At 33.5% G+C, this 69659-nt stretch overlaps 9 protein-coding genes and 3 pseudogenes across 14 annotated transcripts in view; 5 read left to right on the forward strand and 7 right to left on the reverse strand.

The window, feature by feature from the left end:
* The first annotated feature begins 7157 nt into the window (after positions 1–7157).
* On the forward strand, positions 7158–11369 carry LOC146957242 (zinc finger protein GAI-ASSOCIATED FACTOR 1-like). Its single transcript, XM_085734976.1, has 3 exons — positions 7158–7631; positions 8440–8836; positions 10099–11369. Exons 1-3 carry the CDS (start codon positions 7421–7423, stop codon positions 11075–11077), a joined length of 1587 nt encoding a protein of 528 aa, XP_085591102.1. The 5' UTR covers positions 7158–7420; the 3' UTR covers positions 11078–11369.
* A 561-nt stretch (positions 11370–11930) lies between these two features.
* On the forward strand, positions 11931–13443 carry LOC146957243 (Photosystem II reaction center PsbP family protein). Its single transcript, XM_085734992.1, has 3 exons — positions 11931–12374; positions 12493–12703; positions 12850–13443. Exons 1-3 carry the CDS (start codon positions 12047–12049, stop codon positions 13160–13162), a joined length of 852 nt encoding a protein of 283 aa, XP_085591118.1. The 5' UTR covers positions 11931–12046; the 3' UTR covers positions 13163–13443.
* Positions 13444–13447: 4 nt separating this feature from the next.
* LOC146957244 (JmjC domain protein JMJ24) lies at positions 13448–20853 on the reverse strand. 2 transcript variants are annotated; one of them, XM_085734967.1, is made up of 14 exons: positions 20724–20853; positions 20026–20570; positions 19473–19612; positions 19274–19373; positions 19034–19166; positions 18849–18903; positions 18086–18725; positions 17628–17957; positions 16551–16955; positions 16362–16434; positions 15262–15347; positions 14152–14271; positions 13930–14000; positions 13448–13776 (listed from the first exon to the last, which is right to left on the reverse strand). In XM_085734967.1, the coding sequence occupies exons 2-14, from the start codon at positions 20563–20565 to the stop codon at positions 13677–13679; spliced, it is 2793 nt and encodes a 930-aa protein (XP_085591093.1). In that variant the 5' UTR covers positions 20566–20570; positions 20724–20853; the 3' UTR covers positions 13448–13676. The 2 variants fall into 2 exon arrangements, with proteins under 2 accessions (XP_085591093.1, XP_085591087.1); XM_085734961.1 differs by having other exon boundaries at positions 20026–20853.
* A 1717-nt stretch (positions 20854–22570) lies between these two features.
* On the reverse strand, positions 22571–29339 carry LOC146957245 (P-loop containing nucleoside triphosphate hydrolases superfamily protein). The gene is made up of 14 exons (XM_085735002.1): positions 28888–29339; positions 28699–28788; positions 27946–28074; positions 27173–27273; positions 26658–26772; positions 26248–26379; positions 25570–25635; positions 24966–25145; positions 24688–24783; positions 24372–24509; positions 23494–23576; positions 23350–23387; positions 23031–23239; positions 22571–22831 (listed from the first exon to the last, which is right to left on the reverse strand). The coding sequence occupies exons 1-14, from the start codon at positions 29224–29226 to the stop codon at positions 22733–22735; spliced, it is 1815 nt and encodes a 604-aa protein (XP_085591128.1). The 5' UTR covers positions 29227–29339; the 3' UTR covers positions 22571–22732.
* Positions 29340–31302: 1963 nt separating this feature from the next.
* Positions 31303–38934, forward strand: LOC146957246 (PWWP domain-containing protein 1-like). The gene is made up of 2 exons (XM_085735011.1): positions 31303–32589; positions 36727–38934. The coding sequence occupies exons 1-2, from the start codon at positions 31470–31472 to the stop codon at positions 38739–38741; spliced, it is 3135 nt and encodes a 1044-aa protein (XP_085591137.1). The 5' UTR covers positions 31303–31469; the 3' UTR covers positions 38742–38934.
* On the forward strand, positions 33083–34651 carry LOC146957247 (zinc finger BED domain-containing protein RICESLEEPER 2-like; annotated as a pseudogene).
* LOC146957248 (zinc finger BED domain-containing protein RICESLEEPER 2-like) lies at positions 34707–36142 on the reverse strand (annotated as a pseudogene).
* A 1168-nt stretch (positions 38935–40102) lies between the features above and the next one.
* LOC146957249 (transcription factor DIVARICATA-like) lies at positions 40103–41344 on the reverse strand. Its single transcript, XM_085750145.1, has 3 exons — positions 41113–41344; positions 40611–40644; positions 40103–40418 (listed from the first exon to the last, which is right to left on the reverse strand). The coding sequence occupies exons 1-3, from the start codon at positions 41312–41314 to the stop codon at positions 40103–40105; spliced, it is 552 nt and encodes a 183-aa protein (XP_085606271.1). The 5' UTR covers positions 41315–41344.
* Positions 41345–42289: 945 nt separating this feature from the next.
* On the reverse strand, positions 42290–44340 carry LOC146957250 (flotillin-like protein 6). The gene is made up of 2 exons (XM_085735017.1): positions 43299–44340; positions 42290–42899 (listed from the first exon to the last, which is right to left on the reverse strand). Exons 1-2 carry the CDS (start codon positions 44229–44231, stop codon positions 42399–42401), a joined length of 1434 nt encoding a protein of 477 aa, XP_085591143.1. The 5' UTR covers positions 44232–44340; the 3' UTR covers positions 42290–42398.
* A 7459-nt stretch (positions 44341–51799) lies between these two features.
* Positions 51800–52304, reverse strand: LOC146957251 (uncharacterized; annotated as a pseudogene).
* Positions 52305–53418: 1114 nt separating this feature from the next.
* Positions 53419–57104, forward strand: LOC146957252 (autophagy-related protein 18a-like). Its single transcript, XM_085735026.1, has 4 exons — positions 53419–54305; positions 55120–55327; positions 55526–55652; positions 56757–57104. The coding sequence occupies exons 1-4, from the start codon at positions 53586–53588 to the stop codon at positions 56845–56847; spliced, it is 1146 nt and encodes a 381-aa protein (XP_085591152.1). The 5' UTR covers positions 53419–53585; the 3' UTR covers positions 56848–57104.
* Positions 57105–65664: 8560 nt separating this feature from the next.
* RECQSIM (RECQ helicase SIM) overlaps positions 65665–69659 on the reverse strand; it is a 6748-nt gene continuing 2753 nt past the window's right edge. Inside the window, exons 6-16 of one of the 5 annotated variants that reach the window (XM_085735064.1) lie at positions 68813–69030; positions 68474–68530; positions 68167–68247; positions 67944–68007; positions 67670–67769; positions 67510–67593; positions 67095–67185; positions 66674–66790; positions 66464–66556; positions 66316–66330; positions 66072–66210 (exon numbers count right to left, since the gene is read on the reverse strand). In XM_085735064.1, coding sequence (XP_085591190.1) covers positions 66328–66330; positions 66464–66556; positions 66674–66790; positions 67095–67185; positions 67510–67593; positions 67670–67769; positions 67944–68007; positions 68167–68247; positions 68474–68530; positions 68813–69030 — 908 coding nt within the window. In that variant the 3' untranslated portion in view covers positions 66072–66210; positions 66316–66327. Of the gene's footprint in view, positions 66331–66463; positions 66557–66673; positions 66791–67094; positions 67186–67509; positions 67594–67669; positions 67770–67943; positions 68008–68166; positions 68248–68473; positions 68531–68812; positions 69031–69659 lie in introns of all 5 variants that reach the window. The other 4 variants (XM_085735041.1, XM_085735036.1, XM_085735048.1 and 1 more) reach the window with 4 other exon arrangements.

The raw sequence follows: 69659 nt of genomic DNA on the forward strand, positions 1-69659 counted from the left end.
AAAAATCCATTGAACACTTTTTTTTTAATCTTTCATTAGTTATTGAAACAAATACAATGACATTATTATATTTATATTTATTGTTTTTTTACATAAAGAAAACAATAAATCTTATTTCAGGAGTAAATTATATTCGAAAGACTATTTTTAGTATTAAATATAGACATTTATTTTGGTTAGAATTTCAACATTAATTTCTCACGTTGTGAAGGTCTATTGCTCTAGACCTTTTGCTAATTTATTGAAAAATCCTATTCCGAGCAAATAAAATAAGTGAAAATAATAGAAAAATTGTACTACTCAATACAAACGAATAAACCACAAATTCTCCGAACAGGGCAACAAGAAAAAAGAAATAAAACGAGAAAAAAACAAATCCGATGGTTTATTCTTTACACAAAGAATGTCCTTTCTTTGTATCATTATGTGAATTATATGTGAAACGGAAGTTTCGTTTGGTTATTCTTAGAATTTGTATTATTGTTTGTATTCGTAGATTGAGTGTGTTATTCTATGTCTGCTTCGATAGCATATGCAATAATCATCGATGATAACAAAGTTCATGATTTGGATATGATGACAAACTATGCAAGCAACGAAACTACAAAAATGCCGTTACATGTTTCGTATATAAGTGTAGATAGATAGATAACTTGTCTTGACCCCATCTTACCCAATTTTCAACTTTCCATATTGTTTCCTCCTTTCCTATTTGTTTGTCTTCTTTTCTTTTACCTTATAATAATAAATAATTTGTTTGGCACAAATAATAATTAATAATTTGTCACTAGTAAATCTAACAATAGTTTATTTGAATATTGTATGATCTATGAAGTGTGGCTTGTGGAAACGACAATAACATCGGCTACATGCCTATATATAAGTAATGCAGTCTCTTATATTATTGTTGCTAGTGGACGACATTAAAAAGTTTTCAATCTTAATCAACGGGACCTAATGCTCTAAGTTATCAAAAAGAAGTGGGACCAATGAGTCATGCCATGGCTCAAGATTTACAGCAAATCATATATATATGTTTTATTTTTATAGAAATAATTTCTTTATCAAATTGCGGTTGAGAAAAAAATACCTACATTTTATCGTCAGACACGTCTCGAAAAATATTATCCTCAATCGAATATTGATTGTCAAAAAGGAAAAAAAAATATTTGTTTAAGTTTATATTTTTGCCAACACATAAATATTCATATTCATCAATTGACTATTGGTAGAAAATTATATATGAATAAAAGACAAACCGACAACAAGTTGTATTGCACATAGACCTCACAACATTGATATGCATGACATTTTGAATTCATTGTAGAAGATTTAAAGCATCAGATGTTAGAAAGCCAAAAATATCAAATGCAAATTTCATAAAAATATGTTCATTGTGAGAACATACTTTAGAAAATGAATAAATTTACGTCGAGTTTGATAAATATGTCGTTTCTAGTAAAAAAAAACATTTAATAGCTATTTTGCTTCAATCTCTCCTATAGAAAACAAATTAGGGCATTCGTTAACCTTACCTTATTTCTAAATACTACTATAAACATAGCTATTGATCATGTTGACAAATATTGTTTTTCATATCAATAAAAGGTGAACGAAAAAGGTGAAAGATTTGGGCGCTGATCACCTTGACTTGTTTATGTTTAGTTTTTCATGCCCTTTTTCATATAATATGTGTAGTCTATTACTGATAAAAGGTTGGGTTTTGATGGTGTCCTCCACCTCAATGATGTGAATAATTTTAATGCATCATGAATCAATTATTAAGAAAAATTCATATGGTGGTTAATCTAGAGACTAAAAATGTCAAATTGATCACTAAATCGATTGTTAACATTAACAACATTTGATAAATTGATCTCTGTAAATAGATCACAAACCTATTTAGCGTCCGATTATAATATTTGATCGTTAAATTGATCGCCATAGATACTATAATAACTTGTCATTTAATCATAAAAGAAAATAATTGATTAGACAAGTGGTTTGAATAGTTTTTTTTTTTTTGGTTGAGGAAAAGTGGTTTGAATAGTTAAATGGCTTCATTTTGTCAACACATGTTTCGCTGAAGAGAAAAGAAGGTGGAAACAATCTTTCACCTTTTTATTGATATGAAAAAAGTAATATTTATTAACACGATCAACATCTATGTTTATAGTAGTACTACTATTTAGAAACAAGGTAATATTAAACAAGTGTCTTTAGGACATAATGTTAAGAAGCTAGAGATATTTTGAATTGAAAAAAGTTCTCCTTTTAACTTTTAAAGAATTGATTACATAAATTTTAAGAAAAGATTGTATCAAAAACTTATTAGTATATATGTTTGTTTCATTAACTAGTATTCTTATTACACTTGTTGATACTTTTTAAGAAAAGATTGTATCAAAAACCGAGAGTTATAAATTAATTAACAACTACTAGTATTTTTTTGTTTTTACAAAATTAATTAACAACTACCTACAAAATTAATTAACAACTACCTCTTACCCAAAAACGTAAGAATAAATAAGGTAGACAGGATCCCGTCGATTGTAAATTGAACTTATAGGAATTAGGATACCTTGTCAAAAAAAAAAAAAATAAACAAACTAGGATACAGATGCATTATGCACATGCATAAATTTATTTATTGTGCGAGCAAAAAGGTGTGATCATGGCCGTTGAGACAATGTTCAATTAAAAAAGACCACGTTTAATTAGATGTTTTTTTGACGGAGTGTTTAATTAGAAGTTAAGATATCAAGTTTAGACTACTCATCATGAGGTGAAGTACTTAATGCATGTGTTCGTTAGAATTTTCTTCCTCTTGTTATTTTTAGATTGTTTTAGTTTGTAGTCATTGTGTCTCCTGAAAATCCAGATTCTTGGGTGATGGCGTTGAATAGCCTTTGAGTAGAATATTTCCATCAACATCGACCTTCTTGTCCGGCCAAACGGGGTGTATACGCACACACTATGATGGTCAAGTCACTAAGCACTATGGAGTGATAAGCTATTTTGGGATAAAATTGAGCATACATGAATCAATGCCCTTGAGTTAGTATTTATAGCATGAGTTTAGGGTTTTGGCCCTTGAACCTTAACAAAATTCAAACCAAAACAAACCGATGATTAATAAGTTGGTTTATTCAGTTCAACTGGTTTATATTTTTAAAATTTGAAGAAATTTATTTTTAAATGAATTAAAGTAACTTTTTCAAATACAATAGATAAGCTGACATATAATCTAAATGATAAGGTACATCGATTAAAAAATACATTAATACAATTTTTTTTAAAATGACAATATAGTAGTAAAATGTGAAATAAATCGGTATCCAAATTAATATAGATCGAGTTTGATTGGATTGATTTGAACTAAATGCAGAAAAGAAAAAAATGAATCAATTTAGTAATTGATTTGATTGACTATTGAGGATCTTGGATATTCACTTGTTTGATTTTTATACCCTACATACTTTTAATGAAACAAATCATTTTGTTTGATTTTTATTCAAGAATATCTCTATTTAGCATGCTTTGATGTATGGATGTGCTTACACTATTGACTCAATAGTATCGATGAGTGCAAAGTAATTAATCTCTTTTTATTATATTTATATTTTGACAAGGTCGTTAGAACTAAAACACAAAATTTTCAAATATGAATGATGATTTTGTACTCCCGGGACACGCAGAGGAGAAAAGAACGTAAAAGGACGGTGGCCATGCCCATGACAGCGCATTAAGATGGAATTGTCACTTTCTTTCGTTATTAGAAAAGTTTTATAATTAATAATTTGTTGAATCAGTTTTTAAATAACCTCAAAATTGTCATTTTCATAAAGAGAAACGAAGATAGATACAAAAGTAGGAGCCAATAAGTGGTTCAAATATTGTTCATCATTCATCATATATGTACCAAAAAAGCGTACGTGATAATATAGCATACCTGCAGTTCCTAAGTCCCATCAATACGACACATATTTTACTACTTGCCAAGAGGGAAAAATCATCTCAAGAAGGAACTGGGATAGCATGCGTATTTGATGCATTTACGCAAGCCATACATTCGACCTCGATCAAACAACCATAGATATACTACTGACTACGTGAATGCATCAAATTTTCAACCGTAGGCAATCCGGTTATCTGAAAGAGAACCAAAATTTAATATATTGCTAAAAATTAATATTTTGAGTCTGACAAAGAAGTAAATTATATATTTTTTTCAAAAAATATATATTTTATTTCTTCAAAGGAAATTAAAATTACATGGAAACGAAATTTCCTCATGTTTCTGCTTTTTTAAGATGACAAATTACCATATTCAATTTTTTACGATAGACTAAATAATCGAACAAAAATTTGCCAACCAAAAATGGAAAGATCAAACCAAAATATTATAATTGACTAAATAATTGAACAAATATTTGCCAACCAAAAATGGAAAGATCAAACCAAAACATATGCTTTTGACTCAAAGTCATATATAATATATATTGAGTTTTTTTTCAATATCATATTCACCATTTGTGGATCTTGACTCTTGCCTATCGAGTAATACATTATACTGTATACTAAATTACTAATACCGTTTGAATAATAACCCTTGTCAGTGGCGGAGCTAGAAAAAAAAGCTAGGGTGGGTCATTAAAATTAACCGTTGAAAAATTGTTTAAAGCCTCGCAAAATATACCTATAATTGAATTATTTAAATTTTTCGGGTGGGCCACTACATCACTTTGCGGGAATTTGTATCAACCGAAACCTAAAACCGACATAAAATTGTATAAAAGCTCGCAAAATAGACCTATAATTGAATTATTTAAATTTTTTGGGTGGGCCACTACATCACTTTGCGGGAATTTAGATCAACCGAAACCTAAAACCGACATAAAATTGTATAAAATCTCGCAAAATAGACCTATAATCGTTGATTTTTTAATTTTTGGGGGTGGGCCGTGGCCCACCTCAGCCCATGAAGGGCTCCGCCACTGACCCTTGTCTAAGAAGAAAAATAGAAGATATATAAAAAGTTCCTTTCAAAAAAGAGATATAAAACGTAATGAAAATAAATTTGCATGACCCAAATCTATGATCAAATAGTAACCTATGATTCTTGATACTTGGGGTTGAAATCTCTCACTTCAAGTTCAATTGCTGTGTCAAAGAAAAAAATAATTGATACATAGTCTCTCAACGTAACGTTTTAGATTAAAGTGTTTAACATTACTTTGACTAAGTAGAAATATTTATGTCTCTTATTATTTATACTGTAATACGAGACACCACCACTCTAATTCTAAAAGACACAAAATAAAAAATAAACACCAACTACCACTTACCAATATCACACGCTACGCCACTGCTAAGTATATTCGAAACTATTAGCATTTCAAAAAATCCCCATAATTTCCCTCAAAAAAAAAATCCCCATAATTTTAATAAAATAAAAAATCCATATAATTTAATTTTATTATTGTAATTATGAGGGGTAATGAACTATTGGAAATTACCCCAAACACACGTGAACAGAAGAATTTTTGTATTATTGTGGGGTCATTTTCGAGAATGATTCGATCAGAGTCCACCCGTGACAGGGCAAGGTTGATTTCGTAATTATACACTCTAGGCGGCTGACTCTTGTTTAGAGTGGCAGTTTTGTTATTTCGATGAAAGGACAAGGGTGATTTAGGAATAATGACGTTCTTTTTAAAATATCCTCAGAAACAGACAAACTTTCCAACTTGAATCCCTCGTCCTCTAGCAACATCAAATAAAATATAAATCCAACTTTTAAATTAAACTATTTAAAAAATTACACAAAGTAAGGTGCCCATAATACCCTTTCCTCAAACCATATAATAAGTACAAGAAATATTTGTAAACGTGTATTCTCTCGTTTTATTATGGGTTAATTTAATTCAATTAACCATTTCTACAAATCAAAATAAAATTGCAATATAGTAGGTTTTTTTTATTAAATTGGGTAATGTTGGGATCTACTTGCATACTTTCAATTGATTTATTTTTGTTATAGCTACATGCCTATATCAAACATATATTTTATGATATACACCAAGTGGTGATTAATATAAGGAAAAAAATGTATTTTTTAGATTTATTGAATAATTAATGTAACTGATTTAAATATAAACTAGATACATTAGTTATTCAATGAATCTGAAAATAAAAGTTTTGTTTATAATAGTGATCGAGCGTGTAAGCTTAATTAAAATGATATTTCTTGCCACAACTAATTAACATATATAGATTTAAACATAAACCCAATGTACTTATTCACTCATTGTAGAGATATTTACAGGTAAACCAGTTCTCCATTTGAACATCCACAATTCACATATATTCATTCAACACATCATTTTTTATTTATCTCTCTCTTTTTATCACATTATTCTCTTTATTTATTTATCTCTCAAATAGTCTATGAGTTTTGAGTATATACAAATCATTTTCCTTTATAATAATGAGAAAATTCAGCTTATAAGTTGAGGGTTGCCTCTAACTATAAACTCATGTTCAAGCCTTATCTTATCTAATGTGCGACTCTTAACAAATACCTCCAATTATTGAGAAAAATAGATATTTAAAATTTCTTCTTCAACTATTATGAGTTATTAAGTTGAATTACATACAATCTAACTCAATTCAATTGATAATAAGTTGAACACTCTTATCCTTGTTCAAATTTAAAACCTCGAATTTGTGAGTGTAGGTTTTATGTAATATTCCTCACTTTGGAAGAAAAAAAGTTGAATTACATAATTATATACATCCAAAAACCCATTTGGGTTGGCCTAATGGTTGGCTTGGGACATTGGAATGTGATCCTCTCAAGGTTTCAGGTTCGATTTCCCCTGGTGTCAATTTCGATGGGCTACGTCCATATTGTGCTATGATCTGGTTTTAAATGGGGCTCATGCAAGTGAACGGTGGAATTGGACCCCTCGTATTAGTCGACTCTTAAGCCGTAGATCGAGTTTTCCAAAAAAAAAAAAAATATACATCCAAAAAATTAAGTGAAGGGTATTTCCATAATATCAAACAATGTTAAGGGCATATCAACTGGTACAAAAAACAGTGCCTGAAAAGAGTAGAATACATATTTTAATTACAATGCAAATCCAAAGCCTGTTTCTTGTATTTTTATGCCAACAAGCACCCCTCATCTCCACACCATAAAAGGAGGAGAGTTTCCTGGTTTTTGTCTTCCTCTGGTTCCACAAATCCCATCTTTTCTGTTTCAATTAAGTAACCTCTGCTTCCTAGATAGCTTGTTTTTTTCTTTCCATAGTTTCTCAAGACAAGAGTAGTGAAACAAACACTCACTAGTTTGTAATAAACTAAATAGAAAAAAAAGGGAGCATTTTTCTACTTCCTTTTTCTTAATTTGGCTATGTCAAACATCACAAGTTGTGATAGTGGGAGTTTCTCTACAGAGAATACAAGAGAAGATGCAGTTAAACAGCAACAAACTGATCAAATACTTGGTCAATTTCATAGTCCACATTCTCATACTTCAACAAATAATAATAATAATAGCAATGGTTCTAACACAGATTTACAACCACCTCTTAAGAAGAAAAGGAACCTACCAGGAAATCCAGGTAATTTATTTTGTATTCTTAAACAATTATCTCAGTTATTTAAGTTGACTATTTTTCTCTAATTTTTCACCTTTAATTTTATTTGCATATTGATTCTTGTTTTTCTTCCCTTGATTTTAATTATGTAACAAGTTCTGATTATTAGTTTTGCAAGATTTCATTTATTGAAATATGATAATCAAATAAAATTTTGAGCAGTACATAATTATTGTTATTCATGGGCTGCACTGCACATACCAATTCCAAGCATCATATTCTATAACAACAATTATTGTATATATTTCATTTGTATATATAAACATATGTACTTCTTTCAACCTTCTCATTGGTTAATTCTAAAAATGAAAAAATAGTGATGTATAGTTTGCTACTAAAATATGTTCCAAATGATCTTCGTTTCCAAAAATGATATCTCACAAAAAGGCCAATATGAGGTAAAAAAAAATAGACAATGGCAAGCTTAATTAATTAAGTGCATTTAATTAAGACATTTCTATAGGCTCCATGAAATTAAAGGATAAGACTTGATCTGGTAAAAAAAGAAGCATGCCTAATTATTCTTTTAAGTGAAGACAAAGATCTATATAGTGGGGATATGTTTTAATTAAGTCAGAATATAATTGATATAGCTAAAATAAATGATGAATTATTGGTGTGTGTAAGTAAGTAGCTAGGAGAAGAAGAAACTCAATTATTGTCTTGCCAATAATTGTTGTACACTGTTGACTTTTGTTGACTCCTATTTTTTCTTTGTTTCACACAAAGTACATATATAGTTTAAATAACGTGTTTAATTTTTTTGGCACAGATCCAAGTGCTGAAGTGATAGCACTATCACCAACAACACTAATGGCTACAAACAGATTCGTATGTGAAATATGCAACAAGGGTTTTCAAAGAGACCAAAATCTTCAACTGCACCGAAGAGGACACAACTTGCCTTGGAAGCTAAAACAAAGAACTAGTGCAGAAATTAGAAAGAGGGTTTATGTTTGTCCTGAACCTTCATGTGTTCACCATAACCCTGCAAGAGCACTTGGTGATCTTACTGGTATCAAAAAGCACTTTTGTAGAAAGCATGGTGAGAAAAAGTGGAAATGTGATAAGTGTTCTAAGAAATATGCTGTTCAATCTGATTGGAAAGCTCATTCCAAAATATGTGGTACAAGGGAATACAAATGTGACTGTGGAACCATCTTTTCCAGGTATGTATGTGTGAAATGTGAATAAAAACTTGTGGTTTAATTTGACTTTTGAACAGTGTTTCTTTCTTAGTTTCTTGCACTAGTTGAACTTTCATGCACTAGCTGTCGTTTACTAATAATAATAAAGTGTGTGCGTGCCGTTTTGGCAGCTAAGAATAAGATAGACTGGGCTTTGACCACACACCTATGAACTAAGAACACTTTTCATTTGAGTTTTTCTTTTTAACTTTTTGTAGTTTAGGTTTTATGAGTGTGTGATGATATTTAGACATCTATAATTCTCGATCACTCATTCAATATTTTATTTTCCTTTTATATCTTTCTTCTTTTACATCATCAATATCATTCTCTCTATTATTTTCTTTAAGAAATTGTATAATGGATTTGTGTTGTACAAAGATTATTTTTCTATCTAATTAATATTAAGAGTTTAGGTTTGATATGTCGTCATCGTAAAGAAAAATACTTACTTAGGGACAAACACAGATGTAAAATGTTTGGTCACACTCAAACAAATACTTTTATTTTTAAAGATAAGTTGGTTTAGTGATTTTGAATAATGTGACTAATTTATTTATCATCTAATTTTCTTCATTGTTTTTTTTTATGGAAATTTTCTTCATTGTTGTGTGTGTACCCAAATAATTTACATTTATGTTTGTATCTATGTAAGACTTTTTCCACTTTAATATGCTCTACACCGCAAATCATCATCATTCATATGTGTGATTTTAAAAATAATATTGATTGAATAGACAATATATATATAGACATACGCTTAATGTATATATTAATCATCAACAATAACAAATCGATCCTTAAAAAAAATAACAAATTGCGAAGAAATATTAAGATGTCTTAACAAATTTTTGTTAGTAGTTAATTCGTTTTATGAAATGTTAGTAGTTTTTTTTTTTGACAAATTAACTATTTATAACATTTCACTATAAAATAAAAGTGATTAGCATTTGATCATTTATATTAATTATATGCATAAAGAAGTGTTCCTTGAGTACAATTATAAGTTACTAGCTACGTATATATTAATAAATTTATTTGGCTCAGTCAAAGATTCCTACGTATGTAGGGTGTATAAAAAACATTAGTCTTTTTAGTATATTATAATACCCATGCAGGTCCTCATGAGTAATTATAATATATTTCATATTTAGTTGTGTTGTTAGATATATGTTGAATATGAGTTTAACTTACATTCACCTAGCTAGTGTTTCTTATTAATTGATTTATTTACTTATATGCAGAAGAGACAGCTTCATTACCCACAGAGCATTCTGTGACGCATTAGCTGAAGAGAACAACAAAGCAAACGAAGGAGTACTATCAAATTTGCAACACCAACCAATCTCAAATCTCGTTTCCTCATTACCTTTAAACCCCATTATTAACCCTCAAATTGGTGGAACTGTATCAGAATTCAACAACCATTCAGATCACAAACTTCCATTATCATCACCTCATGAACTCATGTCAGTAGTGCCACCAAAACCCTTCAACAACAACATATTCACTAGAAGCCTTTCATCATCAACTTCATCTCCTTCTCTTCAACTCAGTTCAAATAATTCACTCAACAACATCTTGGAAGAAAATGGATCACTCCATTTATCTGCTGCAACTTCACCTCACATGTCAGCCACTGCATTGCTACAGAAAGCTGCTCAGATGGGTGCAACTGTGAGTAATAATAATGCAGGTATCATGACGGATAAAACTACCGTTGCTACAAACATGATGGCGCCGCCGCAGTTTGGTGTAGTGCAACAACAAGGACATGCTTTCATGAACCACTACATGCAACAGCAACAACAACACTACAATAATAATTTCAATGCAAATGGGATAATAAATGGAGGAGGCGTTGGAATGAATGGAGTTGATATGTTTAATGCTATATTGGATCAAAGTAAGGCTTTATCGAAGATCATTGAACAAAACAATCAAACTCAAAGCATTAATAGTGTTGTTGGAGGTGGAGGAGGAGGTGCATCAAGTAATAGTAATAATGTTATGAACATTAGTGGAAGTAAGGGTGGTGGAGATGTAATGACACTGGATTTGTTGGGGATAGGAGGAGGAGGTGCACATAGTAATTTCTATGGAGGGGGTACACAACAACAACAGGCAGAAAGTGCAGCAGCAGCAGCAGCTGATGAGGTTTGGAGAAATTGGTCAACCAAGAATGGAGGATTTGAATCTTTTTCAGCAACAAGCAACATTTGAAAACACCACTTAGTTTGGTTGGGGGAGCCAAGAAATAGTTAATAATAGTATTCAACTTTTTGAATTAGTGGGGTTGCTTTAATATTATTTTCTGTTTTTATTTTTAGTATTATTTATTTGACTACCCCACACCCCCCTTCCTTTCGACCATGACACATCAAATCATTGATATTAATTGGTCGATTTTGTATTCATGACAAACTAGCTAGCCAGTGTAAGTGTTATGTGTAGACTCTTATGATGGTCCCATAAATGTGTATTCAAATGTTATAATGGCAAATCATTAATTATAGGGTAAAGTGCAACTTTGGCCCCCTATCTTTCAAAAAGTTGCGATTTTGGCCCCCTAACTTTGAAAACTACAATTTTGGCCTCCCATGTTTAGGGAAATATGCTCTTTTAACCCCCTAACATAAGGGAAATATGTCTTTTGACCCCTTATCTTTTCAAAATGTTGCGATTATGACCCCTTATCTTTTCAAAATGGCCCTTTTTTTTGGACACGTGTCGCCTTCTCAGCAGTTTTCAAAGTTAGGGGGCCAAAATTGTAGTTTTCAAAGTTAGGGGGCCAAAATCGCAACTTTTTGAAAGATAAGGGGCCAAAGTTGCACTTTAGCCTTAATTATAAGACTTCCCTCCTGTTCAATATTCACGTTCGGATTTTCATCATACACATACGTACATATATTGCCAATGAATGCACAAATTAAAATGTAGTGTAATGTCTCTTGACTTGAGAACCCAAAGGAAATGAGAGCCACAAAAACTAGATAAGGGCAATGCATTCCAAACCAATCAAAATCCACCACTTCATTATTTATTTTCTTATAATCGCATAACGTGTTTTGTTTTTAAAAGGAAGAGGTAGCAAAAATATAGAGGATGTAATACATGTTACGTGAATGAAACCAGCATATAATAATTGTGACATAGTACTATATTGTTATTTATGACATAAAGAGTTGAAAGATGGCAGTGCAACTGCGACTGCAAACGAGGTTTGGAGCATGGAACAGAAATTGCATTGGTGTAACACGATGTTCGAGTGATAGAGAAGAAAAATTGAAAGTTAAAGAAGCAGTAGTGTGGTCTCCTGCTGAGGAATTGGCCAAGAAATTTGAGCGGCGGCTTCTTGTGGGAATAGGTTCAGCTTCACTTGTAGCCTTAGGTGCAAATTTTGGTGGCATCACTAGTTTTTTTCTTGGTTTGTCACCACAGAATGGTCGTAAACTGAAGCTAGATGTGCTTTATCCCATAGGAGGCTACACACGTTACATTGACACAAGAGAGGGGTTCGGTAATTTATTTATTTATTCACTTTAGTAGTATATTATATTCATACATTAAAAAGCATGGTAGTACATTTAATTAACTGTTAATTGGGGATGATTCTGATGGTATATTAAAATAATCAGAATTTATATACCCGGTGAATTGGGTTGGAGATCAGACACTGCTGTATCGAGCTGCTAAAAGAAGAGAAATGGAACTATCATTGGATCCTCCTCCACTGAATTTACGGCCACGTTCTAATGTCAATGAACCAGTTGTCGCATTTGGTCCCCCGGGTTCCAATGGTGAACTCAATGTCAGTGTTATTGTTTCCCCCGTTGCTCTAGACTTCTCGTAAGTATCCATCCATTACTACTAGCTACCACTTCACTTTATTTCTTAACACTTGTGAATTGGAATATAATTTCACTTATTTTCCATGTGCTTATTGAAAACTTGAAAACAAGGATTACTGAAAGCGCGTGTTTTTAACTTTCAAGGATTGAAGCATTTGGAAGCCCTGAGGAGGTGGGGGAAGCTGTAATTCGGACCATAACAGGATCCGGGCAACAGCCAGATGTGAAGGGAACATTGGTAAAATCAAGTTTGAGAGAGGATACTGTTAGAAATGCCAAATACTACGAGCTGGAATTCAGAGTTGAGAGTCCTTCGTTTAGGCGACACAATGTTTGTGTCTGTTGTGCTCGTGGTGGGAGGCTCTTCACGTTAAATGCTCAGGCACCTGAATCAGCCTGGCCAGGAGTGAAGTCGGATTTCTATACAATTGCAGATTCATTCAATCTCACAACTTAGTTCAGTTGAAGCTTTTATGGAAAATAACAGTGGGTAGATCTCCAAAAGACTGAGGCTAGGCCCTGGGAGTACAAATAAAATTTATATCCAGTAGGTCGAACTTGTAACTTTTATTTTGTTTGCAAAGCTAAGGTTTTGATTTGCTTGGCTACACAGGTTCCCAAAAACTAATGCAGTTTCGGTTGTGTTTTTTATCTGGAAGGTGCCTGGCTGATGCCAATTCTGAGCCCCAAAACATTTCTTAATTTAAGTAAAAGGTCAGAAATAATTTTGTGACTTCATATATATTACAAAATTACATGTTTCTATTGCACTTTTTTAAATAAATTACAGATCTGAAATCTCTCGCTACAGGATTCTCTATGTCTAACGTCGGTAACTATTATACACATTCAACAATTATCTACGTATTTGATCTACTACACTGAAACATACTAACTTTTAAAATACTGCTCAAATACAGTTACTGTACATAACTACTTTCCTGATTTGAGACTAAGCTAAATGTGGATGTTCAAGCACAAGTTATCTGCCTCTGCTTAGACATTTTCTCGTAGTTCTCAGAAACCATTGCAGTCAAATTAGGGTCTCCATATCCAATCTCTCCACCAAGTCTGGTAAAACAACAATCAAGCAAATGAATTTATTTTCTATTTCAAGATGTTCTGAGATGAAAAAATGGGACAGAACACAGAGAGGAAATGGGCGGGTAGTGGGAGAGAAAAAGAGATAATGCAATTAATCAGTAAAGTATGAAATTTACATACTTTGGGTCAAGTACAAGTTTCTGAACTTCTTTGATTGCTGAACTTGCTGCATAAAGAGATATCTTCCCCACCTGCATAAATGTCCAAAAATAAGTTAAGGACTTGAGATCTACGTGTCAATACAATATAAATGACAGGCATTATTTAAAGGAGAGAAAAATCGCACGCAAATGGTAATGAGCAAAAAGAGAACAATTATGTGCAACTATTTGCTTTGCTGACCTCCAAAACTTGAAGTTTTGCTTCATGTTCATTAGGTAGACGGTGAACCTCCTCTGCCAATCTTACAGCCTCTCCCAGGCTTTCAGGAGATAAGAAATCAAGGGCCAACTGAACAGTGGACTGAAATTTTCAAAATATAGAGATGATCACATTACTATGACAAATTGGACACAGGAGAGTTCACAACGCTTTCATAAAACAAAAGGATTTCAAGTTTTATTTATCAAATTAAATAGTGTGATAATTGTATGGTCAGTTGTAATGAATACAGGCCAATCTATACAAAAATATGGTTAAAAACCGCAGTAAATTAGTATTTTAGTCCAAAAAAAACAGTAGTGTAAATGTTATTTTAGTTATCATAATTCCTAAAGAGTTGACCCCTTTAGTTAAGACTTAAGAGTTCAGGCCCTACACAAAAAATTCATATTATAAATTATATTGGCCTCCTTAAGCTTTGTCCATATCACATTAGTTTAACTCCCCTCTAATGGCAAAGGCAGGTTTGTGTAATTTCTAAATCAAAAGACAAGAGGGGTAGGTGCATGTAATTTGGGGAAATCTTATGAAGATCGGTGTAATTAATCTAAGAAATATTCCATCTCCAGTCAAGCCAAATACTTAAACTGTGACCTCAATACACAAGAACGTAGGTACAACTCCAAGCTCTTAACCTGCAATTGTAAAGTTCTTCCAACAGACAGATGGGGTAACATTAACTTTGGGTTTGTGAAGGAAAACTCCACCCAGAAAAACAACTACCAAAGTTATCACTTGTATCAATATACTAATAGATCATCAACAGAAAATAATAAACAAAGTCAACTATCACTGTTAATTGGTTTCAATTTCAAATAGGCTGAACGGGAAAACTACAAACTAACTTAGGCATTCATATAGGAATACTTCCTATATAATTTAAATTACATGAGTTATGCTACTATCAGCACTGACATATCACTCTTTAACTCAGTTGCTAGATTAAATATTTCAGAATAACTATATAGATAATATTAATAATGGTAGACACTTAATCAGATGAAAATTCCATCCTTTGAAAGTAGTTCGAGGAACGGGTATAAAGTGAACTCACAAGGAAAATGAACTCACCTGAACATTTCTTGCTTGAAAAGGGCAACCAGCAGGAACAAATATAGCTTCCCCCAAATTCTGTTCAAATGACCACGGCTCCACTCCTACTTAGGAAGACATTAATCACATTAGAAAGGAAGAAGATAAATAAAACCAATTATTTTCCGAAATTTTAGTCTACCCACAATTTGGCACAATAGTATTAAGCTTTTATTGATAAATAATGCATGTGTTCAATTGCTCTCAGATACCTCAATTAGACCTCATAGAAGTTCTTTTTGCCTGAAAATGTATTTTCCCATTATTTTTGTGGCAAAACATTGAAAAACATAATGAAGACTGTAGACAGATACTGACACAGGATGCATCAACCCAGTAATACAGGAAAAGCATGTGATGAATGGAAAGTAAGGATGAAAAGGGAAAAGAGTTTTGAGCATTTTGATGGGAGATGACAGCTAAGGGAGTGACCTAAAGCTTTGGAAAGGTTTTTGAAGACAGGAAGGGGATAATGTTCCCGCTGCCCCAATCATCGCCGAAACGGTGGACGGGGGAGAAGATAAAGTGTTTATTGGTAAATCTCATTTCTCTTACCTCGAAAAAAACATGGTAACAATTTCATTAATTCCCTTACATAATCAAACAAGAGGAAGTTACTAACTACACCCTTCCCTTCCTCTTGGCTCAAAACTTCAAATATAGCACTTCAGGAATGGTTCTCCTCGTATTTACTTCCCTTCATAAATAATTAAACTCCCAAACAAAGGGAGTTGAAGGGGAGGGGACCCTTGACACAGCGGTTACCATTGCCACCATGTGACTAAACGATCACAGGTTTGAGTCGTGAAATCAGTATCTGGCAAGTGCAAGGCAAGGGTTCCACAATAGGTCCTATATGGTGGGAGCTTATTATAGTCCATATAAGAAGAATTATTTTGTTCAGCTTCCACCATTGTTGTTGCCCACCATTAAAAAAAAAACTGTAAGAAATTGTCAACTTTGTGGGAGTGATGAAGTCCAAAAGGGCAAGACACTATACAGTTTCACCTGCTCCAGCCTAACCAACTACTACTATATCTACCGCTTAACAATTCATAACAACAAAATTAAGATCTTACCAAATTCTTCCTTCAACTTTCTTTTATGGTGTCTGTCAAGAAAAATAGCTCCACCATAAAGAGGCCATGTAACCTTGAATCCAGAGTAAAATTACCATCAGCAACAAAATATCAAAACAAGTAATATAACCAAAAAATTGGTAAGAAATGTCATTTCAATTGTTTTGTAAGACTTAAAAATTTACTTACTATATCATCTGACTTCCCAAATTCCTTCCAATGCATTTTTAAATATTCAGTCACCTTTGGAACATCCTGCCGACGAAAGACATCCCAAAGAACTCCAGGATGTGTTATCTCAGAGACGTCTCCATTTTCTCTTAATGGAATTTCACAATTGACCAAATTCCCTTCAGCACTAGAATAAACTTCAACCCCTTGATCCATAGTCGAATCTTTCTGGTCTGATTCCAAATCCAGTCCATTAATTTTTGTACAAAAGGATGAATCGGGTGAACTCGCTCTTGAACATATATCTGGATCCCCATGAGATTCTTTTGCCTCAGATTCCTTGGAAGTTTTCTGCATCATTTCAACTTTTGTCCGCTGCCAGTCCTTCAGCTTTACTTCACTTGAATGAACCAAAAGGTACACCTGTTGAAAAACAGTAAATTTAGTGTAAAAAAAAAAGTACAGTTGTCATTTGTTACTTCACTCATATAGCCAACTACTTTCCTTTTCTTTCTTAAAATAAATCAAAATTCTAACATTTCACTCTAGAAAATGTAGCAGGAAAAGGAGACAGATAGACAAAAATGTAGTAGTACTTTACAGTGTTTGGGTAAACAATTACCCTCCTCACTTTTGAGTTTTTCATTATAATTTACTAAAATTTACTTTTTAAATTTCAGTACGTCCAATAACAATCTAACCACCTATAAAAATTGGCCATGTCAGCATTTTTGGGTCAAAATACACATGAGGGACTACTAAATGCAAAAGGGGGTAAAAGTGGGGGGTTAAAATCGCACAATTGAAACTAGGGCGTCAAAATCGTACACTTTAAAATTTTAGGGTGCCAAAAGTGCGATTAAGCCTATGAATATAATAAACAGCTTGCATGCATTAATCAGAAAATTTAGAGAATAAATACATAACTAAGCATAAATTAACAATTAATTATCAAATTAATACACTTGAAATTTAAACCAAAACTACAATGAAGTTGCAGTTTGTAAAATAATCTGTATCCACTCAAACTCAAAAGTGCATGAAATAAAATGACCATGTGGCATATCTTGGGTTAATGAGGATGGAGAAATATACCATGTCACGCATATTGAAGTGGAGTTTTGTGACAGAATCACCTCTGCCAAGTTCATCAGTAATCCCATAAGATATATATATCTTGGGTCCTACATCATTCTGCAAGGAGTAATGAGGCAATTTAGCTGCAACATTAAGAAGGCCCCACTTGGAGTGAATATACTGAAGTAAAGGCAGTTTGCTGATAAATTCAGGTCTTTGGTACAAAAGAAATTCTTCAGATGCACGAGGTGTAGGCCAATCCTTCAGCTTCAATATTTGTGGCCAACCATTTTCAAGAATACGCCCCTCAGAATATCCTTTCATGAACTGATTAAGCTCGATATCAATCTATCAATAGAAAGAAAAAAAATCAGCCATAAAGTAGAGTAATTTAAAAAATAATCAACTAGTAAAGACAGAGGCAATAGAAAATCAATACAATTTCAACTGCCAACAAGAGATCTGCAGATGTGTACCTCAGACCCATCTAAGCAATCTAGGGCCTTAACCATTCTGTTATCATCTTTCATATTCTCATCTGTTGTCTCAAGAATCCCTCTCCATATGACCAACGGGTCCCAGCTTGAAATTGATGACCTATCAAATACTTGCTTAACGATAATGGGCTCACCAGTTTTCCAGTGTGTTCTAAACATGCCAATCCCATCAATTTTGAGTTCTTCAGATGTTGGACAATAAAGATAATTATCATTGCTAGCCTCTCTTTGAGAATATTGGCAAAGTCTGAGAGCATTCAATCCGGTTTCTGGCGGACCATCAGCATCACTCGTTCTGCATCCACTAACCATTTCCTCTACATTTTTTACCAATTTTGCGACCCAATTCATCTTGAAAATCCGACTTAAATTTAATGATGAATAACCACAACCACCATACTCCTTAGGGGGGCATGGAATACTTCCATTGTCATTGGATCTCCAGAGAGGAAACTTTCTTAATATGTTTCGATCAGTAGTTTTTGCATGCTCAGTTTGAGGTTCTTCACTCTGATGTAAAGTAGCTTCCCGAAGATCTCGACAACAAATAAGGCACAAATCATATGAACAACTTGGGCAGCGTCGATGATAATCAGTGATAGGTATCCTACATAAATTGCTGCAAGAAAACAAAACAACATAAATAATTAGCCATATACTACAAACAAATAGGGAACATCTTCTCATGATGCTTCTGCACCCGTAAAAACCATCAATTTCAATATAAGTGTCATAGATGTACCAGCACATCTGCTCGTCTGCATTCAACTTTGTCCTTGGAAGATCTATTTCAGCACCTGTGAAAGAAACCATTATTTCCACATTGTCAAATACTAGTACACTCAAGAAAAAAGTAAAGTACAGTCAAATGCCAACGGCAGTTCAAGGCTGCAAGCAAACCCAAATAAACTTTAAAATACATCTTACCACGCAACTTCTTTTCAAGTTCAACTTCAAAACATTGTTCTCGGTGGATCTGCTTTACCACGGGAAGCACTGACGAGAGCAACACGTGCAAATACTGTAACTTATCCAGTACAGGTATCTCACGTATCCGAACCTTAATATCAGCAAAACCATAAATTTTATTGACCAGAAAAGGAATTGCATATGCAAAACTTTGAACGTGTGCATAATCAAATGGTATGCTAGTAACTTTCAAAGTACCTTTATGGAATTATCACTACGTAAGCAAATTTTACAATTGCATATACCACGACATGCAGGACATATCTTCTGAATTTCATCCAATGGAATGTCAGAATACCTGTAAAAAGCACAACATAACACGCAGTCATCATCGGGAAGTAAGGAGCAGCGAAAAAATCAACCGAAGAAGGTATCTTCACTAAAATTGCGTGCTCACCATGTTGATATGCAGCTATCACAGTATCCTCTCCTATCACACTTAAGGCACCAACTAACATCTTTGACATTCTTCCTACACTGATGGCAAGTCTGCCTGCCAGTTTCTTGAGAAGAATCCGATGTTCCATTAGAACATTCCTACAAAGCAATTTTCAAAAAGCAACCTTTCAATTCATCAACATAACAAAACCCTCCCATTCCATTACAAACCACTACCTCCGTTCCTAAATATAAGACCCTCTTGAGAAAATTCTTTATCCCTTTTTATAAAACCCCCTTAAAATTTTCAACTGCATTAATTATTTCTTTACAGGCATACGCCAATTTATTTTACATCTTTTTTCGACAATCAACAATAAATACTATAGATCATAAACTATCTCGCTTGAAGGATAAACCTTTAAAAGAAGGATAAACCTCTAAAAACAATATTAATTGATTACTAACAAATTTAATACTACCGGTATCAACTTTCTTAATTCCAGTGATTAGGCCAATAGAGTCTTATTTTAGAGACCGAGGTAGTAGTTAGCTAACCATACAAAACTTACAGTGTTGACATCAACATCCATGCTCCTGCCTGTCATTTTCCCGGCAGAATCATCACCAGAAGCATGCTGCGAATCATTCGAGACCCAATTCTCTTCAAACAGAACAGCATCCTCATCAGGCGAAACATCACCACCATCACCAGGATTGGAAACATTATTTCCAGAAGAAGAACCAAGAACACCCTCAGGAGTATACCGAAACTGATTCTTAGAAACCTTATCAAACAACTTCTTCCCAGAGGAAGAGGAAGAACGATGATTATTATTATTATTAACCGCAGTTGAAAGCGGAGCATCAAAATCATCACTCTTACTTTCCAAATTAACATCAGAATCGGGCTTAGATTTCTTGAGATTAGCTCTCATGGCAGAATTGGCTGCTCTTTTCTTGGCTTGAATGTAATGCTTCTCGCAAACGGTTTTATCTGGCATCGACATGGCCGTGCATCTCCATTGCTTCCCGTCTGATCTCTTGCAACGTAAATCGTCTGGAATTCCTACATTCTCATCGATGTTGTCGTTCGATCTTGCTTGATCCATTCTCTCTGAATAAGAAGAAACTCACAATTGAATTGAGAAATTGAGTGAATTGAACTAAACCCTAGAGGGAGAGAGAAACCCTAACGCGAAGTAGAGAGAGAATTGGGATTGGGATTGGGATTGTGGTTGTGAAGAGTTTGAAGGAAAAAGGAACGAACCTGTTGTTGAAAGTTGTTACGGTGTGAACATTTTGGGAATTTTTTTTTAAGTTGAAGAAGCGACGTCGTTTTAGTGATGGAATGCAGAAAGTGGTTGGGTGTTTGGGTGTGATAAGAAAGTAGTAGCGTTACTGTGTCTGTCTGTAAGTGCAGCAGAAAAAGAGAAGGGATCACCATTCTTGCGTCTGCAGTATTATTTGGATCATATGCAAAAATAAAACTAATATTTGACTTTTTTTTTAGTAAATATTTTTTTGACTTTTTTCTTTGACAAAAAAAACAGTTTTTTTTAACCAAAAAAATTGTTTTTTGACTTTTGTCACATACTAAAATAATCAATTATCTTTGTTATTTTTTACATTATTATTTATTTTTTCTATAATATATTTAATTTTTTTTTATCATATTTCATTAATTTCACTCTATGATCTTTCAAAAAAAATTAATTTCACTCTATGATAAATAATCAAGGTTGCGTTGAGCTTTAAACATAACTAGTAAACATATTGAAAATTATCCTCAAAATATGACAGTATAATAAGAATGGGAAAAGTTGTTAGTTAAGTTAGTGAGTTTTATAAACCTATAAAACCTCTATAACTTTATTAAGATTTATATTGATGAAATCACTAGGAATGTAAATATTTTGAGAGCCTTGATTTACAAGTATTCTTTTAAAAAAATTATTCTTACTATAACAATTAATGTAGTAAAAAATACAATAACAAATCTCATATCTGAAGAATGTATTTTTAGGATTGGATTCGCGCCTAGATCTCTTACCAAGTTGAAAAAAAATCTTTATATGATTATGTGCCTCATTCATCAAATTTTGCCCTCTTAACTCCAAATTTTAGATAAAAGACTCATTAGTAATATGGGAGTTTTTCCTTGATTAAAACTCATTGACAACTTGAGTCAGGCAAATAGTTTTGATTCATCAAAAAATTACTTCCTTTTACTGATTAATATAAATATAAATATTATTGATACTTATGAATATGGGTATGGTCCATCAATATTTTTAAATTGAATTCATAGTGTGTCTATATATATATATATATATATATATATATATATATATATATATATATATATATATATATATATATATTTATTTAGGGATCAAAGCTCTCATTTATATTTTTCTTTTTTAATGAAAATAGAAATTAAGATCAAGAGAGATAGAGAATTAGGAGAGGAAATGAGAAAAAAGAAAATGAGAGATCCACATCCTCCGGAGGAATGAGAGGAGAAGAAATAAGATATTTTTCACTTATTTGAAGGTTTATGTGTAGACCTGCTACATCCAAAGGTTTATAGTTCGTACTTCGAATCATGAAGGAATAAGTGGAGAAGACTATTAATCTCCTTAAATAAATAAAAAGACTATTATAATGCGGAAAAGAATTTATCAAAGCACTCTAAAACTCTTTTCTACCAAGTCATCAACAAAAAAAAAAAAAGTCTTATTAACCAATGCCCTCAGGACATTGGTTAAGGAATCTACAAATAGAAATTTTGTCTTGCAAATATAAAATGTTACTTTTGATCAAATAATGATTACACAACTTTTTCATAAAAACTTACTTATTTTGGATGCTTAACCAATGCCCTTAGGACACTAGTTATCATTCTCAAAAAAAAAAAAAAAAAAAGTCTTCCATTTGAGTTGTAGCACTAATCTTCCTTCCATTTCGCTTTTCTCCTTTCCCTCCAAAAGTTCCAAATAGTACTTGTTAGTATTTGCCTTAAAAAGTTTACCTCAATTTTCTCGATGTCATTTAGTTTCCAACTTATCCACTTAACACAAACTCTACTAACTTGAATTAAGATAAGTATCTTGGTGAGCACTCAAAATAATCTTAATCGAATTTATAAATATAGAGGTCATCTGGCCATATAAAGGGACTTTACTATTTTGATCTACAATACTTGGAAATAACATTACAACAAAATTGTGGAGCCTGTTACAAGTTATCAGGCTCTGTACGAAAAGAGCAACCCTATCAAATTGCCTTTGTCTTTTTGTGTTTTTGTCTATCACCATTGCTTTTGCCATTGCTTGCACTGTCTTTTTTAAAACCTTTGTGCGGTTTTTTTGATACCTGAAGAAAATTGTAATCCGTCAGTTATATACAGAATACAAAACAAAATACAAAGAAATAACAGTATAAGACACTCTTATCGAGTGATTTTAGATACCAAATTTTACACATGCACATAAAATATAATAGCTCTATTCAAAGGTTATTTTCATCTATACAAAGGTCCAAGCTGTCAACAAAGTTTTATAGAGGATCATACCCCAGCAGAGATGGCCATCAGAGGGTCACTGCCTTTTCTTGATTTTCTCTTGGATCCCCGTCGGTGATTATTATTTCCCATTGCATCTCTGGTAAGCTTAACCATTGCCCTTGCCTCTTTTGTTGTTTTGTCTATTAGGTAATCTGGGACATCGCAAAGGTGTGGAGGAGGAGCGGTTTTGCTCAAAACTTTGTCATGTTTCAATAGATCTGCTCAAATAAAATTTCAAAGGTTAAAGTTTAACTTCTTCAAACATGAAAAAGGCAAAAATAAATGCCAAATTTACATACAGTAACAATAAATGAACCAATAACATTACCTAAGTCTCTTGGATTAGTCTGAAAGTGAGCCGTCAGCCTAAAATGGAAAAACAAAGGTGTGGAGGAATGGATTAGAAGATGAAAAAAGGTTAAGATCAGAGTTACAAATCTCGAGCATAACACATTCAATACCAGGGACTTACTTTGCAGAGTTCAAAATTTCATTCCTCAAATCCTGGGCTCGTGATTCTCGGACAGCAATTTTAGTTACACTCTTTGCAACATCCTGCAAAACAATGTCAATCATCAATATAGTTTACAAAGCAGCTAGAGTGCCAAAATATCATCTATATATTTTAATTTGAAATTAAAAAAATAACTGAAAAGACATGGAAGATGCTAGTAAATCTAAATATTCGCAAGTCTAACTGAGACAGAAACGACATGGAATTTAATCATAAAAATAATGTTTATTGTTTGACTAAACACAAACTTTTAAGGCTCTGTTTGGTAGCTAGAATGAGAGAAGATAGATCAATTGGTTATTTTGCTACCCTATAATAATCCAATGTTTGTTAATTCAATGTGACACGATAGGATAACAATGACATAATGCTGTGTGTGCATTAGATAGGAATAGGAAAAGATCCATATTAAACTTGTACCGTTCCTATTTTTTTTTTATCATATAGTATCATCATTGTCTAGTCCCCACCTCAAAAACAAAATAGGATAACAGTGACATAATAATGTGTGTGCATTAGATAGGAATAGGGTATCATTGTCTAATCCACCTCAAACACAAAATAGGTTAACAATGACATAATACTGTGTGCGCATTAGATAGGAATGGGAAAAGATCCATATTAAACTTGTACCCGTTCCTATTCTTATCTGTATCCTGTCATGGAAACCGTATGAGGCTTAAAAGTATTGAAACATAATATAAGATGAGATAATTTCATTTTTAAACTAAAGGATTCATAATCAGTTTTTTGTTTCACAAAAAAATCATTCAAAGCTCTCATTGGTTGATGCATCTATGATATTTTTGTTGAGAGTATGGGGAAATATAACTCACCTCAGCCCTATACCGTAAAGATTCAACTGCACTCTTGGTGAGTAAGGGAAACTCTGTGATTGAGTTTGAGCCATTGTTTTCATTGTCCCCAACAAAAGATCTTACTTCTTCAAAGGTATCCATCTCATCTGTAGAAACCTACAAGGAAACAAGGAAAATCTAAATGCCAAGGTAATGTAGCTTGGATGTCAATAATATACCAAAAGAACAACACGGATTAGAGAGCAAAAAATCAAAGAGTCACAATACTTTGCAAAATTTACTTGGTGGAGAAGAGGAGTTTTGTTTGTCTGTTTTGTTTGTCTTACAAACTTACCAAGGAGATAGAAGTACCAGAACTGTATGCTCTTCCCGTACGTCCAATTCGATGTACGTATCCTGTCACACTGCGGGGCATTTCAAAGTTTATAACCTGTTCATCAGCAAGAGAAAGCAGTAAGTAAATGATTTCAGTGAACATGGCAATCTCCCAATGAAACAAAGATATGAATCAGAAGATGAAATCTACCATAGTATACAACTCTAATTATAATTTCAAACGTACACACCAGACAAAAACATGTCAGAAAGAGATATAAGAGTTGGCATGCATACCGTGTATACATTTTTGAAGTCAATTCCCCTTACTACTCCGAATTCAGAATCTAATTTTAGCTTTGTATATTTTTTAGACTTTTTTGATCCAACAATATTTTCCTTAGGTGCTTCATCCTTCTCCGTTGACTGGCTGATATCTGTCGCAATTAGATAATCAAATAGGCCGGCATTGAATTCCTGATGAAAATAAGCTCATCAAAATCATGTAATAAAATGTCAAGCGTATATCTATATATAAATGAATGAATAAAATAATAAATCCACGTTTAAGAACACAAGGATTTGGTTTGTTTAAACATTTTATGTTTTTCAATTTTAATTTGCAAAATGCCATCTAATTTTCAATTAATTATGCTTGGAGGTTTTGATGGAAACAAAAAAGTATTCTATAAAAAAACTTGGCAAAATAGAAACATGATGACATTTTGGTAATTACAAGTAAAAATAAAAATGAAAATAGAATATGTTTCTCCAAACCAAAATCTCCAAAAATTTCTCCTAATATTTCACTAGTAGGAACGTGTCATAGAACTGGGTTAAGTCGAAAAACCTTAGCAGCTATAATACCAAAAGAAAGACGGAAGTGGATAAAATTACATACCTCAAGAATATGGAGACGGGAATTCTGAGGCAATTCAGCATTTAAAACAGCCGACTTGATCCCAAACTAGAATGATAGAGAGGGCAAAGATTAGAAAATGAGGGAGGAAGAAGTGATGAAAACAAAATAACCTCAGGTGCAAAACTATAAATGTTCAGACTGGTGGAAGCAGTGTGGTTGAGGAAATAATTGTAACTAAGAAACATGATTTTCCTGAGTTGAGCAAAACTCCAAATCATTTTGAGCAGACATATTTAAGGCAACAAAAAATTCAGATTACAGAAAATATGTTGATTGATTATCACCCATTAAACTGATGCAGTATAGATATCAATGTGAATTGTTAAAAAAAATGTGCCAACATCAGTGTATGACATGTAGTATGATATAACATGTAAGATTGGATGGATTAAATTTAATTGATGAATACAAAAAGATGCAAATGCTGTCAATAATCATCTATACCAAAATCTCAAGCTGTTAAATATAGGTTCTTGAATGGTTTTACATCTACCATGTGATAAAATTTAACTTTTATTACAAAGAATGGGCATGACCAAGTTCAAATTCTTGACCACTTAGTAATATAATCTTTAATATCATGCCATTGGCCAACTATCCCGAGTGCATAAACCTGTTAGGTGAAAACTTATCAATGATTTTATGTCTGGCACATACCTTCTCCAAGAATAGTTTCAATCTGAAACTCGTATCTATGTTATTAGTGAATATCAGAACTTTCTTTTGGACTAACTCCAACTTCAACATCGCAAGGATGTAGAGCAACTTATCATTGGCAGGACAAGAGATCTGATAAAAATATTCAAAGAAAATGGTTAAAAGTGTATCAGCTACACAGGAAAAAATGTTGAACCAGAAAAAAAAAACGAAAAATGAAAGAAGTATATTGGTAAATAATAGAAAAGAAGGCGGATACAAGACAGATCCCAAATATAGAAAAGAAGGCGGTCTCTCGTCTCCAAAGAAAGATATGATACAATATTTTGTGTAAAATAAAGATTTAAACTTCACCGCAATTAACATTACAATATCAAGAAGACGTGTAGAAAATTTATCGAATGTCTTACCCAGAATTGCTGAACATTTTTAGGGATGACCTCATCCTTACGGTTTCCCACTTCAGGCAGAGTCAAGATAACGGGGTTGTGTAACATCAACTTTTTTAGTTTGTCAACATCGTCACTGCAAAAGAAAACATTTTGTTAGAAACAATTGCAAATGGACATGATTCTACGAAAGACTAATCCTAAAATAATATCACATAACAGTCATTCATACACTAAGCCAGTACAATTTTACAGAGATAAACACTTCTCCGATAGAAAGTATATTACACAACCTTCAAAAGTGCAAAAAGATCATTATGCCTGTTTCTGTTTCTAATTTCTTAATATCAACTATAAAGAAATGATGGGCTAAAACTATTAAATAAAAATTTAAAAAATTGAGGAATGAAAGATGTAGCATCCACGTCCACATTATATTACAAAGCATCTGAGCAGAAAGATAATATATATATATATATATATATATATATATATATATATATATAAAATAAAAGGGTGAAAGACAAATGACACACCTTGATGTTGCAGACATAAGAAGACACTGGCAACTTCTGGGTATGTGTGGTGTTAAAGCTTTTATGTCATTTTCATACCCATATGATAATAGAAGATCTGCCTGAAAAGATTATTTTGGATACCGATCAGGTCATGGAACATAGACAATTGGAACAATTAACAACTGTTCAATGTCTACTAGAATTGGCATTAAAATATCAAAGAGTTTTAGTCCCTCTATTATAGCTAATCTAAGATTCAGGTACCCCAAATAATTTGAGTGAAGTTTAGCTCTTAAAAAAATTTAATGTCAGTAATTGAATCTCTCCGTCATTTTCCTTCCACTTAAAACTCTCAAATTCTGCTTTTGGCCTTCCACTTAAAAATCTTCATTACATTTCTTAAGTTCAAAACTTTTGGCCTTGTTTTGACATAAAATTCATAACACACTCTCAAACATTTTGGATAGAAAATCAAACTGGATTGTGATTGAACTTAACGCGATTTTGATAACTAAAAGTTGTTGATTCAAAAAAACTTGAGTTATCAAAATCGCATTTAGTTCAAACTAGAGAAATCAAAAGTATAGATAATCCAAAATTAAAATTAACCAACATTATAAAAATTTAAAAGCTATAAAAAACATAAAACCCAACAATAATTTGGATATCAAGTAGCGTAACTATTAATGAAAAGAAGTAACATTAATTTTTGGTCTTACCAATCAAATGATACAAATATAAACAATTATACTTTACTAAACTAAACAAACAATAGGCTTTATCTGATTCACCTCATCAAGAACTAGAGTTTCAAGAGAACCATTAATGGATGCTGCCTGAAGTACTGAGTTAGACAAACACTTGGCTATGCAAGCAGGAGTGGAGATTAAAACATCGGGAGGCCCAACCAGTGCTGCTTGCTGCAAACACAAATTTTAGACCATTAGAACAATCATCAAACCATATTCTAAAACAAATAGAATACATAGTTTTGACATGCATATATGAACCTACTCAAGTGCTGGAGACACTTGTATACCTACACTGACCCTAGCCCCTTCCAGCTTTCTATTAAATGTTTATACGCCTCTAAATCTAATATTTACGCATGTTTCACATACAACTCTATTCTTGTCTTACTATCTAATCTACTACATGAACTATAAAGGGGAAAGAAGATAAAAATGAAGGAAGCTATCACAGCCATGTAACTAAACAAACTTATATATGACATGTGAGTTTACTCAAAAAATCTTGCTCACTCCAAAGAAAATGAGGAAACAAGTAATTAATTGATGCACACAGTCGAAATGTGCAGTTCACTAAGAAATGCAAAATATCAATTTGGTCTTTATGATTTTTAAAAGTGAGTCAAATTAGCCATTTTTAGAATATTTTTTGCAAGACATTTTAAGTCTAGGGCCTAATTCGATCTACATTTAAGATTTAAAATGTTCTCCCGGTATTGACCATTTCTAATCCAAAATGGTGTGCTAATCATGGCATAAATTGCAACAACGAAAATCATAAAGAGAATAACGAACCAAGTCAGTAGCAAGCATATTGCTATTCAACTGCACAACTTTGAGCGGAACTTTGCATAGCTCAAGGAGTGACTTCACTTCCACATATATCTGAAAAATCAAATAACAACAAAAAACATGAAATAGATACATTTATATACAACTGTAAAAAAAGATATTGAGCATAGAAATTGAAACAGGGGAATGCACCTGTTGACATAGTTCACGACTCGGTGCAAGAACGAAAACATTAGGAGCTAGTTTCTTCCTATCAACATTAGGAGTAAACAGTTTCTGAAGCAATGGAAGAAGATAAGCAAATGTTTTGCCAGAACCGGTTTTCGCACGAGCAACGACGTCTTTACCTTCAAGAATCAATGGAATCGCAACGTGCTGAATTGGAGTAGGTTTCTCAATTCGTTTCTTCAGTAAAGCGCGAACGAGACGTGCGTCTAAACCTAGCTCTTCGAAGCTTCGGTCCTCGTCTACTTCTTGTTCTGTGTGCTCACGTGTGGTTTCGTTCGCGTTTACGGTTGCTCCGGCGGCCATTACTGGTTGCGGCTAATAGAAGGGATAAGTCGTTCGAAAATTGAATGTTTACCGGCGATATGTAAATGCGGTCTCGCCGAGAACGAAGAAGAAGACGAAGCTGTGTTAACTTTAGGTCAGTGTTGCCTCCTTCGTTTGATTTGTGCCAGTTTGGATTTGGGCCTAGAAAACAAAACCAAAATTGTATCTTTTTCATACCCCAACAATTAGACCTTTACCCCCTAATATTTAAAAATAACCACGTTTTACCCACAACACTTTAGAAAAACCACTTAGTTTCGAGCATTCTAGAAAGGGATGAGAGTGGGCGATGACGAGTTATTTTTTATTTAAATAGATCAGACGTATTATATGTCAAAGACTTTATTTTAAACTTATGTTAATATTTTTAAACTCTGATTAGGCTTATTATCATGTTTAAAACTTGTTTTATGTGAAGGCTTTGAAAAACACACATTTGACTAACTTCTAAGGCGGATAACATGCCAGGAAATAGTCTAAGTTTTGTGTTAACACTTTTTTTTATGAACTATTTAATTTACACACACCCTACTTTGTTTTAATTATATATAGATAGATAGATATGATGGTCTGACATGCCTGATAAATTATTTAGAGAGCATAAGTCTCGTATGTTTAAATAAATAGGCTTTTTAGAGAGCCTGTTTGGAGCAAGGAAACCAATTGAAAGTGTAAACCATCAATTTATTTGGTGTTTTGTGTGATCTGTCACTATACATGTATTACTTTGCGGTTTTTTGTTTTTTGAAAAAATATATTGGGTTGCGATTGTTGAATATAACATTAGTTCTCTGTTGAGGTGGGTGAAGCTACGGGGCTTTTTCATGCGCATGTGGTACGTATGTGGATTTTGTGACTGACTTCAAAGTAACAGTTAACGCTTTCAACACTCCTCAGAACGATGTTACGGAGTTTGGTCACGTCATTACAACATGTCGAAACCTATTCTACTCACACTTTGCAAACTCAAGGATAGAGTTTAGTCGGCGACAAGCCAACGTGGCGGCTCACGTTCTCACGAGAGAGGTCATGTTATCAGCTAGTCTCATTGTTTATTTTGATGTACCGGATTGTATTGATTCTGTTATTATTAATAAAATGCTACATGCATCTTTCTTTAAAATAAAAAAAAAAATGTAAAATCTATCTTGACCCCCTGTTGCTAACAGCATAAAAATATGAAAATTGTTGTTGACACATTCCATATGGCTGGGACACACATGTAAAATACGCTTTTGCCCCCTCGGCAGTTAACTGCCGAGGAATTTAAAACCGGCTGCAGTTAACTGCCGAGGAATTTCTCGGTAGTTAACTGCCGAGGAAATGTATTCATAAGCACTGTTCATCTTCTCTTCCTCTCTCTCACGATGTTCATGCAGGTAGGGGAAATCACGGTAGGCCTGAAAAGTTAAACTCCAACGAAGGAAGTGAAAGTGAATTACAAGCTCCAAGTCCATCAAATGGAGGAGAGGAAACTACACATGGAGAGGAGGAGAAAAGTAAAATTGACATTGATGGAATGAAAGGTGGGGAAGTAGACAATAGCGATCCAACAAATTCCATTTCAGACCATGCAAGTGAACCAAACATAATTCCAACAACAAAAAATGTTGAAGTCCTTGATTTTCCAATATCTAGTACTGATGTTACTGACATAAATGATTCTTTGTATGATTCTCTTTCAACTCCTAAAGATAAGAATAAGGAAAACACGTTGTTTACAAATGGGCTAATTCGTCATGCACCATCAGTTTCCTTAGCTTCTAATTTACTAGTTGAGTTTTCTGAAATTGGTTCACCAACGTTGACAACTGATGAGAGTCATGAAGAGGAAGAGAAGATGAAAAGAAGATGAACAGTGCTTATGAGTAAATTTTCTGATTCCTCGGCAGTTAACTACCGAGGAATTCCTCGGCAGTTAACTGCAGCCGGATTTTAAATTCCTCGGCAGTTAACTGCCGAGGGGCAAAAACGTATTTTACATGTGTGTCCCAGCCTTCTCAAATGTGTGAACAGCAATTTTCTAAAAATATTGCAAAGTTACCCCGTAAGCTCACACGCCTTTACCTTCAACCTAAACTCACAAGCTCACACTTTCTGTTCTTTAGTTCTTACCGCGAAATTTTTTCAGATTTTCCATTTCGCCCTGCACACAGAAAATGGTACATTTCCTATTCTTTCACACTTTCTCCATTTCTCATCTCTTTCTTTAAACCGCACTCATGACCCACCTTCACAAACACCAAACCACCGTTACCAAATCAACCGGCGGCACAAATCCCCATAACCCCCAACCTACCAATCCATCGCCGGAGCTCGGTCCAGCTCAGAACATCAATGCTCACATTTCGCCAGCAGTAACTTCAACAGAGCAGTTTAGGGTTAGGGTTTCTCCCGAAGCAGAGAGAAATGATGGAGTTTCAAGGGTTCTAGGTCTCGGTTTCAAAGTGGGTGATTTGGTTTGGGGAAAAGTGAAATCTCATCCATGGTGGCCTGGATACATATGCAATGAAGCTTTTGCATCTTCTCCAGCACGACTTGGCAAAAAGGAAGGGTGTGTTTTGGTTGCCTTTTTTGGTGATGGAAGTTACGGTTGGTTTGATCCAGTTCATCTTATCCCCTTTGATGAGAATTTCGCTGAGAAATCGAAGCAGGTAAAATTTAAATCTTTTTCCAATGCAGTGGAAGAGGCTGTTGAAGAAGCTAGTAGGAGACGTGCTCTTGGTTTAATGTGTAGATGTAGGAGTTTTGGGAATTTTTGTCCAACCGAGGTTGAAGGGTATTTTCGTGTTCATGTGCCAGATTATGATTCTGGAATCTATTCTCTAGCTCAGATTAGGAATGCGAAAAACAGTTTTAGACCCTCGGAGACACTTGCTTTCATTAAGAAATTGGCTGTTGCTCGACATGGCGGTGATGACGGATGTTGTAACTTTGCTAAGAATATGGCTACTGTGTTTGCTCTTCGACAGGCAGTGTTTGAGCTGCATGATGAGAGTAATGTTGAGGCTGTCAGAGCTCAGCCACTGCGTACTTATGATCCCCAAGCTAATCAGCTTGTTCAGCCTGTAATATATTCCGAATCTCATACCAGGAATGAAAAAAATGGTTTTAGACCTGCGGAAACACTTGCTTTCATTAAGAAATTGGCCGTTGCTAGACATTGTGTTGATCGCGGAAGTTGTAGCTTTGTTAATAATAAGGCTGTTGTGTTTGCTTTTCGACAAGCAGTGTTTAATCTGCATGGTGAGACTTATGTTGAGGCTCTTGGTGTGCCGCCATTGCGCCATTGTAATCCCCAGACTAATCCACTCGTTCAGCCTTTGAGTCATCCTGCTATTGGTATACACTCTCATTTTCATTAGGTTCGACTCCCATTTGCATATTTGGTTAGATTAGTTTTCAAGTCAAAGGTTTTGAATTCATGTTCTTTGATTTTCTAGTTTAACCATCTAATCAGTTAGATATTTATATTCTAGTAAATATAATATAAGAGGGAATTTTAATTACAGTACAGATTACAGAATCTTTGTTAGCACACGCAATTGCATAAATCTCATTGTTTTCAGTAAATGTTTTCAATATTAGTCCTACACAAATCTTTGGATACATATAACAGATTGAAAACAATGTGGTAGTTTTGAATTAACAATGGAAACAGAAAACGAAAATAAAAAATATTTTCTCAAAGTATTCACTAAAAAGGTTGCAACCACCCACCACATAACAGAGCATGTTTTCCCTTTCCTTTCCTTTTTTTTTTTTTTTTTTTCACTTGTTAACTGCTAAAGGCTACCTTAATCTTAGCCTTTTTAATATCCCTTTTCCCTTTGAGATGCCGAATACATATTTGAAACCATGCTATTGGAATCTGTATAACTTCATAAGTTTCAACATAAATCAATAAATAAATATTTAGACAAACAAATTGTGATTATCTTTATTCAATTTTGCCCCACTAATGTAGAAGGGTACTTTTATGTTCACGTGCCAGACTATATCCGTGGAATCTATTCCGAAACTCAGACCAGGAAGGAAAAAATGCACAGGAAGTGTCTTCGGAACCAAAGCACAAGAAGCGTAAGGGTAAGACTAAGGCCCTAACATTTGTTAGTAGAGATACTTTTGCCAAAGACATTTTGAAAGTTTATGGTGATGAGAAACAAAAGATGAAATCACAATTAGTTGAAATATGTGAGAGAGTTTGCTTGACTTCTGATTGTTGGACTGCATGCACCAATGAAGGTTATATTTCGTTAACTGCTCATTATATTGATGTGAATTGGAAGTTGCAAAGTAAGATTTTGGCATTTGCTCACATGGAACCCCACATAGTGGGCGAGATTTCGCATTAAAGGTGCTGGAAATGTTAGATGATTGGGGCATTGAAAAGAAAGTTTTTTCCATCACTTTGGATAATGCATCTTCAAACAACAGTATGCAAAACTTTTTGAAAGAACATTTAAGGTTGTCAAATAGTTTGTTGTTTGATGGAGAGTTTTTTCATATAAAATGCTCAACTCAAATCTTGAACCTCATTGTTCAAGATGGACTCAAAGTAGTTAGTGATGCATTCCATAAGATTAGACAAAGTGTGACGTATGTTAGGGAACAAAGTAGAACACTACAATTTTTTGAATGTGTTAGGAATGTTGGTGATATTAATACAACAATCGGATTGTGTTGCTAGATGGAACTCCACTTTTATAATGCTTCAGAGTGTGATTAATTATCGTCGTGCTTTTTATAGCTTAAGTTTGCGCGATTCAAATTTTAAGTGTTGTCCTACAAGTGATGAGTGGAGAAGGGCTGAAACAATTTGTGATATTTTGAAGTCATTTTATTATATTACAAACTTGATATGCAGCTCTTCATATCCTACATCAAATTTGTACTTTGGAGAAATATGGAAGCCAGAGTGCCTTATAAGATCTTATTTAACAAATGAAGATCTTTTGTTTCAAAACATGGCTGAAAGTATGAAGGAAACATTTGATAAGTATTGGATTGACTACGGTGTGGTCTTCGCATTTAGGGCTATTCTTGATCCAACCAAAAAGTTTAACTTTTTGAAATTTGCTTATAAAAACTTATCCACTCACTAGTGATGAGAAGTTGAAAATGGTTAGGATGACTTTGGAGAAGCTTTTTGCCGAGTATGTCAAAAATGGGATTCCTTCTAATCGGAGCTCTTCTCAAGTAAAACCTAGCTATTGAGGAGGAACTCGAATTATGTCATCTTCTTATGATGCAAGTTCATATATTCTTTCTTTATTCTATTTCTTTTATTAATTATTTTGTTTTTGTTTATATGAATATTTTGTAACTTGGTTGGGTTGGATCATTTGTGGGAATTTGAATATTATGAAAGCGAATCAAGTACCAAGAGTTGTGGATGCCTCAATCAACGGAATTTGATATCTTGGCTTTTTGGAAGGAAAGAAGTCGTAGAAATAGAATATAAAAAATGATCCGCAACTCATCTAAATAAGTATCAAATTCATATTTTCCAATGTTGGTACTTGATTGGCTGTCATATTCTTCAAATTCCTACAAATGATCCAATCCAACCAAGTTACAAAATATTCATACAAACAAAAAAAATAATAAAAGAAGTAGAATAAAGAATATATAAACTTACTTCATATGAAGATGACAAAATTCGAGTTCCTCCTCCATAGCTGGGTTGGACTTGAGAAGAGATCATATTAGAAGGAATACCATTTTTGACTTACTCGGCAAAAAGCTTCTCCAAAGTCATCCTAACCATTTTCAACTTCTCCCTTACTAGTGAGTGGATCAAGTTTTTGATAAACAAATTTAAAAAAGTTAAGCTTTTTGGTCGGATCAAGAATAGCCCCAAATGCCAAGACCACATTGTAGTCACTCCAATACTTGTCAAATTTTTCCTTCATACTTCCAGCCATGTTTTGAATCAAAAGATTTTCACTTTTCAAAGAAGATCTTATAAGACACTCTATCTTCCATATATCTACAAAGTACAAATTTGATGTAGGAAATGAAGAATCAGATGTCAAGTTTGTAATATTGTAAAATGACTTCAAAATATCACACATTGTTTCAGCCTTTCTCCACTCATCACTTGTAGGACAATACTTAAAATTTGAATCCTGCAAACTTAAGCTATATAAAGCATGATGATAATTAATCGCACTCTGAAGCATTATAAAAGTGGAGTTCCATCTAGTAACACAATCCGATTGTTGTATCAATATCACCAACATTCCTAACACATTCAAAAAATTAGTGTTCTACTTTGTTCCCTAACATAAGTCACACTTTGTCTAATCTTATGCAATGCATCACTAACTACCTTGAGTCCATCTTGAACAATGAGGTTCAAGATTTGAGTTGAGCATCTTATATGAAAAAACTCTCCATCAAACAACAAACTATTTGACAACCCTAAATGTTCTTTCAAAAAGTTTTGCATACTGTTTGTTTGAAGATGCATTATCCAAAGTGATGGAAAAAACTTTCTTTTCAATGCCCCAATCATCTAACATTTACAGCACCTTCAATGCTAAATCTCATCCACTATGTGGGGGTTTCATGTGAGCAAATGCCAAAATCTTACTTTGCAACTTCCAATTAACATCAACATAATGAGCAATTAAAGAAATATAACCTTCATTGGTGCATGCAATCCAACAATTAGAAGTCAAGCAAACTCTCCCACAAATTTGAGCCAATTGTGATTTCATCTTTTGTTTATCATCACCATAAACTTTCAAAATATCATTGGCATTAGTATCTACTAATAAATGTTAGGCCCTTAGTCTTACGCTTCTTGTCCTTTGGTCCAGAAGACACTTATTGTGGGTACCGGTTGAATTTCCCTACCTCTCAATTTCCCCAACAACACACATTTCATGACTACTGCTATCATTTAATATTTCAAGCACAAACAAATTGTAATTCCTACAAAATTATAATTTCGGTTCAAACATAACTCAAACAACTTTTTCATTTAATATTGTAGTGTGGCATGATCCCATTCTTGTATAATTGACAAATAAGTCAATTTTGGGCTATTATTGTTTTTAATAGAAATGTAGTTTCTTATTTTATTTTATTTTTTAAGTTTGCAAATAAGAGTGGCTTATTTGAGTCCCATACAAATAAGTTCCTAACATTGTAAATTGAAAAAAAAAATTGACTTCAAGAGGTTTTTAATTTTTTTGACTCAAGAAGTTTATGCAAATTTATGAGTTTTGTTGGTTGAATGTAAATTTGTGATTATACTGTAAGTATGCAATTTGCAATTTATTCATTCACTTATTTATGAATCTTTTTCTTTTAGGGGAATTATGTATGGATGTTAATTACTGCCAGATTGCAAATGTCTAATTATTCTAGAATGTTTTGTTGGGATAAATTAAAAGAAAGAATTACTTGTGCCTAATTGATATGTTTCTAATCCTTTTTTTATGATGGTTATTATGCTTTGTTCTCCAGCTCCTTCGAATAGTCCAGTAATGGTGGAAAAGCATCAAGGTGAAGCCGTGGAGAAGCATGAAGACACATGGCCTACAAACCAGGATGGTGTAGCTTCAGCTAAAATATCCAAAGTAGCTTTTGATGACAAGGGCAAAGAATCTTCAGAAGAAAAGACCAAGAGATTTGAACCCGTTGACGCTGCTAGGAAAAGGCCATTGGTTATGGCATTGCCAAGCCTAATTCACGAGACATCTCATTGTATCCGTCTAGAAAGCAAAAATTCTATTGATGTTAAACATGATGGAAATGTAATACTATTAGTACCTCGTGATGGAGGTGAAGCCATGGAGAAGCATGAAGACACGTGGTCTATAAACCAGGATGGTGTAGCTTCAGCTAAAATATCCAAAGTGGCTTTTAAAGACAAGGGCAAAGAATCTTTAGAAGAAAGGACCAAGAGATTTGAACCTATTGTTGCTGCTGGTAAAAGGTCTTTGGTGATGGCATTGCCAAGCCTAATTCACGAGACATCTCATTATATCCATCTAGAAAGCAAAACTTCTATTGATGTTAAACATGATGGAAATGTAATACCATCAGTACCTCATGATGGTGTGCTGAAGAAGCTAAATGTTCAAAAGCGACCCACAGATGATTTGAACTCTGAGTTTTCTGCTGTTGGTGAAAAACGAAGGAAAAAAACAACCTCGAGCCATTTGGAGAAACCTTCTACTTCTGAAAAATCTGCACATCTGTCAGGCAAGGTTGATGTTTCAGCCAGTAAATTTCTGCGTGTGTGTAGAAGGGTTCTTTATGAATTGAAAGATATTGCTTTAGATCCTTTTCATGGTGTTAAAAGAAAGATCCATTCAATTGTTATCAAGTTCTTTTTGCGGTTCAGATCTCTTGCTTACCAGAAAAGTTTGCTTTTATCGCCACCAACAAAGAATGAAGCTCCTGAAGTCCGTGCTACTAAATCTCCTTCTGATGATCATGCCAGTGCTTCACTACGTATGAAGCCTGTAAAACACATTGTTCAAACTGATAATCCAAGTAAAGCTGCACGAAAAAGGGCTGCCACTGATCGCCAAGAAGTAATCGATGCAAAGAGATTGAAGAATATGAAGGCATTAAAGGCTAGTGATGCTGAGAAGAATGCTGCTACCCAACCTCCGCCCAAAGTAGTTAAACCAGGCTCAATTGGGAAAGTGGAACGGCCAGCTACGCGGTTTGAACCGACTGAACTGGCAATCAAATTTCCTCCTATGACATCGCTTCCATCTGTTGCAGAGCTGAAGGCAAGGTTTGCTCGTTTTGGGCCTATTCACCAATCAAGTCTCCGTGTCTCTTTCAAGACCTCTACATGTAGAGTTGTATTTTTTCGCAAGATCGATGCGCAAGCAGCACGTAAATTTGCTGTAGCAAATCAATCCTTATTTGGCAATGCAGGTGTGAGGTATTTCCTTAAGGAATTGGAGCTTTCTTCGCCTAATGTCTCTGAAGTTGTTGAGGCCAGTGAAGACATTAGTGCCAATAAGGCACAACACATTAAGGACCCTGCAGTGGTTCAGCAACCCCTTCCACAGCCAATGATCCATCTCAAATCCATCCTGAAGAAGAAATCTAATAGGGATGTGTTAGGCCAGGGAACCAGTAAACGAACACATCGTGTAAAATTCATGTTAGCCGGGGAAGAAAGCAGTAGGGGTAATAGAAATAACTCCAACTCTGATGATGGTAGCGCACATTCTAGTGTTGCTATGGATTTTAATACTAAAAACTTTCAAGAGGTCATTTCTCAACCATCTTTACCCATTCTTCCATTCCATACTCAGTCTGCTAAAACCACACAGCATAAGTTGCATAATTTCGAAATGGCGCCGATAAATACTCCCAATTTTACAAACACGGGTGTATCAACTAACACAACTACAGTTGATATATCACAACAGATGATGGGTCTTTTGACAAGGTGTCACGGTGTTGTGACCAACTTGACAGGTTCAGGCTATGTACCCTACCGTCCACTATGATAAAATGATATCATTTAGAATAGTTTACCAAATCCAATGCAAGAAAAATGCGGACAAGGTTGATTGTGGAGTATTTACTCGAGGAAATGCAAGAGAAGTTTAATCTTTGTTTAAGCATTTTTTTTTTGTTGAGGGGTTTGGGTTATGAAATGTAAATGTACTCTACATTGAAAATGACATCTTAATTATTTTACCTGCCTTTCTTTTCTGTTTCCTTAATTATTTACCTCCAATCATTTTCAATGTCGGAGTTTTTCCTGCTTCTCATGTTCTTTTATGGAAATAGTTTCAGAACATTAATATTAACTCACCTAAAATAAAAATTAAATGATATTAACTGTTTATTAAGTTACTAACTCACTAGTTAGGTTTATTGAAGGGGCCAGTCTCCTACTTAGGTCTGTGAGGCTCAGAGGTACCAACATTTAGTTTTTTTTAAGGAAGATACCAACATGTAGTGTTTAATATCAAATTTGAAACTTGATATTTTTTAATGTCAAGATTTAATATCGTTTGAGAATTTTAGAAGTTAGAACTTATTCAAATGGCTGATTGCCAGATTCTGTGGCAAATTATGGTTTTAACTAAGTAGTGTATCTTTACATATACTAGACATTATTCTTGTTTTCTTGTGTGAACTTGATTAATGGTTATGCTACAATCATATCTACTCAATGCTCTTAGTTTTAGCTGTTGTTCTTGACATTTTGCTCCATTTGTTCATAAACCAAAATAATTTACATTTCTATATTTTTATTGATTAATAGTCTAAAACTATATTATATGTAAATGCTGAAGGATATAAAAAGAATATTAATATCCGTCTTTCCGTTAGTTTTTTTTTTTATAAAAAGAATATAAACTTTTGGCAACTGTTTTCTTTTCAATTTTACTCTTATTTAAACTATTTTATTTACAATTTATTCACTGCTTATTTAATTAAATAATCAAAACTTTGGTCCTCGTGAGCTTAGCTCAGTTGGTAGGGACAATGCATAGTATATGTAAGGTCTGGGTTCAAACCCCGACCACAAAAGAAAAATAATCAAAACTTTCAAATATGTATACTTTCATATAGAAAGATACTACTTTTGACATACTATTTTTTCTTCCAAGTTTAGCATTCGTTTAAACTTTTTTTTCTACCATTTTTTCTCCCTACCAATCAAAATAAAAAATCAAGACAAAATGCAAAATACAAGAACACTTCAATTTCCATGTGGGAATAATGAATAAGTGGCAGATCATAGGTACAAACTACAAGATTACAAGATTAAAACAAGAAAATGTAGCATTTTAATTAGAAACGTGACTACAATTGTTCAACTCTATAATGTTAATTATGCTCATTGTTTGATGTGTTATGGCAATACGACATTGTCGTTCCACAATGCTTCTTGGGCTTGTTGAAGTTGTTGTAGTATCTGCTCCACAATTGGTTCTGTTTCAACATTTGGAGAAGGAGGAGAAGGAGATGGAATGTTGTCCCTATAGAGAAGAGGGTGAAAATTTCCATCCCATGAGTAGTTAGTAGTGTAAAAGATGCTTCTTCTTTTCTTCTTTTTCAATAAATTAGCACTTTCGTTATTTCGAAGGAAATGCTTTTGAGCATGGCTAGCAACTTGAGTTGCAGTTTTTGTACCAACATGTTGTGCAATCTTTATCCATTGGGTCTTGTTAACCAGTGCCCCAGGGGCACTGGTTAAGGAAACTAAAAAAAGAAATTTTAAAGTGAAAATAACACATTTTATGCTTTTGAGGAGTTGACAACACAAATTCCAATGTAATACTTTCTATATTTGAATCCTTAACCAGTGCCCGGGGGCACCGGATAACATTTCCCTTATCCATTTTCCCTTGCCAGTGTTGCCATACTTCTCGAACCCCTCTAGAAATAACCTATAAATAACAAGTTACAATTAAGGGTAAATATGTGAACCCCATGTCAATGTTTAAGTGAATGAAAACAATATATAACTTTGTTAGTCAATAATATAATACTTCATTCAAATTTTTCACCTTAATTAGTTTATCAAATGAGAATTCTTTGTAAATTTAAATCTATGTGAGAAAAAAATACAGAAAAACCAAATCTATTTGTTTTTTTTTGAAGGAAACCAAAACTAAATTTTTGAGAGGAGAAACCAAAACTATTTGTTAGCGTCAACATGCATAGACAAATATTTCTCTTTTGTCTAATTTGTCATACCTTTCTTTTTAGTCCAATATAAGGAATAAAGTAGACAGTTTAATGGCACAACAATTATCAACCAAAAAATAAAATAAAGATCTACTTAAGAAAAATCTAAAATGAAAAATAAAATCAAGTGTAAGTTAATTAATTTCTCAAATAATTATAGTATATTCCTGTGTTGTTCTTCATTCCAATGATACTGCCCTTTCTTGATCTTATTCACAAGTGGAGGAACTTTGTTTTCATCAGTTGAAGCATTCTCTTTTGAAATAAAGCCATCTGAGTGTGTTGGAAACTTGACATGATCAGCATCAATGAAGGCTAAGCCATTATTATTTGTGTTTTGGTAGCTCTGCAGATTTGAAGAATAAAGATACATTCTTGAATTCTCTTTTGTTTGTTTGTGTTGCCTTCGGAGTTGAAGGATTTCTAACGAGGGTTCTCTTCGAATATTTCAAGGTCTCACAAGTTTCTCTGCATTAGAAAGATGGTATATTACTTACTTATATACGCATATATAGTTTAAATTATATACTTCTTCCGTACGTAATGTCACGTATTTTAAACAGTCGGTTTCTTTTTTCTTCTTCTATATCTACACTTGGTCAAAATCAAAATTATCTTTAAACAAACTCATCCTTAATTTTAGGAAATTAAATTAAATTAAACTTTTAGGTTTATTTGTTTTTTTCCCTATTTTTTTTGGTACATTGTCCCCCCTATTATATCAAACTAGCGAAAAGACGTCACGTGTCCGTTTTTCCGCTATATCAAAGAGCGGGAAAACGAACACATGAGTACACGTTCCGTTTTCTGCTAGTAATAATAAGGGAAATAGATTGCATTCAAAACACCATGCATCGTCTATTAATGTACTATATGACGCATTCAAGTAAGAAAAAAATGGTCCTTCTTCGTAAAGTGTTTTGAGAAAGTTTTTTTTTTTTTGTTCTTCTAAAGCAGCAAAGAATCCTCTCTTTGTTTTAGTTAGAAACCATTTTAAAGCAATATATTACTCATTCTTGGATTCCCAAACACGTTACTTGATGCAGTACACCAAATTCTTGGCCTTTCATTGTAGGTTGCTCTATGCCATTAGCGATCTGCTTTCCATTTCTATCTCGTTTTCTCACTGACACTATTCATATTACTAACTACCAATTCAATTTATTACCTCTTTAGACACAACGTCAACATTCATTAGCTATTCACTCATACTATCGATAAGAGCTCTTGTCGTTTCATGTCTTATACATACTATCGATAAAAAAACCACAATGTGATGTTAGTCTTTGTCAAGAGTTTTGTTTTGAACGCCAAAATTCCATTTAAAAAAAACAAGCATCTAAAAATGTAAATTAAATCATCATATGATATAAGAGTTTAAACCCAAAACTAATAAAAAAAGTACTACTACTAAATTACCAAAACCAAGTACTACTACTATAAACCTCTAAACCTAATTAAGAGTTTTTGTCAGGCAAGACTCCCATCCAAGCAGGTGGTAACATCTCCGTTTGCTCATGGACGGTCTTAAACAAAGGTGGCAACATCTTGTAGACACCAGCAACTTCTTTCATACCCATGGCACCTTCACCATTATCGCCGCCACCGTTAGTCCAAATACTAATCTTAGGCTCAAGTCCGCGTATTGCCTCAGCGTTAATCTTAGCAATCTCTTGAAACATGCCACCATTTATCATCAAGTAATCCCTTACAGCTGTGTAGTTGTTTCCAAGTGCATTAAGAAGTGTACTTACATACACCCCTTGAGCTTGTCCAAGTGTCACAATTCCCTCTGCCTCCTTTTTCTTTGCATAAAGCTCTGCTTCAGCTGCTTGTTTGCTAGCATAAAATGTTGCATCTGCCGATGCTTTCTGTGCTTCTGCCTCTGCCTTCTTCTCATACAGAATTGCTTCAGCCTCTTTCTGTTTTTTGTACAGCTCCCAGTTTGCTTCTTGTACCTACATACACCATCCAAAGTTTTAATGACCAAAAAAATAATAGTGTAATGTAACAAAGATTAAGCAGGACCATTGAATTTTCAATACTCATGTGTATATCTTTGATTCTATATAAAACTTTTATGACGACAAAACTAAGAGAACAAATCAAGTAGTCTAATTATTTAAAGAATGCAAATTTACTATTCCATATAACATAATCAATAATGAACTGAATAGAGTATTTTAAAAATTAGAATATCTTTACATTAGTCCTCAAAAGTTGTCTATCCTTTCATTAGTCTTTTAAAATTACAGTAATTTATTTTCCTATCAACAGCTATTGATTTATTAATCTTATTGCTATTGTTTAATTATATTTCAGCAAATAAAAATTGAATTTGCATGGACTAAACTAACCTTGGTTTCATATTGAACACTAGCTTTGCTAAGGAACTCTGCTTTAAGCTTTTCAGTAGTAGTCAAAGCATTCATCCTCTCAACTTCACCTTGTAACTCAGCTTCCCTTAGAGCCACAGCCTTCTTCGCCTCGACTTCAGCCACCTGAGCCGCCTTGGTCCAAGCCGCTTTCTTCTTAGCCAACTCAGAATTAGCTTGAGCCACTTCAGCCTCTCTTTGATTCTCAAAAACTTTCACTTCAGTCCTCACTTTAATTCCCTCCTTGTCACCCTCCCCAGCCCTCTGCATCGCAATAACCTTCGTCTCTGCATCAATTTTCGCTGCATTCTGCAGCGTTTGTCCTTCCCTCAATTTTGAACCAATTTCACCTTTCATCTTAGCTTCTGCCACGTCAACCCTAGCTTGATTCTTGGCTTCCATCTGCGTCTTTTGACCCAAATATGAGAAATACTCATGACCGCGCACATCCACCAATTGCTTAACATTCGCATTGTAAATCAATAATCCGAATTGATTCAACTCAAGTTGAACTTTGTCGAACACTTCTTGTTTGAACTGTTTTGTTCCTTGGAAAACCTCCTCCATCGTCATGGAAGCAGCAAGAACACGTGTCTCGCCTTCGATGATTCCTTGAACAAGTTCATTAACATGATTGGAGTGTCTAGCATGCGGTGAAATAAGTTTGGCGTATTTGAGAAGGCTTTCCTTATCATCCACACGAGGACCGATAGTGAAGACAGCGGGGAGAACAAAAGGAAGTTTCTCGGCACTCATAGCTTGAACTTCGAAGGTGTAGTTTACCGGTGAGAGGTCCAAGACAGAACAGGATTGACCGGGAATAATCCATGCTTTCTTTGCGAGTTTTATGTCTTTGATCAAAATACCTGTTATCACAAGGTATTCTGATGCTTTTGCAACCCGGTAAATTTTCATGGTTTTGATTTTTGACAAACTGAATTTCGTTACAAGAAAATTGAAAGAGAAACGACGATTGTGAAAATCGATCAATACTGATTAAGTAACTGTGTTGTTGTTTATGGCCTAAGGTACTTGGTAGGCTTTGTATATATATAGAAATTTGTTAGGTTAAACCCAACGCGGTAGATAATTATGGAAAGGAAAGTACTGCGAAAGAGTGAATAGTTATAATTTGTTTTTTTTTTTTTTTGAAAGAAGTTATAATTTGTTATGAGATGAGATATATTTTCTTTTTATTTTTAACAAAATATCACTGATGTTTTTTTAGGAAGGAAAAAGGAAATATCCTATCCAATTTTATTGGTTATGTTATTTGGGTTAATCCAATCCATATAATATAGGTTGATTCTGTATAAGTTTGTTTAGATTCAGCCCTATAGTAATATATTTTTTATTGGGTTAAAAATGCTAGCCAATTTTTTATTGTTAGTGTAAATGCTAGCCAATTTACCAATAATATAACAAATATAATTTTTTTTTGAAACAATATATAACAAATATAATAAAAATTTATTATTTTCAATAACATATAATTGGCCAGCATTCAAAAACCAACAATATAACAAATATAATAAAAATTCTTATCTTTTTCAATAACATAAAAAATATAGCATTCTTAAAAACAAATTCGTTTAAATGTATAATCTATACTATATATTTATGCTTCTATACTATGCAAAAGACATGTCTTTTCTGAATCTTATAGCAGAATCAGATGCTTCTGATGTGGTTTTAGAATTGAATGCTCACCAACAATCTCCCGACTATGTTGGCTCTATTATTCGAGATTGTATTAGTTTTAAGGATAGTTTTCGTAGTTTAAATTTTTTGCATGTTAGGCGTGAAGCCAACCAAGCTGCTCATTATTTAGCTAAATATGCTCGTAAGAATTTAGATTGCATATGGGTCGAAGAAACACCGCCTTGTATTTCTGCAGTCTTGGCATTTGATTTATTGCCAGACTTTTGTTAATGAAATTGTTTTCAACGTCAAAAAAAAAAAGAGAATATGAGGTTTTGGGAGGATTTTGGATTAACAAATATAATAAAAATTTATTTTTTTTCAATAACATAGATAATTGGCTAGCATTCAAAAACCAATAATATAACAAATAGTATAGTAAAAATTCTTATCTTTTTTAATAACATAAAAAATATAGCATTCTTAAAAACAAATTCGTTTAAATGTATAATCTATACTATATATCTATACTTCTATACTATATATAATATATAAAGAGAATAGTCCTCGTGGGCTTAACTCAGTAGGTATGGACAATGCATAATATATGCAAGGTCCGGGGTTCAAACCCCGACCACTACAAAAAAAAAAAGAATATAGAATATATAAAGAGAATATGAGGTTTTGGGCTGACTTTTTTGTTATTCCAATTATACCCTTAAACAAATTTTTCTATAATAATGTTATATTGTTGGTATTATTAAAAAAATTAAGAATTATAACGAAAAAAAAGGAATATTTGTTACATTATTGTTGTCATTGAAAAAGATACATATGGTTTGTTGCGTTTGTTACATTTGAAATTCACAAATATCTATACTTATAATTTTAATCTATATCAAAAAATTTATAAAAGATATCGTTCGTAATTTACACGCAAAATTTCTATAAAATACCGTTGATATTCTACACGCTAGCGCAATAAAAAGAGCGGAAAGAAGGACACATGAGTGCCCGTCTTTTTGCTAGTAGATATAATATTGTTACTATTGTAGTGAGATATTTCCTATTTTAATGAGATTTAATTTTTTAATTAAAATTTAAAATAATAATATTAAACGATAAAATAGTAAATAAAATGTCCACGTGAGCTTAGCTCAGTTGGTATGGACAATACATAATGTATGCAAGGTCCGAGGTTCAAACCCCGGCCACCACCAAAAAATAGTAGCCACCACCAAAAAATAGTAAATAAAATTGTTTAAATGAATGATAAGATAAAATAGGTAATGAAAAAGTCAACTCAAACTCATGTATTTTAAATTTTCTTTATATATAGTATAGATTCATTAAGATAACGCCAAAAAAAATGATTTTGTTGTCCTAATGATTTTTTTGAGAGGATAAAAATAAACTTTTTTTTTTGTGGTGGTCGGGTTCAAACCCTGGACCTTGCATATTTTATGCATTGTCCATGTCAACTGAATTAATGTTGAATCTAAGTATCTAACGCAATATATCACTTTAAAGATTGATATATCACTTGACAAAATTAATCTACAATTTTATTGGTGGTTGAAAGCCAATATGTTAATTTAATATTTTACTATCATTTTTTGTGACTTAATTTCCTTATGTATTTGAGAGTCGTTAAATATAGTTTGTTTATAGGTTTCTTTCATTCTCACGATTTCATTGGAATTGAGTTGTAATTTTTGTTACTTTTTCTAATTCTTTTTTCGGCACTTCTTGGGTTGGGAAAACTTAGAGTATCCACAATGGTAGTTCCCTAACAAGGACTCCTTAAATAGACCCAACGTGACACATCACTTATTTATAATTTTTTAATAAAAGTACCTATTAAGGACTCAATGACTCCAATGACAATACACTAATAAAGACTCAATGAAAAGTACTTAAATATGTCCCACTATCTTTACATATTAAACAAAAATAATTTATCTATTACTCATTTTTACAAGTGGGACCAAGTAGTACACATTTTATTACTCCTTTATGCAATTGGGACCAAGTAGTACACATTTTATTACTTTTTTAAACGTGAGACCCGTTAGTTACCCAGGAGAGAGAGAGTACTTATATAGTTGCCCGTTCCTTAACGGGAACTCATTTTTTCTTCCTCCAATGGAGGGTCCTTAACGGGGAGTGATCCTTGTTAAGTAATGACCCCCCATTGGAGATGCTCTTAGCGGTTTGGTTAATATTTGATTTTGACTTCTTTGAAAAATAGATCAATATTCACCTTTTTGGCGCCAAATCATATCACCATTTTTAGGACAAAAGCATGAGTTGGGACCAAAATTGTAACAAATGTAAAAATAGAGGACAAAAAAGTTCGTTTATAAAAAAGTGGACAATTTTCACGAACTTAATAAATAGAGGGACTGAAAATGCAATTAAGTCAAACTTTTAATATATAAAGATAGCTTTAAAATTAAGTTGAGTTGGCCCGTAAAAATAATTTTGTACCTATAAATTAAATGTTATATTGATGGTGTCATTAAAAAAAGATAAAATTTATATTTTATTTGATATATTATTTGTGTCATTGAAAAATATAAGTATAATTTGTTATAATTTGAAAGTCGCAACTCACCAACATCTAAATCTATTTTTCCTCTTTCAAATATATATATATATATATATATATATATATATATATATGTATATATATTTATAAAATCACAGACATCTATACTTAAACCTATATCAAATTGTGAAAGAAAATAAATAATTAAATACTTCAACAAAATATATAATTTAAATTTTCGTAATTAAAAATAATAGATAATTTAAATAAAATTCAAAATTACACAAATAAGTTTGTTATAGTTTGCATATATGTTAGCACAATAAAAAATATAGACAAACAGATATGAAAGTGCTTGTCTAGCCTATAGTGAGACTTTGTCCTCGTGAGCTTAGCTCAGTTGGTATGGACAATGCATAAAATATGCAAGGTCCGGGGTTCGAATCCCGGCCACCACCAAAAAAAAGCCTATAGTGAGACTTCAATTCCAACACCAATGGTTTATGAAAAAGAAAAAAAAAATTACCCCTCTCAATTTCAGGGTGATTAAGAAAATTAGTTAAATACCTAAAAAATGGTTAAATGCAATTATTTTTCTATATTATTGTAAAACACCACTTCCTCCGTCTCATAATATTAGATTAGTCGTTTAAGGTTTGTGCACGATTATTAAGGAAATGATTAATTGTGTTGATTTCAATGGTAAAATTAATAGCATTTACTAAAACACCCTTATTAATTGTAGTTAGTGGAGTAATTAAATTGGATGAAATTCAATAAATAATGGTATAATAGTGAAAAAAAATGTTGCATTGGTATTTTAAAGTGACAATTATTTTGAGCAAAAAGAAAAGATGCAAAAAAGACAATAATTGTGAGACGGATGGACTCCATTTTCGCCAATTATCATGGGTGGAGGCCGGAAATCTAACAAAACCGTTCACCCGTGAGGAAGTGAAGCAGGCAGTTTGGGATTGTGATAGTTTTAAGAGTTCGGGACCGGATGGTGTCAGCTTTGGGTTCATAAAAGATTTTTGGGACTTATTACAGGATGATTTTATGAGATTCTTGGTGGAATTCCACAGGAATGGAAAGCTGACTAAAGGTTTGAATTTTACTTTTATAGCTTTAATCCCGAAGGTAACCAGTCCGCAAAGGCTAAATGATTTTCGGCCTATCTCTTTGGTTGGGTGCTTATATAAAGGTCCTTGCTAAAGTTCTTGCTAATAGGCTTCGCTTAGTGGTGGGCAGTGAGGTATCTGATTCACAATCTGCTTTTGTCAAAGGGAAGCAAATTTTAGATGGCATTTTAATAACTAACGAAGTGGTTGTTGAAGCAAGGCGGAGGAATAAGGAGTTGCTTTTGTTCAAAGTGGACTTCGAAAAAGCGTACGACTCGGTTGACTTTAAGTATCTGGATTCTGTAATGGCTAAAATGAATTTTCCTAAAATTTGGCGGAAATGGATTTATGAATGTGTTGGAACGGCAACAGCGTCGGTTTTAGTGAATGGCTCCCCCACAGAAGAGTTTCCTATTGAGAGGGGCCTTCGTCAAGGCGACCCGTTATCTCCGTCCTTATTTCTGTTGGCTGCTGAAGGGTTTAACGTCTTAATGCAAGCAGTGGTGGGGGCAGACTTGTTTCATGGGTATGGTGTTGGGCAAAATGGTGCAATGCGGCTGACACACCTACAGTTCGCGGACAAAACTATCATTATTGGTGAAAAGAGTTGGCAAAATGTGCGTACTATGCGAGCATTGTTGTTACTTTTCGAGGAGATCTCGGGTCTAAAAGTTAATTTTAACAAAAGCATGCTGACAGGTGTAAATATTCCTGAAACTTGGTTGTCAGAGACGACTTTGGTGATGAATTGTCATCGGGGATCAATCCCTTTTGTCTATTTGGGGCTGCCTATTGGTGGTGATTCTAGGAAACTATCTTTTTCGAAACCTGTTGTTGATCGCATAGTCTCTCGCCTGTCGTCGTGGAAACATAAGTTCCTATCCTTTGGTGGTCGCCTGGTACTTCTGAAATTTGTCCTGTCTTCTCTTTCGGTTTACTTTCTTTCCTTTTTCAAAGCCCCTGCAGGTATAATTTCTTCTATTGAATCTATTTTTAATTTTTATCTGGGGGGGGGGGTGGTGAGGATAATAGGAAAATAGCATGGATTAATTGGGAGTCTATTTGTACTCCGAAGGAGGATGGAGGGTTGGGGGTAAGAAGGGTGGGAGCATTTAATTTATCCTTGTTAGGGAAGTGGTGCTGGAGGATGTTGGTGGAGAAGGAGGGCTTATGGTATCGAGTTTTGAAAGCCCGCTATGGTGAGGAGGGGGGCGGTTGAAGGAGGGTGGTAGACATTGTTCGGCTTGGTGGCAGTAGATGTGTAGGATTTGGGAGGGTTTGGGAGAGGGTGTCGGGAGGTGGTTTGATAATAACATCCGTCGGGTGGTGGGAGATGGTAATGACACTTTATTTTGGTATGATACTTGGGTGGGGGAATTTCCTTTGAGAATAAAATTTCCCCGCTTATTTGAGTTTGCGTTGAATAAGGAGTGTTCGGTGGCGGAGGCGAGGAGGGACTTTGGTGCGGTTAGGGGATGGGAGAGGGTGTGGAGGCGTCGACTGTTTGCATGGGAGGAGAGTGACAGGGAGTGTTCTATTTTACTTAACAACACTGTTTTGCAGGAAAATGTTCATGACGCGTGGCGATGGTTGTTAGATCCTATTCAGGGTTACTCGGTGAAGGGAGCCTATCACTTTCTTACCACCACTGGTGAGCCTACGGATATGACTATGGTTGATGATGTCTGGCAAAAGCATATTCCGTCAAAGGTGTCAGTGTTTGTTTTCGGCTTCTCCGTAATAGATTACCTACGAAAGATAATTTGGTGCGAAGGCAAGTCATTCATAATACAGACACGGCTTGTATTACAGGTTGTGGAGGCTTGGAAACAGCAACCCATTTGTTTTTACATTGTAATATTTTCAGCTCTCTTTGGTATAATGTTTGCCGTTGGTTACATATTTCTTCGGTGACTCCTGGTAACATTGGACAGCATTTTATTCAATTCACTTCAATGGCGGGGCTGCCTAGATCCACTCATACATTTATGAAGATAATTTGGTTTGCCTCTGTTTGGGTGCTTTGGAAGGAAAGGAACAACCGGGTGTTCCAAAATAAGGTTTCTAATCCTTATGCACTTGTCGAACATGTCAAATTAAATTCTTTCTTATGGTTGAAGTCAAAACAGGTGAATTTTGGCTATAGCTATCATGATTGGTGGCAACATCCTATTCACTGTATGAGTGTCCACTTGTAATTTGTTTTGTTTTGGCAGGAGCTCCCTTGCGGTGACTACCATGTTTGTGTAAATACTCTTGGGTGGTTTGCCCTTTGCACACCTTGTGTTGGGTGAATCATTATTGTTAATATATCTCATTTTAGTTTGTTCAAAATTTTTTTTTACTAAAGCATCTTTTTGATATTTTTTTTGCTAATATCTTTGTTGATATAGTTAATATAAATAATTAGGTAAGATCATAATTTCTTTATTTCCTTTATCATATTTTTTTAATCCATGTGAAAATATCAAATGTGATGTGACAAATATTGTAAGACAAAGTGACTAAAAAACATTTTGAATGAGGTGAGTACATAGTTATTATCAAATGTGACATCGAAACGTGATTTTTTACTCTGATTCCCTGCATGCTATAAGCTTAATTCAATCTCCTCTCAATGCTTGGCATGTTTATGCAGCTATCATTAAAAATATCAATGATCTCCTTAATCTCCTTTGGAATGTGCATTTGACTCACACCCTTCGAGAGGCAAATGAGTGTGCTGACTTTTTTAACTAAGCACGATGCAAGTCACGACCCTTCTTGGTGCAGCTTGGCGAACCCCCACCCAGGCTAAGAAGATCTACTTCTTGTTGATGCGTCTGAAGTGCAGTTCTTAAGGCTGTAGCCTTTTTTTTTTGTTTTTTTGTTTTCTCCATGTAACAAAAAAAATACTATTACATGAGTTTATTTTAATCTTATTTGCCAAATCTATTTGACCATATTATATGGCAAAGTTGATATATCTTTCTAGATACAATGAAGCCTAATAAAAAGTGAATAAACTGATACATCGGTATCCATCTTTCCACTAGTAATTACAATAAATATGATTTTTCTTAACCCATTTAGGTTGGCCTCAGCGGCGGATCCAGACTTTTGGTATATGTGGGGCTAAATTTTCAAAGAAACAGTAATGCAAACAATATTAAAAATAAGATATAACATTGTTTGATACAATACATTACAATGAAAACCGTCTCCTATCCATTTGTTGAAAATGGGCTAAAACGACATCATTGCTAATCGTTAAAAGAACATCTCTTTCTATATAAGTTACAAGACGGTCATTTAACCACTGATCACCCATTTTATTACATAGGCTACTCTTCACAACTTTCATAGCTGAAAAAACACGTTCAACACTTGCAGTTGCTACCGGCAAGAGCAAAGTCAACTTCGAAAGTTTATAAACCATAGCAAATGTGTTGCATTTATTTGTATCCACAAGTTTTGCACAAATATCTGAAAGCCATTTCAACTTAGCAAATTTTGGGTCAGATCGAACATTTGTAATATAATTCTTTAGTTGATGGCGAAAAGCCACTTTTGGCACATCTATAAAATCATTTGGATAAAACTCGGCCATCCTCAATAATTTGTTCATGTCAAAAGCTGCAAATGACTTTGTGGACTCAAGCATGAAACACACTTTAAAAGAGATAGTTTACTCATTTAGTGACTTGTTTTTTTTTTTTTTATGTTATATCTATTATTTAAAAAAAAAAGGAAAAGGCATGTGGGGCTTTAGCCACACATAGCCTATGTGTGTGTCCGTCCCTGGTTGGCCTCATAGTGTTGCCTTGAGATATTGGAGTGTGCTCTTATAAAAATCCAAGATTCAATTCTCCTCAGTATCAAGTTCAATCGGTCATTTTTGATTATTTAATTTTTTTATAACATTATTATTTTAAATAAATAGCAGGAAAATCCAATCCATGTCGATAACATAATATAAAATATGATTATTTTTTTACTACAAGATTACCTAGAAGGACACAAGAAATATTAAAACACGATGATAAGATGGAAATGTTAGTTTTTCTAAAGATATCTTTATCCAATAATATCTCCATCATATTTTTATCTTTTCTATAAGATAAATCAATTTTTTGATTTTTTAAATTCTGATTTAAAAAAAACTGTAATATTTTTTTGATGGTGGCCGGGGTTTCAACCCTAGACCTTGCATATTTTATTCATTGTCCATACCAATTGAGTTATGCTCACGAGGAAAAAAAAAACTGTAATATTATTAAACGAATGCCATATTCTTAAAAATATTATTAAAAAAGTATAATTATTATTATTACTAGCGAACCCACGTGTCCGTTTTCCCGCTCTTTTTATTGCGATAACGTTTAAAAATTATGGACGGTGTTATTTTTATGAAATTTTGATTAAAACTAAAAATATAAATGTTTGTTGTTTTCAACTTATAATAACAAACCAAACTAACCATGATTATCTATTTTAATGACATCAACAATATAATAACAACAAATTTTAATCCATGTGAATTTAAATCAATTGATAGATAGAGATATTTCATTATAATAATGCAAGACTGAGTTTAAGTTATAAATTTTTCACATTTTTAACCGACAACTAAATCCTAACAAAAAACAGAATTTTGATGTTGTTAAATAGTAAGATTTAGAAAGATATTATGTTTAATCTTTTTATTGACAAAAATATAGCTAAAGTAGTTTCTTAATTAACTGTACATATAATATAACATGACATCAATGTATACGTATATATATGTCCCTTGAAGAAGAAGTAAAAGCAACCCAATCCAAACCAACCAACCTCACCTGGAAACATAAACTTATTATACTAAACATAGCTTCTTCTCCTCTCTTTTATTCTATTTTTCCCCCAAATTCGAGAACCCTAATTTCAATTCAATTTTCAAACCCTAAATTCTTCAATTCTTGTAATTCTCAACCCTAAATGTCTCAAACCTCTCAAACCCTAATGCCTCTCGATTCCGAAGAATCACCATCCTCAACCCCAATTCCAACTTCCCCAAATCCTACCTCCAACGTCCTCCACCTATCCTTCAACCAGGACTCCGGCTGCTTTGCCGCCGGCACCGATCATGGCTTCCGCATCTACAACTGTGACCCCTTCCGCGAAATTTTCCGCCGCGATTTTGGTCCCGGCGGCGGAATTGGCTTAGTCCACATGCTCTTCCGCTGCAATATCCTCGCTTTCGTCGGTGGCGGATCAGACCCACGCTATCCAGCCAATAAGGTGATGATTTGGGACGATCATCAATCACGGTGTATCGGAGAGTTGTCGTTTCGTTCGGAGGTGAAAGGTGTTCGTCTTCGTCGCGATAGAATCGTCGTTGTTTTGGCGCATAAGATTTTTGTTTACAATTTTGCTGATCTTAAAGTTCTTCATCAAATTGAAACTATTGCTAACCCTACGGGGCTATGTGAAGTTTCACATGTTTCGGGAACTATGGTTTTGGCTTGTCCTGGGTTGCAGAAGGGTCAAATTAGGGTTGAACATTATGCTTCTAAGAGAACTAAGTTCATAATGGCACATGATTCGAGAATTGCGTGTTTTGCTATAACCCAAGATGGTCGTTTGCTTGCTACTGCAAGCTCCAAAGGGACTCTTGTTAGGGTTTTCAATACCTTGGATGGTTCTTTGCTTCAAGAGGTTGATTTGACTTTTTTGAATTTGCATATTCTGATGCTATATATATCTAAAAATTTGTTTTTTTAGTTTTGTTTATGCATGTGTTTAGTAGTTTAGTTCATTTTTTCAGAGTTTGTTTGTTAGTTTTGTTACTAGGATTTGGAATATTGCTAGAATTAGAAATATAGGTTGAGGTTTATTTAGTGCTGATGCTGATTGTTTAGAAATGTTGGTTTTGGTGTTGTTAATCCTAGATAGTGTCGCACCTGCCCCCTAAAATGCTATGACGGTATAGTGGGATAACCACTATTGCAAAGACTAAAAAATCAGTGTACAAAGTAGGCATAAATACTCAAAAGATACACAGAATTAAAGAAACCATCATACTTAATACTTAAATAACCTTAGGTACAGAGCAATACAACATAAACAGAGAAGAACATAAAACTGAACTAAAAGTGGGAAGAAGAACAAAACAAGGGCAATAACACGACAGAATGAAGAATATAACATTTTTACCCTTGAAAGGGTTTGAATTGGCATTTATGCCCTTAAAAACAACGGTTTTAAAAAAAGGATTTGAGGAATTTCAGTCAGAAACCCTAATAGTGGTTGCGATAGCGGTTTGGGCCCGCAATTAGCAGCCGCAACAACCGCTATTGTTTGTCTCCAGCTTGCAGGCCAAAAGCGTTGCGCCGAACCCAGCACCGCTACGCTATTCCGCTATAGCGTGCTATTGACAGCATATATGTTGGTTGCTTTTTTGTTTCCTTCTGTTTTGTGTGTATGATGAGTTCAATTGTTTTGGAAGACTGAATGGGAGTGATGATATCAGGTACGGAGAGGTGCTGACCGAGCCGAGATATATAGCCTCGCCTTCTCTTCCACTGCACAGTGGTTAGCTGTCTCGAGTGACAAGGGAACCGTTCATGTCTTCAACCTGAAGGTTGATTCGGGATTGTTGGGGCACGACAGATCGCATACTACATCCGAGTCTAGTCCTACTAGCCCGTCGGCGGCTTCGTCTCTTTCATTTATTAGAGGTTTGTGCATTTGTCCACTGTTAGTTATTCATTAATTAGTTATCATGTGTGGAAATTATGTTTTTTTTAAGCAACTATTGAACAACCATAGCAACATTTGTTGTTGCATCAGCCCAGGGTTTTGTTTGGTTTGGAAATTATGGTTTTTGATAGAACAAGTTTTTGCTTGCAATTGTCCTAATTCTGTCTGTTTTGTAGGTGTGTTACCTAAGTATTTTAGCTCAGAGTGGTCCGTGGCTCAATTTCGCTTGCAAGAAGGTTTACAATATCATGTTGCCTTCGGTCATCAGAAAAATACAATTGTAATACTTGGCATGGATGGCAGGTATTTCAGTAATGGATCATCTCCATGCCTTTTTTAGTTCGTTGTTTCCTTCTTTTTCCTTGTGTTGCTTAGAGATATTAGAATTATTCACATAGGACTACTAGCATGGTGGAAATATGATTTGAAAACTGAACTTTTAAAAATTTACTTACATACCCGTGCACTACCCTCTAAAATTGACATAGGCTGACAGCATCATCAAGATTTGTGCCACTGGTAGTCTTATCTTAACAGAGAAATCAGATTAATTTCTAGAGTCATTGTGAATATAATGAATTATGCTTCTTTTTTCTTTTAGAGTTTTAGGTTCAAACGCTTCTTCAATATCAGCTCCAAACAACTAGCTGCATGATTATATTTTACCATTGCTCATATGTGTATTTATTGCGTTCGCATATATTTTGTAATTAAATTTATAAAAGAATACCAGGTTTAGAACATCACTTTCACTCCCTCTATCCCTGATCAAGAAAAAATAAATTTAGACATCACTCCCTCTAATCCCTGATCAAGAAAAAATAAATTTAGACATGTATAGACTCATTTGCCCAATTGCCCTTAATTCATTTAATAAAAATAAAATTCATTTAATACATGCTTATAGTTGTTGTAAATGTATAACGTTAAATACATGCTTATAGTAACCAAGTTGCTTGGGCTCTAGTGGCCTTCCAAGGACGTACACAGGGAATACCGGGTTCAATTCCCAGGGGGAACAACGCTTGGCTAGTGCGCATGCCTCTACGCATGAGCCGGATTTGTCGCCCACCACTGTTGGGTTGGAAACCGGTGCGAAAGCCAAAAAAATAAAATAATACATGCTTATAGTTGTTGTAAAGGTATAACATTAAATATGCTTAGTTTTATATTGTTTTTTCTAAAACATCCTAAGTTTTGGGACAACAATAAAAAAATCTTAAAAAAGACCATAGGTTTGAGAGGGAGGGATTATATCTTAAAACAAATATATAAAACTGGGGTCATATTTTAGATGATAAACTTGTACCATATCAATTTATCATCATTCATCATAATCTATCGCCTGCTCTTTTTTCCCGAGAATTAAAACATCTGATGCAATTGTTTATTGAATTGTTAATGCAGCTTCTATCGATGTCAATTTGACACTGCAACTGGTGGGGAGATGACACAACTCGAGTATTACAATTTCCTAAAGCCAGAAGAGACATTCTAGTATGAGTGCATGATTCTGTATATATCTTCGTTGGCATTGATGTGAATTCTATTTCGATTTCCATTTACCTCCTTATTTATAATAACCTTAAGTTGTAAATATGGTATATGCAAAGCCAGTAATGTCATCCAATCCTTTGCTGTGTATATATATGCTAAAGCTTGGTTGTGTCAATTAAAATTGGCTCAAGATTTGAACTCTGAAAATAATTGTGTCAGAAATATTCTAGGTTTTGTTATGCTACTTATTTTCAGAAATATTCTAGCCTTTCGCATGCAGTGGGTCTTAGGGTCTGTTTGACTATACTAAATTCTAAATACTTAAATTGATTGGTTTTGTAGTAATTGATATAAATTTTATTTTGAATTAAAAATTTCTTTTTATGTCATTTAACATTTATCAACTAGTTGAGTTGCAAAATTTACCAAACATTAGTTGCAAAATTTACCAAACATTTTTAATTAGTTGATCAACTATCAATCTATAAGTTATCCACTACTTTTATCTTGGTCTTAAGTTCATATTTGCAATTAAACAAAAAATTTCACGCATTGGCGGTCATTCGTCTTGAGTATCAATAGTTCAAGATTTAAATAAATAACATAGTTTATCTCAATTGAAAGTTCACTTAATTGATATTCATAATGCTCTGAATATAAATACATAAGACTAAATTTGCTCACAGGCGAATAACATCCAAACGTTAAAATGGAATTACAAACCAAAAGGCCAAGACTTCCCCGCGCAATATGTGTCAGGAAGAAAGTCTGGGGCAATCTTCACTTCCTAATACCTGTAATATCTAAAAATAAACAATGTGGGATGAGACGACCTACTCAGTGGATTTCTACTGCACCACAGGTGACCTCCAATAATGTTAATCATAACATATGCATATATTAATTATTTGTTCTTAAACTTCTTCTACTCCTATCTGTGCTGCAAAGTCCTAAGTTCCCATTGCATGTGAGGTTCTAAGAGCATCTATAATGGTGGGTGTTTCACCTATTTAGCACCGAAATAAATAAGCACCCCCATTGTGGAGAGAAAATGTTTGGTGCTTATAGAGAAGGGTGGCTATGTAAGCACCTCTCTCTCTCTCTCTCTCTCTCTCTCTCTCTCTCTCTCTCTCTCTCTCTCTCTCTCTCTCTCTCTCTCTCTCTCTCTCTCTCTCTCTCTATTTTTGTGGGCCATAAGTAATGCATTGTATACAAATCAAGAAACTTTGTTGAAATACAATGACATTGAGTTATTAATAAGACCTATTTAGTAACTTTTTTATGGAAAGACTGGGTGCTTATTAAGTAATATTATTGAAAATTATGAAATAGATGATGTGTATATGCATGACCAACTTAAGCACCCAAAATGGAGTGCCTGTTGTAGATGGTCTAGGAATTGGAATGGAGAACTATGAGGTTTGGTGAGGAAATAAGGTTTAAACATGCTCATAATTTGTTGAATGTATTGTGAGTAAGGGAAATCAACTCATTGAATATTAGAAATTAAATCCGAATTCTTGAGCAATTAAAATTCCTTGAATAATCCCTTTTTTGTGATGTGTGCATTGCTTAATTGGACTAGAAATCCAAGCAGGTTAGAGAATGGTAATCATGCAGAAAAATTCTGCAATTTGATGCCCTTACATGGACTGAAATTACTGGGTTTTATACAGGTTAAAGCATGACATTTATGTAGAAAAAAAAATTCTGTGATTTCATCCTCCTTTTAGTCCCATTAGGCTGTTGTCCCGAACTTAATGTATATGTTTAAATATTCTAGGTAGTAGTAGTATAGTTAGCGACTCTAAATATTATACAGGCTTGATAGAAACTCTATATAGATATATGGCAAACGAATAATTAAGCTTCTAATGAGTAGTTGCCAGTGACTTATACAATGTTAGCAAATGTTGGGATTTGATCATTATGCATAAATAAACTTGATCAAAAAGGTTATCTATTGTGATAAAAATGTACTAATTGCCATATGATGCGTGATGTACATGTAAAGTTAATAATAAATTGCGAGGGTAATACACCAGAAAGGTTTTGATTCCACCGAGTAGACAGAGACCTCTGAGAATACTCACTCTTAGAGTATCCGAAGTTAAAATCGACTAGATAATGCATTCTTTGATACACATTTATGTTTCAGATGATATTATTATTAAACACATATTAAACCAATGTGCTAGTAAGGACTAAATAGTCTAGATTTAAACTTTTTTGGATTTAGAAAGGAACTTACTGAGATTAATCTCACCCCTTAGTATTTTTTTGTTTTATTTCAGATGAGCTGGTATCCAAAGAGAATGGAAAGGCAATTTAGCCTCAAGCCTAGTCTAGTTCAAGTCTTGTATTTATAATATCTTGACTCTTAAGTTACTATGTGATTCCCAATTTTGTATCTTGTTTCTTAGTTCCTAAGACATGTTATTTTCGTATCTGTTGTGATGAACTTTGTTATGTTCTAGCCTATGTAGATTGTAATTATATAATTTTATAATGCCTTGATCGATATTCTAGACAGGGTATTACGGTCTTTGGTTCCTATTGGGTGGCTTATTCTAAGTGAGACATTTTCATTAGAGACTTGTTTAGTAGGAAAAAGTAAATGAACTATATTACGAGAGAATCAATTAGGATTAAGATTAGAGTTCACAATAAAAATTGATATCAAACATAATATTTCATATTTAATAAATAATATAAAAATTCAAATTTTATTTAGAAATATATAGTAAATTCATATGCGTGCATGCACACACGTGCGTACATACTTGTGTTAATAAAATATTATTTTTTTGAAAGAATAATATGTGTCTGGAATTGTGGTGGTTCGCTTCACCATCACACGTCCATTCTAAGTAAAAAATTGTAGCTTCTCACAGTTCACGATTAAGAGACATAGGGATACAAGAATGATTAGGTCACACCAAAGTAAACGAACGCTAAGTTTATGATTGGTATTGCGGTGGGTTAGCAGAAATAACGGTGAGTCATTGAGATTTTACAAAAACTACACTTTGCAGCTGTTGCAAAATCATTGTGGCTTACCTTGATTTTGAAAAATCCACCTTGTTGCCAAATAAGCACTTACCAATTATACATCTGTGAGCTTTAATACAGCAAATCATTACTCTGTCTGGTAATCAAACTTCAAGCTATGTGGGAAGTCCACTTTACAGTGTTCATCATGGTAAAATGTTTCTCTTACTTTATAGAGGTTCACCCATGGTCCTTTTAAATTAAAGTCCATATTAGGGGCTTCCATATTTTATATATGCTTTAAATATTTAATATTTTTTTACTCTTTATTACTTATTAATTAAGGTTAATGAATTAGTATTTTCCTTTTAAACCATAATTGAGTGTATTTATGTAAAAATTATATTAGCTTGGGCTGTATAAAGAAAGGTTACATTTTTCAATCAGTTGTATAAAAGTTGTTAATTTTTTTATTATTGAATTTAAATCTATATAGTTGTTGTTTAAGTATGATGTGTCACTACATAATTTACTTTTAAAATCCTAATTCATAAATAAATAAATAATATTCAGTTCGGTCAGATGGTGGGGTTTCCGCGTTCTTCTTACACTTTTTTTCGGATACTCTGGTTAGCTTGTGTTTGGATTATCTGGAAGGAAAAGAATAACAGTGTTTGGGCAGAAGGTTGCAGCTTCTCAAATTTTTGCAGACAAGGTGAAAATGTTATCTTTCCGGTGGTTAAAGGCAAATATGTTACATTTTGTTTTCAGCTATCATGATTGGTGGCAGCACCCTTTGTCTTGTATGAGTGTCGGGCTGTAATCTTTTTGTTTATTTTTCTGTTTCCTTTCTTGGGTGCTTGTGTTTTATGCACCAATGATATTTGTTTGTACTCTTTTTGGTGTTTCTTTTTGCATGTCTTGTGCGAGATGAATCACCGGTAGTAATTTAATTCCATTTTGGCTTGTTTAAAAAAAATATTCAGACGAGAGAGTTTGAGTAAGACATGCCATTGTACCAAAAAAATAAAGTTATATACGTGCATTTATGATAGCGGAACATTGGATGAAGCTTGACAATATTATGAGTGAATTTTGTGAGAGATCAACGTCAACGATTGAAAGAATAGTTGAGATTTATCAAAGTATGATTCTCGTGAGATGGTTTCTATTTATTATATTCATCACAATGAATGTTATCGTTTATAGAATTTCCATGCAATTTGATCTTGTAAATCATTTTGCATCCAACAAAATTGGGAATTTGAATGGTGATTTTTTATATGAAGCTGAGAAAATATGTAGATTTCTCTCTTTCCAAATGTTACTATGTAAATCGCTTCTAATCGAGTTTACTGAAATGTTTAAGTATTCAATGTTCTCTAATTCTTGAAGAATTTCACCTTTGAAATTTTTATTGCTCAAATCAAGGAGGGTTAAATTTGGAAGCATTGTAAGAGTTTGTGGAATTGAACCATTAAGGTTGTTGTTTTGGATATGAACCCTAGCGAGAGAGGTGCAGTTAGTAAGTGATATGGAAGATTATTGGTGAATATTTTTTGTAGAAGAGATTGAACGTAAAAAGATTGTTTCCTTTGCAAACGTTCTTAGGGATTGAACTTTAAGTGATTTTGTGCGAACATCAAGTTTCTATAATAATTTGTTGGAACTGAGATTATGTGGTAGTATAGCGATGATCAGTGAGTTGTTGAAAACAATGAAAATGTTGAGTTTTGGGAGTTCATCAATTTTATGTGGAATTTCACCTTTTAGCTTGTTGACCATGAGCATGTGGGTTCATTTTCTGATAAATCAATAGTTTATAGTGATTTAAACTTGCCTATGCTTGATGGTATTTCACCGTGTAAGCGATTCCTGAAGATAAGTAAATTTTCAAGCATGGTTAAGTTTCCTAGTTCAGGAATCACTTGACCAGAAATGTTAGGTTGATGAGATGTCTAAGTATTTGAGATTAGACAACATTGTTAATTGAGTTGGTATTGTTCCGAGAATGGGTTGTATCCAATTTCCAAGTATTGTAGCTATGATAATAAGCCTAATTGAGGTGGTAGTGAGCCTTCCAATGCATTACTAGAAAAATTATTTGTACTTGAATATAATTTCCTGTGATAAATATGTGTGTTATTGATGAGTTGCTTGTGAATTTGGATATTAGAATTCGATATGAAGCATTCAATTGATGGCATAGTGTTGACTATACAAGAAAAATTGAATATTTTGTGATCTATAACCAAACCTGCATCCAATGTCGGTTTTGATCCCCATACAAGGTTAAGAATTGAACATTTTAGAAGTGCTTGCTTAGTTAGTGCTTTAGATATAGTTTTTAAATAAAATAACTTTTTTTTTTAACAAATCAGAATAGAATATGATATAGTTTTTATTTATTTAAACCAAATCAGTATTTTTTCTTCTTCTTTCAAATAAGCAAATTTTTATTTTCAATAAAGAGTAATTTTAATGATTTTGACAATTTATTTTAAAGAGGAGTCGATTAAATGTGAGTGCCCTAAGTTGTTGTATTTTTCTTTCACCTTGTATGTTGCTTGTCTTCACTGCGTCAAATTGAAGATAGCTGGACTGTAAAACACATCGACTATCATGATATAGATGCTTCTTTCTTTAAATAAGCAAAATATGAATTTAGTGAATGCACGCTCGCACACATGTACACACACCCACATACATATCTATTAGGAGAATGTGCTTCTGGCAGTGACTAATCAACTAAAACAAATAAGTTCTTTATAAAAGGTGTAATTATTACTTGATCAAAAATAAAAACTTAATGTTTTCTAAGATAAAACTTATATTTATAAATTCCTTAACCATTACTTATAAAATATTAATTATTGCTTATGAGACACTTATTAGCAACACCTTATATTAAGAGAACATATCATATCTGGTATTCAACATAAAAGACGTGGAACATTTCTGCTAGTTTTCATGGCATGTAAATACTCTCAAGTCTCAATGATTCGTAGAATTTAAAAGAAGAAAAGTTGTTGTAAAATGGTATTATTTTGTAGAATTTATATGTTCATTTTAAGGAAAATATTAATACAGCTTTCGTATTTTAAAAAAATAACTTTAGAATAATAAAAAACTTCTTGACATGTGTCTTTTTTTTAAATTAAAATACATCTTTTACCTTAATTTTTTTTTCTTCAAAAAAGTTAATTCTTACACTTTTTTCTCCCTTAAACACTCACCTTATAAGATATAAGATATTTAGGTAAAGAGATAGGATCCGTTGACACCAGGTGTCAACGGTTATTTTGACACCAAATCTGATCCGTCGAATTAAATAATCATACGGTCAATGTTTATTCATTAAATGCACTCTTCACTAAATGTGCTTACCGGAACATCTCCTTCTTTTACTCTTTCCGTATCAATATTTCAAAGAAAACGTAACGTTTTGGATTCACTTCTCTCCTACAATCATTTTATGAATTGTTTGATCAAGATATTTGTTTTAACTACTTTTAATTCGGTGACCACCTTTTTCGTATAAAAATTCCACTCCCTTTCTTTATTCTACTGTTTAAATCCCCATAAAAATTAAAACACAGATGGAGTGTGACTATATGCGATTGATCTTCATGTTCAAATTTCCACCATTCCACATATGGATTGAAACCAATGCAAACAATATATATACTGTTCATAAGATCATTTGCAATGAGAGGAAGCTAGTAATCTAGGGTACTTTAGATGACTGTGTTTTGGTCGGTGGGATTTTAAGTGTGGAAATTGAGTTTTTGCAACTGAGAATATACATGATTTCATAGCAATTACATTGAATTTCAGAAAATGTTTTAAATATGATTGAAAATATTTTAATTATTATGCAATTAGGAGGATCTTGATATGATCATGTTTTCAATTTGGGTTTTTTAATCATTGAAAACAATAATAAGGTGTGATTGAAAGAAAGGATACACAATAATAAAAAACGTGGCACTATAATTAGCTGTTGATTAAATAAAATAAACGGTTGTGATTTGGTGTCAACGAGGTGTCAATGGATCCTAACTCTTAGGTAAATAGTCATTTTTTCTCTGAATATGTAATGAGTAAATATAATATTTTCTTAATGTATCAAAATTTTAAAATAGTATTTAATTGTGCACTTCGTTAGTCAAAATAGTTCTGACTTTAAAATACTATGTTAATATTGTCATACCAGTCCCCAATATACTTGCATCCTGTCATATCAGTCTATACATACTTGCTTAAAGACATATCGGTCGTCATAAGAAAAGAATTACTGTCAGGATTGATGGACTATTTTAACATTTAGGAGTATTTTGACCAACAAAGTCCATCATAGTTTATTTTGAAATTTTGATACATTGAAGGATTATTGTGACTACTCGTTAGACATTCAGAGACAAAAATGACTATTTACCCAAAATATTTTTAGCTTCTTTCACATACTATGATGGATAAAATCAGTTATTTTACATTTTTTTTTTCATACGGTCAATATTAGTAAGAGCACTGCTATTTCGAGCGAATAGAATATCACGACAAATATTGTGAATTAGTTGCATTGTTAGATCTGGTTTGGTGCAAAACACGAGTGGTTGGATAGCTGTAAAAAATACGAATTACTAAAGTTACAGTTACAACTTACAACATTGTCGTGATGTTTTCGCGAGAAATTTTTCCGCTATAAGCAACATTTCACTACTAATAATTAGCCATTAAATTAATATTTTCTCTTTCATCAGGATTTGAACCTGAACCAAAAACTCCTTTAACTCACCTCAAACTAGTTGAGTTATCCATTCCCCAATTACCTCAAAATAATAGAAGGTTGACCGAAAATTTTGAAGTATTGCTGCAGTTGTAGCTTATTGCATACGTGCCTTTATTCTTTACATGATATGTAATGAAAATGTTAAAAACTAAGCAACAACAAAATCTCATGAACATTACAATCCGAATGATGATCTAAACCAAACTATGAAAAAAATAATAGCAATTCTAGGCACCTCTAGTGGGGACAAAGCCTTAACTCTGTGTATTGGTGGTATCACTAACCATATGGATTGCATCTGGGAAAGATCTAATGGTTTTAAACTGAATTGACCTCAATTCAACAGCAAAATCCAATGCTTGATTCATGTTTCGTCGAGCACCTGCTAATGCCTCAACAACCTCTGCATTGGTCAGGTAAGAGGCCATTATGTGACTCAATATTCTATCATGTCTTTCTTGGAATCTCACTACTCTTTCTTCTGCTTCTTCCAAAGCCTCCCTTATGATTTTTAGTTTTTCCAAAGTCATTTGTTTCCTATGCCATCTCTTGAGGTTTGGTACACAATATATGAACGATGCAGAGAAGCCTATTATGGCGAAAACGATTTTGCTTATGTCCATGACACATTATGTTTATGCTTCATAGAGGCATATAAGAGTAATACAATGCATACACATATACTTTGCTTCAGTTTGGGGGTTACTACATTTCTTCAACTTGAATTAATATATCTTTTCTTTTTCTACTTTTTCTTTTCCTGCCAGCTTTAATCCATTATCACCAATTTTGCATGGTGGATGTTGAGCAAACAAATATTCTTGAGGGCATTTGGCCTAGTTAAAGTTTGTTAACAGTTTCATTAATTTCAAATGAAATTGTGATATCAAAATTACAGGCATAAAATGTTCACGCGAGTTTTTCTTGTATTTTTGGTATTTGGTATTGTGATAAATTGACCAATGGGAATTCATACAAGTGTTACTTCTACAAGAGTAAAAGTTCAAAATTCAAACTGAACAAAGAAGCAAAATCTAGCGGCCATCCAACGTTTTTTTTTTTTTTATCATCAAGTATTATTGTCTTGATTAAGATGCAATGCCATTCAATGTAACTTACATATTCATAAAATAAAAACACAACCCATCGCTACAAAGTAAGCGCAGGAGGGTGTTTTGATCAGTTTCAACCAAGGTGGGAGCACATATATTTTCAAAAAGAAGAGAGAAGAATAAAAAAAATGTTGCATCCATGTTACTTTTTTGAGAGTTTTGCTGATAGTCTACCCCGAGAAGTCCTCAAATCAGGTTTCATTTTTCTAGCTCTCCTCTTTCTTTGCTTTCTGGGGCTCTGCCGCTTTGTTGGATTTCTATCGAGTTGCATTTTTTCTAGACGCTGACGACGGATCTCAGGATCAGCCCAACCTTTTCCCCATTCTGAGAATGAGGAGAACGGTTTGTCAGTTTTTGTTTCAAGTAACATATCTGCTTCAGGGTAAACATAGAAAGTTTCTTCAGTCATGGACTTGACAAAGTCCAAACCTAGTTCTGTTAGTTCCGGGTATTTTATCTGAACATTTGTCTGCAATTGTACAGTGGAAAACTTGAGGTCAAATTGCAGTTGAATTACCAATGCGCACGGAACAAGGCTGCATATGTGCAGATAAAGATCATTATGTTACACTACCTCCTTGTAGGCTCACTGCGCAAATGTTTATATAATTTCTTAAGTTTCAGTGACAACAAATTCAACACTTTCAACAAATAATTCAATGAACATGCAATTTTAATATCAATATACAAGGATAGGTTGTTTCTAGTTGAAGCAAGTATACCTTGTCATCTCCTTCCCTGATATATCCTTTAGCTTCCAAAATTCGAGTAAGGCCTCTCCACCACAGTATATCAGTGGTTAAGAATTTTTGAAACTGTGTATGATCATCATATATGGAAGCAATTAAAATTTGTTACTTGAATTCGTAACAACATAAAGCATCCACCAGAACAACAACTCAGTGCAAGCTGATAATTATACACAGGTTTACCTGCTCCCTTATACTTCTAACTAACGTCGTAAGACTTGGCCTCTCTCCTAGTTTTCTATCCTTGGAATTGAAATGGATATCATCATTATATGAGGAATCCATGGAACAGCTACGTGCCTGAAAAAATAGCATTCATGACATATCAGTTTCTTTCCACTTATGCAGTACAGAATGCAATCTCTGGTCCATGACAGTTTCATTCCACAAAACAAAGCATTTGTTTAACCAATTTATCATTTTGAAACTTTATCCAGAAAAATAGAAACACAAACACACATGGAGTAGGATGAGGTACAGTATGTTTGAAAACTATGCTGTAAAAGTCCAAGGGTCAGTATTTAGGTATAAAAGTCACATATAAGACACAAATGCAAGTGTAGTTGGTCTAATACAAATATCAAACTGAAAATATTAGACATACATTTCGGGCCCGCATTATAGTTTGCAGTAAAATACAAGCCTCCTCTTTTAGATTCAGTCTTTGAGGTGGTCCATTATTGCACACATCGCATCTGCATGAAAGTAGGTTCATCATGAAAATGACGGTGTAAAGGCCAACATGAATTAATAAATGACTCCAAATTCAACACACTACCAATAAATACAACCACAAGATAATCCTTTGATTACAAAAGAAAGCCGATAAGCTAATGCAATAAACAAGGTAATTTTTGGTACAATAAACAAGGTAATTTGATACGGCCTACTGGTTGAATTTAAAATACAAAAAGGATTTCAAGTTTCTCCTATTTTAGAATATTTTTTTTAAGTTCAACTAATGCTTAAACTGTTAAAGATAATAAAACAGCTAGCCATTGAGACCAAACTTGACATACAAGAGACATTTCTGATTGCTGAAATCCTCTCCGAAGTATTCTACAAGTATCTTTGCTCGACAACATGAAGTATTCATTCCATATCTGCACATATACAAATAAGATTTAACACTAACATAATATCGGAAAAGAAGACGAAGATACATTCATCATGGCAAACCTGAAACAATCAGACAACATGATATATGCTTGTTTTGTCATATCTTCACTTCTACGACTTGGCAAAAGTGATGGCTTCCTTGCTAGGTTTGCATATAGAACTGGTTGAAAATGGGGGCCAAATACAAGAGCAAAAGAATAGAGCAATAAGCAACCTACTTATTATGTGAATCAAAGGTGAAACATAAATTTAAAATTCAAAAGAGAATGAAGAGAGCAAGAAAGGAAAACTGCATCCCAAGATAAAAATTATACTACAGTATAATTAAACTTACTGCAATCTGCTAATTTCCCATCTCGACCAGCCCGTCCAGCTTCTTGGTAGTAGGCTTCCAAACTCTAATAAAATTACATGTAAAAATATTTTAGGTATCTACAAAAGAATTTTTTTAAAACTTGGGAAGTGAGAGTATAAAACATGGAATGCACAAGAAAATACAGATAAAAACTTCAATTATAATTGATTATGTCAGGAAAAATGTATTTGAAAAAAAAGACCTGCGGCCAACCGTAGTGGATTATTCTTCTAACATTTGATTTATCAATTCCCATTCCAAACGCAATTGTTGCGACAACAACCTGAAGATGATAAAACACAAGCACAACATGTGAAACCTAAATTTCTGAATCCAGCATATAAAATTGAAGTATTAAAAGATGACATACGACCACGTTAATTCAAATAATAAAATTAGAAGTCCCTCTTTAAACTCCCTCACCCCCAAAAAACAAAGAGCGAGTAGTTGAGTTGAAAAATATTGAACTGACACGTCTAAAATATTCTGTTCAGGCACCAGATCCATACCTCTAAAGTATTTTCATGAAACTCTTTATGAGTCCTTCTTAGATGTAACTTGGGCAGCTGGAGAAAGAAATTGAACTCATAAATTGGTTTCAAACTTCACAATGCAATAAATCAAACGGTGTTAGGAGAATGTGCAGCAAACATTTCTTATATATCATAATGCAAAATTAACTATTGAGCTTGGTTCAACGAAATCTGCAATGGAGCATGCCAAAATAATTGAAAATAAAGATGGTGCATAGAATTGAAATTCTCTTGTCAAGACATGATCACCCTGATTCATTCAAAATATAAACAGCCATCTAATTAAACAAGCTTGAATATAATTATACTTCATACCCCTGCGTTATAAGCGGCAGCCTTCACACCAGACTTGCAGAGATACTTGGCAATTCTCACTGTATCCTTTCTGGTGGGTACATATATAATTGTCGGTCCTTGTTCCAAAGGCTCCTTAAGCATTTTGAGTCTTTTTTCTGGTTTTGTAGGTGTATCAATTGTCTCAGATAACTCACATTGCTTGGGAGGAGGTTGTACACAAAATTCACCACAGGTAACTAAAACGAGCCAACACATACAATTAGGAATCTTAGATGCAGTGACGGATCCAGGAATTTTATGTAGTGAGGCCAACATGCATAGACAACTATAACATTAAATAAAACATCGACTGATTTATCATTTTCTATAATAATAGAACAAAACCCATTTGGGTTGGCCTGGTGGTGTTGGCTTGGGACCTCAGGTTAGTCAGTCCTTGGGCTGGATACCGAATGTTAAAAAAAAATGACAAACAAACAACATTTATTCATTTTCAGACCCAAAAAATAAAATAAATAATGGACAAACAACCATTTTGGCCTTTGAATATGTGAGGTGCTGTCATTATAGTTCCTGAATGTATCCAAATAGCAAACATATCCTCAAGTGTCTCTTTAATTAGTCATTTTGGTCCTCAAATGTGTTTTTTGATAATCTTTTGGTCCTCAAATGCGTTTTTCGTTATTCAATTTAGTCTCTAAAATTACAAACAAAAGAGACACTTGGAATGCATTTGCAGTTTTGATACATCCAGGGACTATAATGACAGCACCTCACACATTTGGGGACCAAAATAATTGTTTACCCTAATATTAATATATGTACTCAACAAATTGTAAGAAACACAGTGGGGGGCACAAGCCTA

The sequence above is a fragment of the Medicago sativa genome, chromosome 1 (genome assembly GCF_051527215.1).
Source record: "Medicago sativa cultivar Bolivia chromosome 1, Bolivia_mono, whole genome shotgun sequence".
Lineage (NCBI taxonomy): Eukaryota > Viridiplantae > Streptophyta > Magnoliopsida > Fabales > Fabaceae > Medicago > Medicago sativa.

Bases quoted from the DNA above. Each gene is read 5' to 3' on its own strand.
- LOC146957242 (XM_085734976.1), top strand. From the start codon at position 7,421: ATGTCAAACATCACAAGTTGTGATAGTGGGAGTTTCTCTACAGAGAAT. The intron at 7,632-8,439 runs GTAATTTATTTT...TTTTTGGCACAG, and splicing joins GAACCTACCAGGAAATCCAG to ATCCAAGTGCTGAAGTGATA. The intron at 8,837-10,098 runs GTATGTATGTGT...ACTTATATGCAG, and splicing joins TGTGGAACCATCTTTTCCAG to AAGAGACAGCTTCATTACCC.
- LOC146957243 (XM_085734992.1), top strand. From the start codon at position 12,047: ATGGCAGTGCAACTGCGACTGCAAACGAGGTTTGGAGCATGGAACAGA. The intron at 12,375-12,492 runs GTAATTTATTTA...TAAAATAATCAG, and splicing joins TGACACAAGAGAGGGGTTCG to AATTTATATACCCGGTGAAT. The intron at 12,704-12,849 runs GTAAGTATCCAT...TTAACTTTCAAG, and splicing joins CCCGTTGCTCTAGACTTCTC to GATTGAAGCATTTGGAAGCC.
- LOC146957244 (XM_085734967.1), bottom strand. From the start codon at position 20,565: ATGGATCAAGCAAGATCGAACGACAACATCGATGAGAATGTAGGAATT. The intron at 19,374-19,472 runs GTGAGCACGCAA...TGCTTTTTACAG, and splicing joins GATAGCTGCATATCAACATG to GTATTCTGACATTCCATTGG. The intron at 18,904-19,033 runs GTAAGATGTATT...TTTCTTTCACAG, and splicing joins ACTTGAAAAGAAGTTGCGTG to GTGCTGAAATAGATCTTCCA.
- LOC146957245 (XM_085735002.1), bottom strand. From the start codon at position 29,226: ATGGCCGCCGGAGCAACCGTAAACGCGAACGAAACCACACGTGAGCAC. The intron at 25,636-26,247 runs GTATGTGCCAGA...CTATCATTCTAG, and splicing joins TGAAACTATTCTTGGAGAAG to TTTGGGATCAAGTCGGCTGT. The intron at 22,832-23,030 runs GTATGATCCTCT...AATTTTCTTCAG, and splicing joins TGATGGCCATCTCTGCTGGG to GTATCAAAAAAACCGCACAA.
- LOC146957246 (XM_085735011.1), top strand. From the start codon at position 31,470: ATGACCCACCTTCACAAACACCAAACCACCGTTACCAAATCAACCGGC. The intron at 32,590-36,726 runs GTATACACTCTC...TTTGTTCTCCAG, and splicing joins TTTGAGTCATCCTGCTATTG to CTCCTTCGAATAGTCCAGTA.
- LOC146957249 (XM_085750145.1), bottom strand. From the start codon at position 41,314: ATGTATCTTTATTCTTCAAATCTGCAGAGCTACCAAAACACAAATAAT. The intron at 40,645-41,112 runs ACAGGAATATAC...AACTTGTTATTT, and splicing joins TCATTGGAATGAAGAACAAC to ATAGGTTATTTCTAGAGGGG. The intron at 40,419-40,610 runs CAACACTGGCAA...GGCACTGGTTAA, and splicing joins GAGGGGTTCGAGAAGTATGG to CAAGACCCAATGGATAAAGA.
- LOC146957250 (XM_085735017.1), bottom strand. From the start codon at position 44,231: ATGAAAATTTACCGGGTTGCAAAAGCATCAGAATACCTTGTGATAACA. The intron at 42,900-43,298 runs GTTAGTTTAGTC...TGGTGTATGTAG, and splicing joins GTGTTCAATATGAAACCAAG to GTACAAGAAGCAAACTGGGA.
- LOC146957252 (XM_085735026.1), top strand. From the start codon at position 53,586: ATGTCTCAAACCTCTCAAACCCTAATGCCTCTCGATTCCGAAGAATCA. The intron at 54,306-55,119 runs GTTGATTTGACT...TGATGATATCAG, and splicing joins ATGGTTCTTTGCTTCAAGAG to GTACGGAGAGGTGCTGACCG. The intron at 55,653-56,756 runs GTATTTCAGTAA...TTGTTAATGCAG, and splicing joins ATACTTGGCATGGATGGCAG to CTTCTATCGATGTCAATTTG.